This window comes from Elephas maximus, chromosome 3, assembly GCF_024166365.1.
Source record: "Elephas maximus indicus isolate mEleMax1 chromosome 3, mEleMax1 primary haplotype, whole genome shotgun sequence".
In the NCBI taxonomy this organism is placed as follows: domain Eukaryota; kingdom Metazoa; phylum Chordata; class Mammalia; order Proboscidea; family Elephantidae; genus Elephas; species Elephas maximus.
In genome coordinates this window covers 33,572-101,260 of record NC_064821.1, presented here as the reverse complement: position 1 = coordinate 101,260, position 67,689 = coordinate 33,572, and the positions used below count along the sequence as shown (strand labels likewise).

The 67,689-nt window shown below is 47.3% G+C and overlaps 2 protein-coding genes and 1 long non-coding RNA gene across 4 annotated transcripts; 2 read left to right on the top strand and 1 right to left on the bottom strand.

The window, feature by feature from the left end:
• Nucleotides 1–6,974: 6,974 nt before the first annotated feature.
• On the top strand, nucleotides 6,975–12,876 carry PLPP2 (phospholipid phosphatase 2). 2 transcript variants are annotated; one of them, XM_049876044.1, is made up of 6 exons: nucleotides 6,975–7,105; nucleotides 9,065–9,216; nucleotides 9,579–9,856; nucleotides 10,358–10,415; nucleotides 10,683–10,859; nucleotides 11,205–12,876. In XM_049876044.1, exons 2-6 carry the CDS (start codon nucleotides 9,181–9,183, stop codon nucleotides 11,349–11,351), a joined length of 696 nt encoding a protein of 231 aa, XP_049732001.1. In that variant the 5' UTR covers nucleotides 6,975–7,105; nucleotides 9,065–9,180; the 3' UTR covers nucleotides 11,352–12,876. The 2 variants fall into 2 exon arrangements, with proteins under 2 accessions (XP_049732001.1, XP_049732000.1); XM_049876043.1 differs by having other exon boundaries at nucleotides 7,013–7,146; nucleotides 11,205–12,870.
• Nucleotides 12,877–22,899: 10,023 nt separating this feature from the next.
• On the top strand, nucleotides 22,900–25,182 carry LOC126071573 (uncharacterized). The gene is made up of 3 exons (XR_007516355.1): nucleotides 22,900–23,044; nucleotides 23,900–24,149; nucleotides 24,520–25,182. It is a non-coding gene; the product is annotated as an uncharacterized LOC126071573 (long non-coding RNA).
• Nucleotides 25,183–52,504: 27,322 nt separating this feature from the next.
• PRDM9 (PR/SET domain 9) lies at nucleotides 52,505–66,735 on the bottom strand. The gene is made up of 13 exons (XM_049880497.1): nucleotides 66,728–66,735; nucleotides 65,632–66,092; nucleotides 65,234–65,497; nucleotides 63,941–64,065; nucleotides 63,461–63,584; nucleotides 63,077–63,184; nucleotides 61,728–61,777; nucleotides 59,040–59,196; nucleotides 58,282–58,383; nucleotides 57,840–58,111; nucleotides 57,451–57,518; nucleotides 56,222–56,415; nucleotides 52,505–54,530 (listed from the first exon to the last, which is right to left on the bottom strand). The coding sequence occupies exons 1-13, from the start codon at nucleotides 66,733–66,735 to the stop codon at nucleotides 52,723–52,725; spliced, it is 3,741 nt and encodes a 1,246-aa protein (XP_049736454.1). The 3' UTR covers nucleotides 52,505–52,722.
• Nucleotides 66,736–67,689: the final 954 nt, after the last annotated feature.

Below are 67,689 nucleotides of genomic sequence, written 5' to 3'. Positions count from 1 at the left end.
TTAACTTCCTCTCCACATGGAAGTTCTGTGACTACACTGTTTGTTCCCTCTTTTTTGCTTTGACCTTGTCGTCACTTACATGTTGATGTCTCTGGTTCCCTATTTTGAGTCTTTTAACTTTGTTTTTTTGTGTGTGTGTGAATTCCTTGTCTGGACTGATAACTGGTTGACCTGTGTCCTGGTCTTGCATTATCATTTGATATTGTCAACTCTCTAACTGGAGGACTCCCTTTAGTATTTCTTGTAATTTTGGTTTGGCTTTTACAAATTCCTTTAACTTCTGTTTATCCGAAAATGACCTAATTTCACCATCCTATTTGAGAGACAGTTATGCTGGCCATATAATTCTTGGTTGGCAATTTTTGTCCTTCACGGTTTTATGTATGTCATCCCATTGCCTTCTTGCTTACATGGTTTCTGGTGAGTAGTCAGAGCTTATTTGTTCTTCCTTCTAGGTTACTTTTCATTTATCCCTAGCTGCTTTCATGATTCTGTCTTTGTCTTTGGTTTTGGCAAGTTTGATTACATGTCTCAGTGACTTTCTTTTGGGGTCTACCCTGTTCGGGGTTTGTTGAGGTTCTTGGATAGATCCCGTCTTGTCTTTTATGATATCAGGGAAGTTTTCTCCCATGAAATCTTTAACAATTCTCTCTGTCCTAGCCCCCTCTGTTCTGGTACTCTGATCACTTGTAGGCTTTTCCTCTTTCCACATAACTCTTAGGCTTCCTTCATTTTTTTAATTCTTTTTTTCTGATTTTTCCTCAAATAAGTTGGTGTCAAGGGATTTCTCTTCAGTCTCACTAATTTTGTCTTCCGTTGTCTCAGTTTTGCTCCTATGACCTTCTGTTGAGTTGTCTAATTCTGAAATTTCATTGTTAATCTTTTGGATTTCTAGTTGCTGTCCCTGGTTTCCAGCAGTCTGTTTATTTTGTCATTTTGTTCTTGTGTCATTTTCTTGAATTCTTTTGCTTTGTCTGTGTGTTCCTTGGCTTGGTGTGAGTTGTGCCTGATCTCCTTCCTGATCGTTTGGAGAGCTCTGTATGTTAGTCTTTTGAATTCTTTCCCAGTAGTTTCATTGTCTTATCTTCCTCTGGAAGGTTTCCTGGTTCTATTTTGGTCACTTGCTGAAACCATCTTGACCTGCTCTTTTATGTGATTTGATATTTACTGTTTTCTCTGAGGCATCAATAAGTTATTATGTTTATTTATTGTATGTTTGTTTACTGCATCCTGACTTTGTTTTGATATGCCCAGGTAGGCTGGGTGTGTGAGCTACTTTGGTTATTGGTGTGTTTGAAGGTTTCATGTCCTGTCTCCTGGTGGTCAGAGCTGCTACGCGGTGTGTGAGCCCAGGAGTCTGTTCGCTTTTCCTGTGGCGGTGCAGTCCAGATGTCCAGGTCGTTGGTCACCAAGTGCGTGGTACAGACTCTTGCCTACAGTCCTAGGCAGTCAGGGCTATGTGGGGGTGTTTGGAGCAGGCACAGGTATCTGGCTGCAGCGTGTGGTTATGTGTGGAACAAGGCAGGGGGCTGACGGCTGCCCCTCAGTGTCTGGGTGGAGGGTGTGTCCCTGTCCCCGAGAGTGCATAGTGGAGGGGGGGGTATTGCAACTGGTCCTTGAGCACTCAGTGCTGCTGGTTGAAGGGACTGGGAGGCACCACTAATTCTCAGACCCCTGTCATGGGTGGCTAGGTGGAGTGGGTGGTACCACCACCCCTCAGGACCCTGGTGTGGGTGGGCAAATCCCCTGCTCGCTGCTTGAGCTCCCCCTTGGCTGCCGTAGTTGAAAATGGCCTTCAGGTGTAAGCTCTGCTCTTTTATGGTAATGAGGGTATGTGGTGTTAAATTGGCCCACACAGATCTGGGCACGGGTGAAGGGTGCTGCAAGTACATGGACCCCTTATGCCAGTGGCTGGGGCGAAGGGGCAGGGCCTCCCGACCAGCCCTGAGTTCCTAGCTTAGGGGGTGTGGCATATTTGAGTGCCTTGAGACTGGTATGGGAGAGGAGAGCCCTGAGTTCCCGGTTTAGGAGGCGTGGAATTGATGAATACTGCGGGCTTGGTGTCAGAGCAGCAGGGGTGGGGGAGTGGGTGGCGGAAGGGAGAGCTTCTCTGCTGTGAGATTTTAGGATGGGGAGGGGTTATTTTGCTCCCGCACGTAGGTTATAAGCCTGCACTTCACTTTCTCAGGTCTGTCGTCGCTTCTGCTTGGTTCTGGCGGTGCGTGTGGAGTCGCTGCTGCTTGGTTGCCCCCGATGCCATGAGCCTCACCATGTGTGCTGCGGGGGACTCAGCTGGCGGGGCTGGCGATCTCACAGTCAGTGCTTCTCCGCTGCCTTTGGCTTGTCTCCCCTTCCACCTGCTGCTCAGCCTGATCCTTCAGCTTTGTCGTTGATGAGTGGGGCTCCTAAATTGTCATATGTGATCCATCACTTGTTTTTCCATGTTTTTGTTGAGAGAGGAATGACAGGAAGTGTCTGACTGCTCTGCCATCTTGGCCCCACCCCTTTAACCGCTTTTAAGATTGTTTTCTTTCACTGGTTTTGACCAGCTTGATAATGAGATGCCTTGGTGACGTTTTCTTCGTGCTCTTTGACTTCAGGTTCGTCAGCTGCTTGGGTCTGTGATTTTGTGGGTTTTTTTTAAAATCAGATTTGAATATTGTTCACCTTTTAATCCTTTGAATATGTTCTTGTCCCCCCCGTCCAGTTTCAGTGACTACATTTACACCTATATGAGGCCGCTGGTATTTGTTACTCACTCACTAGTGCTCCTTTCACATTTAGGCTTTTCCCCACCCGTTGTTTTATTTTGTATTTCTTGTCCTCAAGGTCACTGACATTTCCTTCTGCTGTTACTCGCATCCAGTGCACTTTTCATCTCAGCCATTTTACTTTTATCTCTACAAGTTCAATTTGAGTCTTTTTCGTATCTTCCGTGCCTCTAACTAAACACATTAGGCCACAGCCAGGGCGTATCTGGAGGCGGGTGTCCCGTGGCCACTTGTGTGGCAGTGCGGTGGGGGAGAGGCAGTGCCAAGATCTACAGTCCTAGCCAGCCACTTCCCCCAGCGCCTTGGCCTCCCTGGGGGGGGCCAGCCCGCGTTGAGGATGTCTGGCTCTGGAGTGAGACACCCGTCCACACCTGGCCCACTGCTCGCCCTCCTCTGAACGCCTGGCCTCCTGGTGTGTGGTTCCAGGGTACAGTTGACAGATAAAATACAGGATGCCCAGTTAGACCTGGATTTCAGATAAACAGCTAATTGATATTTTAGTATAAGTACGTCCACGATAAATGGAGAAAATACTTAAGTTGTCAAAGATTTGATTTTATTTGGATCCACAACACCCATGGAAGCAGGGGTCAAGAAATCAAACGAAGTACATATAAACCAAACCAAAGAAACCCTGCAGCTGTCGAGTCAATTCTGACTCACAGCAACCCTATAGGACAGAATAGAGCTGCCCATAAGGTTTCCAAGGAGTGGCTGGTGGACTTGAACTGCTTACCTTTTGGTTAGCAACCAAGCTCTTTACCACTGGGCCACCAGGGTATATATACACTATGCCACCATGGTTTCCAGGGTACATGTAGGGTTAGGAAAATCTGCAAAAGACATCTTTCAAGGTGAAAAAAACAAAGATGTCACTTTGAGGACTCAGGTGTGCCCGACCCAAGTCATGGTATTTTCAGTCGCATCATATGAATAAGGAAGACCGAAGAAGAATTGACACCTTGGAATTGTGGTGTTGGTGAAGGACATTGACTACACCATGGACTGCCAGAAGAACAAACAAATCTGCCTTGGGAGAAGTGCAGCCAGAATGCTCCTTAGACGCAAGGATGGCGAGACTGCATCTCATGTACTTTGCACATGTTGTCAGGAGGGATCAGTCCCTGGAGAAGGACACCATGCTTGGTAGAGGGTCAAGGAAAAAGAGGAAGACTCTCAAGGAGATGGATCGACACAGTGGCTCCCACGACGGGCTCAAACATTTCAAAGATCATGAGGATGGTGCAGGATTGGACGGTGTTTTGTTCTTTCATATGTAGGGTCATGGTCAGTTGGAACAGACCCCACAGCACGTAACAACGATATTCCATGCTGTATTTTGGACCTACACTAAAATTACGTGTTGCTTGTCTGAGATTCAGATTTCGCTGGGTGTCCTGCATTTTTGTGAAACCTGGCAACCCTACCCTTGCACTTAGATCACGGAAGTGAACGCTTAGCCCTGTTCTTAGGGAGACACTGGGGCCCTGATCCTCCTGGGAGGGCAAAGCCAGAGTTGCGGCTCTTGCCTGCTTTGACCCCTCCGTGGAGGCCGAGGTAAGCGCGCCTGCAGTATGCTGATTCCAGGAGGCAGCAAAGGGGCGCAGGTGGGTTGGGACTCTGCGAGGTCCAGGCAGCCTGGCCTTGGAGGCCTTGTACCAGCATTTGTGTCTCGGAGCCCACCCTGCAGGCTTCCTTGCTGGGACGGTCTCTAGGGACAGGCTACTCCGTCAGGAGCTCCCAGCTCTGTTACCCTCTACAGGCCTCCCTCCCAACACACCAGTCTGGGCTCTGGCCTCCCTGGCTTCACGTTCCCACCCCCACCCCCAGGAGCCACCGAACTCCCTTGCTGCCACGGCACCTGAACAAAATCCAGTGTGAAAGCTCCTTGCGAGGTGGGCGGTGCTCTGACCCCAATCCCAACCCTAATCCTCACTGCTCTGTGGGTTTTTAATCCTGAAGCTGCTGGAACTTTGTAGACTAACCCTAATCCTGACCCCAGCCTCATTTCCCCACCCAGGGCTTCCTCAGACCCTCCTGGGTCCCTCCCACCTCCTCCCGGCTCAAGCCCACCCGTCCTGTCATCACTACCTCATCCCCACCCTAAGGAACCTTGCATCTCAGTGACCACAGTCCGGTGTTGCACTTTCTCCTTAGCTGAGCCTGTCAAGCACCGTCCAGACTCCACAGAGGGCGTCCAGATCCCACAGAGGGCCGTGGTCGCCTGATAGCAGAGGTGGGAGTGTGAGAAAGTGAGGGGATGGTAGTGATATGAGTAACAGTGATAATGACAACAGTGATAATAGTGATAACAGGCTGACTTTCATGGGGTCACACATGTATGGAGTCAGTAAAACCAAGAAAGCCAAAGCCTACCCTATAGGACAGGGTAGAACTCTCCCATAGGGTTTTCTAGGCTGTAAATCTTTATGGAAGTAGACTGCCACATCTTTCTCCTGGGGAGTGGCTGGTGGGTTTGAACTGCTGACCTTTTGGTTAGCAGCTGAGCGCTTAACCACTGTGTCACCAGGCTCCTTTCACACCTATTACTTCAGGTGATTCTCACAACCTCCCTGATTGGAAAGGTGTGCATAAATGAATGAATGAATGAACAAACAAATGACCTTCCTTCCTCCCCAGGTCCCGCACTGCCCTGTGAGTGGCAGCAGCAGGAGCCAATGGGCAGAGCCCGTGCCCACCTTGGGGGTGGGGTGCAGGTAAGTGGCTGGATCCAGGGGAGCCTGAAACTCACCCCTCTGGGACAGACAGGAGGAAAAGTCTTGGAAAGGAAAGAAGATTCTAAAAAGGATCTGAGAAAGCCTGGGATGCCCCTCCCCCCAGCTCCTGGGTATGTGGTTGGGAAACAGGGGCCTTGGGTGTGCAGATCTCTTCCTGAGGCTTCACACAGAAAATCCAGAACCAGAAGTTTGCTTCCAGGGCCTGGAGTGGACTGAGTAACTGTGTCTGCATGGGGGGGGGTGGGGGTGGGGGTGGGGGGGTTTCTGCCAGCCTGAACAGAGGAAGTTGTTGGGGGTCACGGAAGGCCTTGGTCCAGAGACACCCCCTCACCCCCTGCAACACAGGGGTCTGTTCACCCCTCCTCCCCAGGAAGCAAAGTCAAGGGGTGGCTTTAGTTCAAGTCACAGTGCTCTGACCTTGAGCTGGGGCTGTGGCTCTCTGGACCTCCTCTCCGGCATCAGTAAGGAGGGCTGAGAAACACCTTGTTTTAGGATTGTTGGGGGAGGGGTGTCCAGTACGGTTTAGATTCCAAGGCTTGAACCCTGGGTTCTAACCCCAGCGGGGCCACTTCCAGCGCATGACCTTGAAACAGTGACCTCTCATGTGTGGCGCAAAGCCAGGGTCAGCACGCTGCGGGTGACTGTGATGGGCCCCTCCGGCCGTGTTCCCAGCCTGGGTGCTCAGTAAGGCTTCCGTGGGGTGGAGTAAATAGCACCAAGCGGTGCCATGGCATCGGGTGCCGCCCCATTCCCACCTGCCTGCCTGAGCGACTACCCCTGGCGCCTCAATTTGCTCTTCTGTAAAATAGGGTTGGCGAGTCAGTACTTCGGCCCACGCCGAGCGCCTCATCACCAGCAGCCCTCCTAGGTCGCCGTTGGAGGCCATGGGCTACTAAAATGCAGCGATCGCAGGAAGCACCAAGATCTTGTGGATTTTTAGGAAAGAAAAGCCTCTGGCAATTAAGCCATGACAGCCCCACAGCTTTAGGCACGTCTGGGTTTCATGTATTAAAGCATGCAGCGTGATTCCCACTACCCAATGGGGAAACCGAGGCTCAGAGCGGGGCCAGAGGGCAGGTGCTGCGGGAGCCCGGGCTGCACCCCCTGCCCCCGCCCTGCAGGTCTGCCCACTTATGCTCATTCATTCTATTCCTCCTTCATTCATTCATTGCCATCACCCCCGGGAGACGCAGCCCCCCTAAACCTGGGCGCGTAGTTGGAGCTTCGGCTTCCCGGGCTTGTGAGGGTAGGGGGCACTGACGACCCCTCTCAGCTCAGGGTCCCATCCCTCCCCACATCTGGGGTTAGGGGATCAGGGGAGACCCGGGATTCCGGTGCCACCCCCTCACGCCCTCTCCACCCTGGTTCCTTCCCACGCGCTTCGGGCGGGGCGAGGGCAGAGTCCGCCCTCCCTCCCCTCGGGCCGCCCCGCCCCGTCGCCGCTTCCCGCCGGGTCCGTCCCCCCGTCCCCTCCCCTGGGCGGCTGGGCACCGCGCGGCGGCCATGTGACCCGCGGCGAGCCAGGACGCGACGGGACGTCACAGGACGCGGGTCGGGGGTCGCGGGCGCGGCCCGGGGGGGCGGCATGGAGCGGAGGTGGGTCTTCGTGCTGCTCGACGTGCTGTGCGTCCTGGTCGGTAAGAGTCGCGGGACCCGGGTAGGGGGACACGCACCCAGGTCGGCCCGCCCCGGGAGCGAAGGTGTGTAGGGCGGCCGCCGGGAGGTGCAGCGCTTCCTGGGGCGGGGGCACCGGGAGAACTCTTCGTGGCCCCGACCCTGCGCTGCGACCCTTCCTACTGGCGCCCCGGTCCCCGCGTGCTCCCACTGTCCCTGCGTGAGCCCCCGTCCCTGGGTGCGCCCTTCGGGGCCTTAGTGTCCCCGCGCGTCACAGGTACCCGACAGGGTCGTAAAGGGCCCGGAGCGCAGGGTCAGCATCCCCCACCCGCGACAGCAGGAAGTCGCCGCCAAGGGCTGTTCGCGCCTCCCCTCCCGCCCCGCCCCGGGTGATTCACGCGGGCGGCGACAGCGGCGCTGGCCTAGGGGGGTCGGGCCGGAGAGGGGGCGTGACCGCGGGTCACCGCCGCGAGGACCCCACATCCCCAGGAGTCCGCATCCTGGTTGCGCCCCGAGAGGGAGCCCCTGGCCGTGGACACACAGTGGGTCGGCGGGATTCTGCACCCCCGCGGGTGGGACATCCAGCTGCCGCCCCCCTCTGGCCTGGGGGCTTGAAGCGTTTGGAGAGAAAGGCCCGGGAAAACCGAGGGCCTCGGGCAACAGCAGCCCAAACCTGTCCCGCGGGTTTGCGGGCCAGGCTGGGGGAGGGGGCGGCTGGAGTCCCCCTCCCCGCTCCTCCCCCTGAGCCTGGAACAAAGGCCGAGTGTTTGCCCTGCAGCAGTGAGGACAATGGCCCGGGATTCTAGCCCGGTGGGGAGGGGCTCTCAGGCCTAATTCGCCGCCCCCCTCCCCACAGGAGGCTCCCCAGGCAGCAGGAGGGGGAGGGGTCAGCCAGTGTGAGGTTCCTGGTGGGGCAGGCTTGGTAACAGCACGGAGGGGTCCCAGGCGACACCTGACAGCCCTGAGCACCGCATCCCGGGGATGTGGTTTATTTAGACATCTGTGCTGCCCTGTGTACAGCACCGTGTACCAAAAAGAGATTCACCCGGTTCTTAAACAGCCTGTCAGGGAGGGGCTGCCAGCAGCCCTCATATTGGAGAGGCGGGGCCAGAGAGGTCCTGGCTGCAAGTGTCCAAACAGGTGGTAGGGGGCTGCCCGGCTGGAATGTCACCTGAACTGTTGTCTGCTGTGGGCCGTGCCTACAGCTCGCTGGTTCTGTGAGAGCAGACGGGGGGGTGCTGGTGGGGTGGCTACACCCACGCATTGCCGTCCAGTGGATTCCAACTCTTAGCCACCCTGTAGGATGGAGTAGAACTTCCCCACAGTGTTTCCAAGGCTGTAAATCCTTATGGAAGCAGACTGTCACATCTTTCTCCTTTGGAGCAGCTGGTGAATTCAAGCCACTGACCTTTCTGTTAGCAGCCAAGTGCTTAACCACTGTACCACCATGGATTGAGTGGGAGGGGAAGGAGGTGGAATTCCACAGTGACTGGGACTTACACACAGGTTGGGTGGAAGGAGGAGACATTGTGAAGAAGGGAAATGTCCTAGGAGCCTGACCACCAGGGTGCCCCTGGGGTGGGACAGAGTCAGGACTGCAGACCAAAAGGATGGTTTAGTCATGATTTGGGGGCAGAGAGGAGAGGACGTGCAAAGGCCCTGGGCTTGCCGGCCCCATTTACTGGAGGAGCAGAAAGGAGTGAGTGAGGGGTGGAGTTGGGAGATGTGGGGTAGGGGCTAGACAGCTGACTTGGGGAGGGTTTGTTGTTTATATGATAGCCATGAGGGGCGTTGATGGTGGAAAGGCCTCCATCTGCCAGGAGAAAAGCTCCTTCTGTTATGGGTGAGTAGAGACCAGGAGGGAGCCTCAGATGAGTCTGGTGGGGCCTGCGGCTGGGGGAGAACCTAGCCCCAGCTCCTTCCTCCACCCCCTGCCTCCAGCCTCTTTGCCCTTTGCCATCCTGACTCTGGTGAACACCCCATACAAGCGAGGATTTTACTGTGGTGATGACTCCATCCGGTACCCTTACCGTCCAGACACCATCACCCCTGGTCTCATGACTGGGGTCACCGTCACCCTCACCGTCGTCCTTGTAAGGAGGGAGGGGCCTCGGGAGGGCTGTGGGGGTCTGAGGGAGGAGGCAGGGCCCTGCTATAGGGGCCTGGAGGGGGGAAGCACAGCATGGCCCTACCCTGCCCAGGCCTGCCCAGGGAGTCTGAAGGAGGAGGCCGGTCTTTGCCCTGGGGAATCTGAAAGTGGAGGCACGGCCCTGCCCTGGGGTCTGAAGGAAGGAGGCAGGGCCTTGCTCTGGGTGGTACTTGTGGGAATGGGGCCCAGCTGGGAGTCCCTTGCTCCCCAGAAGCCTCAGGGAGGTCAGGAGCCCTAAATTCCTTTCACTGGGGAGGCCCAAGCCCCCAGCAGCTCCTAGCCAGGCCCCTCACTGCCCCTCTGCAGGTCTCGGCTGGGGAGGCTTACCTGGTGTACACCAACCGCCTGTACTCTCGCTCCGACTTCAACAACTACGTGGCAGCTGTATACAAGGTGCTGGGGACCTTCCTTTTCGGGGCCGCAGTGAGCCAGTCCCTGACAGACCTGGCTAAGTACATGATTGGCCGCCTGCGGCCCAACTTCCTGGCCATCTGCGACCCTGACTGGAGTCGTGTCAACTGCTCAGTCTATGTCCAGCTAGAGAAGGTGTGCAGGGGGAGCCCAGCCAACGTCACTGAGGCCAGGTGGGTTCAGGGAGCCTCTCCAATGTTGATTCTGACAGTTTTGCCAGACTTTTCGTTGCTTTTATGGAGGGAAGACTTTGAGTTCATGACTCTGCTACTTTCTCTGACATCCCTCGACATCCTTTTTGTTTTTTTTTAAACACTTTGACTTATTGAAAAAGAAAAGGTGAAACTTGCATCAACCAGATGGAAGTAATGCCGAATAGAAACGCAGGGGAAATGAAGCTGCAATATTCACAATGTTTGAGACACAGTTGTCTGCCTGGGTTCTGAGTTCAGGCCTGCAGTGTGTTTGTTGGTGAGGTGTTAAAAGAAGAGCAAGCCCCGGTCTAGACTTTCTGTTCCGTTGTCAGGGAACTGAAAGGAATAAAGGAAAAATGTTCTCCACTGGGACCTGATGGTGTCTGATGCCAGCTGGGCTCCCACATAAGATCCTCTCTCGCACGAGGTCCAGTGCACTTGGGTGTCCCCTGCTGACCCTCCTGCCCTCTCTGTCCTTAGATTGTCTTTCTACTCGGGGCACGCCTCGTTTGGCATGTACTGCGTGGTGTTCTTGGTGGTGAGTCTGTTTTCTCTGTGACTTGCTTCCTGAGCAAACACGGCTGAGTCACTTCCCTTCCCTGGGCCTCAGTTTCTCCATCTGTCAATGGGATGAGTGGAGGTGGTGGGTGGGACTTACGGTTTGTCAGTAAGAACTGGAGCCCTGGGTCCACCTGTCGCCTGTTCCCCTCTAGCCTCAGTGCTTCTGTCTGTGTTCTGTCTGTGCAGTGGGTGTGGAGCATGCCAGGGGGCTCCCAGGCTGACAGCCACTTCCCCCCACCCTCAGCTCTATGTGCAGGCGAGGCTTTGCTGGAAATGGGCGCGGCTGCTGCGGCCCACAGTGCAGTTCTTTCTGGTGGCCTTTGCCCTCTATGTTGGCTACACCCGAGTGTCTGACCACAAACACCACTGGAGCGATGTCCTCGTTGGATTCCTGCAGGGGGCGCTGGTGGCCGGCTTCACTGTGAGCCTCAACCTTGCTCCTGCCTTGCCCAGAGACCCCACTAGGGACTCTGTTCCTCCCAAAACCCTATTCCTCCTTCCCCAGACCCCCACTTCCCCGCCTCCTTCCTGCTCAGGATTCTATGGGTCCCCACCCCTCTCCCCCTTGGGCTCCCATTCCTACCCCCTGGTGTTTTCTCATTGCCCCACAGTACCCCTCCTTTTTTGGGAGCCCCTCATCCTACTACTTATCCTGCCCATATACCACTCCTTTCCCTCTGGGGGCCCGCTTCCCTGTGCCCCCACCCACCCAGCTCTCATCCTTCCGCCCTGGCCACTTGGCTTTTACCCTCCTGCCCCTTCCCAGGTCTGCTATATCTCTGACTTCTTCAAAGCTCGGCCGGTGCAGCACTGCCTGGAGGAGGAAGAGCTAGAACGGAAGCCTAGCCTGTCGCTGACACTGACCCTGGGCGAGGCCGATTGCAACCACTATGGATACCCGGTGTCCTCCTGAGTCTGGTACCCAGACGGGGCCTCCCTGGACTGGCAGCAGTGGGGGTCCTGGTAGGACCCGCCCCTGGGCTAACCTCACTGGGGGCCCTGGCAGGACGCTCCCCTGGGCTGCCGGCACTGGGGGAACTGGCAGGACCCTCCTCTGGCCCTCCAGGCCTCACCTAGAAGGACCCCACTGGCCCTGGTTGGACGAGGAGGACCCTCCCCTCTTCTGTGCATAGGATTGGGACTCGGGGTTGCCTAGGGTGTTTGGGGGGGCATTTTCCTCAATGCACCCTGGGGAATCCCCTTTTTTAGGGGCTAGGGAAGGGGACCAAGAGATCAGAATGGGAGCTGTTTTTTTAGAAGGGAATGTACACGAGGCTTTTTAGTAAAATAGATGGTTTGACAAACTTCTCAGTGCCTCTTCTGTTTCTTATGTCTCCTTCTGAGGAAAGATTCCTTCCTGAGTCCTGCTGTCTGTCCTTCCTACCTCCAGACACCCCACAGGGTAGGCTCGGGATCCATGCCCACCTTCCCTGAGGCCTCAGGACTGCTTCACAACGTGTGGCATGAGAAGGGCATCGATGCTGGTCTTGGGTTCCGTGGCCAGCACCCAGTGGCATTTTCACATTAGAACATATTTCTCCTCCACTTAGCTGCAGAAAGCTCTCCTGGATATTTCGGGGCTACACGGCCCCACTCCCAGTATTTTCCCTTTTCCATCTCATTGCACATGGGAGATATTTCTTTTGTTGTTTCTCACAAGGAAACTGGTAGATCCTTAGCCCTATAAATATCATTTCCCGGTCATGTTCTTTTTCAAATTTGTTTTCCTTCAAGTTGTGCCTACTGGTACATTGTCTTTCCCTTCAACCAAAGTTACCACTTGTCTACTATCTAGCTAGTGATTTCCCCTCCCCACCCCTCTCCTCCCTCGTAACCATCAAAGTTTATTGTTTTTCTTTGTGTAAACATGTTCGTGGGTTTTCATAATGGTGGTCCCCTACAATGTTTGCCTTTTTATGACAGACTTATTTCACTCAGCATAATGCCCTCTAGATTCATCCATGCCGTAAGATGTTTCACGGATTCATCATTGCTCTTTATCGTTGCGTGGTATTCCACTGTGTGTACGCACCGTAATCTGTTTATCCATTCATCCGCTGATGGACACTTAGGTTGTTTCCATCTTTTTGCTATTGTCAAAAATGCTACATGGGAGTGCAGATGTCTACTCACGTCATAGCTGTTATTTCTCTAGGATGTATTCCTAGCAGTGTGATTGCTGGATCAGAAGGTATTTCTAGGTTTTTAAGGAGATGTTATATTGTTTTCTATAGTAGTTGTACCATTTTACACTCCCACCAGCAGAGTATAAGAGATCCAGTCTCCCTGAAACCTCTCAAACATTGATTTTTTTTCTATTTTTTGATTAATGCTGGTAATGCTGGGGCGAGATGGTATCTCATTGTAGTTTTGATTTGCATTTCTCTAATGGCTAATGATCGCAACCATTTCCTCATGTGTCTTTTGGTTGCCTGAATGTCTTCTTGAAGTGTCTGTCTGTTTCCTTTGCCCGTTTTTTTAATTGGATGATTTGTCTTTTCATTGTTTAGGTGTTGAAGTATTTTATTGATTTTAGAGATTAGACCCTCGTCGGAGATGACGTGGTTAAAATTTTTTTCCCAGTCTATAGGTTCTCTTTTTACTCTATTGGTAAAGTCTTTTGACAAGCAAAAATGTTTAATTTTTAGGAGCTCCTATTACCTAGTTTATCTTCTGATATTTGTGCATTGTTGGTTATGGAATGAAGGCTATCACTGCTGATGTCAGATGAGTCCTGGCTGAAAACAGAGAATACCAGAAAGATGTTTACTTGTGTTTTTATTGACTATGCAAAGGCATTCGACTGTGTGGATCATGACAAATTATGGATAACATTGCAAAGAATGGGAATTCCAGAACACTTAATTGTGCTCATGAGGAACCTGTACGTAGACCAAGAGGCAGTTGTTTGAACAGAACAAGGGGATACTGCATGGTTTAAAGTCAGGAAAGGTGTGCCTCAGGGTCTTATCCTTTCACCATACCTATTCAATCTATATGATGAACAAATAGGAGAAGCTGGACTATATGAAGAAGAACGGGGCATCAGGGTTGGAGGAAGACTCGTTAACAACCTGGAATATGCAGATGACACAACCTTGCTTGCTGAAAGTGAAGAGGACTTGAAGCACTTACTGATGAAGATCAAAGACCACGGCCTTCAGTGTGGATTGCACCTCAACATAAAGAAAACAAAATCCTCACAACTGGACCAATGAGCGACATCATGATAAACGGAGAAAAGATTGAAGTTGTCAAGGATTTCATTTTACTTGGATCCACAATCAACAGCCATGGAAGCAGCAGTCAAGAAATCAAAAAACGCATTGCACTGGGTAAATCTGCTGCAAAGGACCTCTTTAAAGTGTTGAAGAGCAAAGATGTCACTTTGAGGACTAAGGTGCGCCTGACCCAGGCCATGGTGTTTTTTTCAATGGGATCATATGCATGTGAAAGCTGGACAGCAAATAAGGAAGACCGAAGAAGAATTGGCACCTTTGAATTGTGGTGTTGGCGAAGAATGTTGAATATACTGTGGACTGCCAAAAGAATGAATGAATCTGTCTTGGAAGAAGTACAGCCAGAAGGCTTCTTAGAAGCAAGGATGGTGAGACTGCGTCTCACGTACTCTGGGCATGTTATCAGGAGGGACTAGTCCCTGGAGAAGGACATCATGCTTGGTAAAGTAGAGGGTCAGCAAGAAAGAGGAAGAGCCTCAGTGAGATGGATTGACGCAGTGGCTGGAACAATGGGCTCAAGCAAAACAATGATGTGAGGATGGTGTAGGACTGGGCAGTGTTTCATTCTGTTGTACATGGGGTCGCAATGAAACTCAACGGCACCTGACAACGACATAACAACACTTAGGGTTTGTATTGTATTTATGCCATGTATTAGGGCCCCTACCATTGTCCCTATTTTTTCTTCCATGATCTTCATTGTAAGGATGTTTCATTCTGTTGTACATAGGGTTGCTATGAGTCAGAACTGATAGTGTGGACACACTTTCATTTGAGCCAATGCACCTAACAACAACAACTTTCAGAAGGTGATCACCAGGCCTTTCTTCCCAGCCTGTCTCAGTCTGGAAGTGCCACTGAAACTTGTCTTCCGTGGATGACCTTGATGCTGTTTAAAATACCTGTGGTACAGCTTCCAGCATCACGGCAACACGTGGGCCACCACAGAACAACAAACTGACGGATGAGGGGGCAAAATATTACTACTGTAATTGTTAAGTCTAGATCTTGTGTACGTCAGTATTCATTATGCCATTTTCCTTTGGTATAGTTGGAAAATGTTCGTATTAAATCAAAAAAGAAGAAAAAAACTGCCTAAAGAAATTCTTCTGAATTAAAGCTTTCCTTTCAGTGGTACGATATTCATTTCTTATTCCCCATACGAATCTTACTTGAGCTGAAACAACACCAAATCCTAATACAAGCGAGGTTATTTTAATTGCTAATATCATGTCCTGACACAAGAAGGCAGTTGCCCTTCACTGACTGTCAACAGCAGTGGAGACTTGTCCTTGTCTGAGCAATGCCTTCGGGATTTTGTGGTGGCATCAACCTGTACCTGCGGTGGTTTGGGCATTGCTCCTAGAGGCTCAGTAAGCCTCCATCCTGCTTGAACATCCCACGCCCCACCCCCAAAAAAAGATTTTCCAAGAAGCCTGGAATCTCATAAAGAGACACCAAAAAAAAAAAAAAAAAAGACCAAACCTATCACTGTCAAGTCGATTCCAACTCATAGTGACCCTGTAAGGCAGGGTAGAACTTCCCCATAGAGTTTCCAAGGAGCACCTGGTGGGTCTGAACTGTCAGCCCTTAGGTTAGCAGCTGTAGTACTTGACTACCACGCCACCCACGTTTCCTAAGAGACACATGGTCCTGCCATGTAAAAAGCCCCTGGCAGCGCTAAGTCTCAGGGTGCGTTTTCAGCAGTTGGACAGCTCTCAGGCCTCATTTCTGAAACGTAATTTTATGATATATTGATTATGCAGTGGAACCATTAAGTTCAGGTCAGGGCCAGGATCAGTCTCAGGGTCGCAGCTATTTTATTTTTCCAAATTAGCATTTTATCTAATGTTACTGAATTTAACATTTAAAATTTTTTATATTTAATATTTAATGTAAATTTATTTGATATTGAATTTCATTTAATATTTTAATTTAGTTTTGTTTCATTTACTATTTTGCATTTAATTTTTGTAATATTTATTATTTAATTTTACTCTACTGGTTTTTTTTTTCAAATTTTTAAAAAGTACACTTTATTTTTTAGTGCAGTAGTTTTGCCTTTTCGGGCATATCATATAGTTGGAACCATACAACCTGTACCTTTTTCAGACTGGCTTCTTTCACTTAGCAATATCCCTTTATTGTTCATGTTTTTTTTTTTTTTATTAACTTTTATTGAGCTTCAAGTGAACGTTTACAAATCAAGTCAGACTGTCACATATAAGTTTATATACACCTTACTCTGTACTCCCACTTGCTCTCCCCCTAATGAGTCAGCCCTTCCAGTCTCTCCTTTCGTGACAATTTTGCCAGCTTCCAACCCTCTCTACCCTCCCATCCCCCCTCCAGACAGGAGATGCCAACACAGTCTCAAGCGTCCACCTGATATAATTAGCTCACTCTTCATCAGCATCTCTCTCCTACCCACTGTCCAGTCCCTTTCATGTCTGATGAGTTGTCTTCGGGAATGGTTCCTGTCCTGGGCCAACAGAAGGTTTGGGGACCATGACTGCCGGGATTCCTTAGTCTCAGTCAGACCATTAAGTATGGTCTTTTTGTGAGAATATGGGGTCTGCATCCCACTGATCTGCTCCCTCAGGGGTTCTCTGTTGTGCTCCCTGTCAGGGCAGTCATCGGTTGTGGCCAGGCACCATCTAGTTCTTCTGGTCTCAGGATGATGTAAGTCTCTGGTTCATGTGGCCCTTTCTGTCTCTTGGGCTCATAGTTGTCGTGTGACCTTGGTGTTCTTCATTCTCCTTTGATCCAGGTGGGTTGAGACCAATTGATGCATCTTAGATGGCCGCTTGTTAGCATTTAAGACCCCAGACGCCACATTTCAAAGTGGGATGCAGAATGTTTTCATAATAGAATTATTTTGCCAATTGACTTAGAAGCCCCCTCAAACCATGGTCCCCAAACCCCCGCCCTTGCTCCGCTAACCTTTGAAGCATTCAGTTTATCCTGGAAACTTCTTTGCTTTTGGTTCAGTCCAGTTGAGCTGACCTTCCATGTATTGAGTATTGTCCTTCCCTTCACCTAAAGCAGTTCTTATCTACTAATTAATCAGTAAAAAACCCTCTCCCACCCTCCCTCCCTCCCCCCCTCGTAACCACAAAAGTATGTGTTCTTCTCAGTTTATACTATTTCTCAAGATCTTGTAATAGTGGTCTTATACAATATTTGTCCTTTTGCCTCTGACTAATTTCGCTCAGCATAATGCCTTCCAGGTTCCTCCATGTTATGAAATGTTTCACAGATTCGTCACTGTTCTTTATCGATGCGTAGTATTCCATTGTGAATATACCACAATTTATTTACCCATTCATCCGTTGATGGACAACTTGGTTGCTTCCAGCTTTTTGCTATTGTAAACAGTGCTGCAATAAACATGGGTGTGCATATATCTGTTTGTGTGAAAGCTCTTGTTTCTCTAAGGTATATTCCGAGGAGTGGGATTTCTGGGTTGTATGGTAGTTCTATTTCTAACTGTTTAAGATAACGCCAGATAGATTTCCAAAGTGGTTGTACCATTTTACATTCCCACCAGCAGTGTTGTTCATGTGTTTTTGTGACTTGATGGTTCATTTATTTTTATTGACGAGTAATACTCTATTGTATGGACATGCCACAGTTTGTTTATCCATTCTCCTATTGTAGGACATCTCGGTTGGTTCCACGTTTCGGCTGTTATAAACAGAGCTGCTATAAATGTTTGTATTCAGTTTTTGTGTGGACCCGTTTTCATTTGAGTAAATGCTTGGGAGTTCAGTTGCTGGATTGTATGGAGAACCTATGTTTCGCCTTGTGAGAAAGAGCTATTCTCTCTTCCAACGTGGCTGCACATTTCTGCAGTCCATCAGCAATGAGAGCTCCTGTTGCTCCACACCCTTGTTAGCATTTGGTGTTGTCAGGGTTTGGGATTTTATCCATTCCAATAGGTGTACAGAAGTATCTCACTGTTGTTTTAATTTGCCTGATTACATATGATGTTGGGTAGCCTCATATGCTTACCTGCCATCTGTATCTTTGGTGAGGTGTGCATATCTTTTGCCGAGTTTCTTGAGATTTATTTAATTTTTAGTTGTTGAGAATACACACAGCAGAATATACACCAATTCAACAATTTCTCCACGTAGAATTCAGCGACATTGATCACATTCTTCAAGTTGTGCAGCCATTCTTACCCCCCTTTTTCAAGTTGTTCACCCCCCCGTCTATATCAACTCGCTGCCCCTGAAGTTTCATATCTAATCTTTTGAGCTGCTGTATTCAGTTGTGTGTGAGCAGGTGTGTGAGACTGTGTATGAGTTGAAAGTGTGTACATGTCTGAGAAAGACTGAGCCCAGGTCGCTGATGCTGCCCTCTGAGACCCCAGGGCCCACCCTCTGTGACCTGGTTAGGGCTGCATGGATGTTTGTTGCCCTGATCCCCACTGCTGCTGCTGCAAATCCCCAGCCTGGTCCCCTCAGCCATGGGCACGGTCTTGTCTCTGGTCATGTGATGATGGCCTGTGACCAGAAAGGATGTCCCTGGCCTGGACAAAGACTCCAGCTGAACTGCAGAGACTGCCTGGGGAGTGGGGTGGGCTCTGTGAGGACACCAGCCGTGCCTGGGATTGCCCAGAGCTCCCTAGTCTGCACTGTAGCCTGGCCTGGGCCTGAGTCCGGCAGCTTCAGAGGACACAACCTCCCCTCCTCTTGATACCTCAAGCATGAGAGCCACAGGTCTGTGGTCCCACCAAGCCTGCAGAGCTGCAGGTCAGAGTGCTAGAGGTAACCCTCAGGTGTGCCCGCGGCACTGCCCTGCCCAACCCTGCCTTTCCTTTGTTCCCAGCACGCATGCCTTCGTGACAGTTGTGGGTTGAGGGAAGGCTTGGACCCACATAAGACTCGGGGGGGTGGGGGTGGGAAGAAGGTCCCTGTCCCACTTCTCCATTAGTCACCTCTGCTTGCCCCCCTCCATGGTGCTGCTCCTGTGTTCACCAAGTGGGTTGGGGGTACTCCTGCTCACCCAGCCTGTAGGTCAGCCTGGCCAGCAGGGCAGGCATGCCCTGCACCCCCACTGCTGGCCAGACCAGCGTGAACTGCCAACACTGCGACCAGGGTGAGCAAGCTGATGGGGAAGAGGAGACCAGAATGCCAGGACCAGGAAGTGGCCTGCAGCACCCTGCGGAAGAGCCAAGAAGAGGCCAACCAATGGGTGGGCCAAGTTGCAGGTGTTGTTAGGTGTGGCGAGTTGGCTCCGGCTCATTGTGACCCTGTGCACAACAGAACGAAACACTGCCCTGTCCTGCGTCATCTTCACAATCGTTGTTATGCTCGAGCCCATATTTGCAGCCACTGTGTCTGTCAATCCATCTCATTGAGGGCTTTTGTCTTTTTTGCTGACTCTCTACAAGGCATGATGTCTTTCTCCAGGGACTGGTCCCTCCTGATAACATGACCAAAGTATGAGGCAAAGTCTCACCATGCTTGCTTCTAATGAGCATTCCGGCTGTACTTCTTCCAAGACAAACTTGCTCTTCAGGCAGTCTGTGTTATATTCAACGTTCTTCACCAGCACCATAATTCAAAGGCATCAATTATTCTTTGGTCTTCATTATTCATTGTCCGACTTTCACATGCATATGAGGTGATTGAAAATGCCGTGGCTTGGATCAGGTGCACCTTAGTCCTTAATGTGACATTTTTGCTTTTTAACACTTTAACAAGGTCTTTCGCAGCAGATTTGCCCAATGGAATATGTCCTTTGATTTCTTGACTGCTGCTTCCATGGGTGCTGATTGTGGATCCAAGCATAATGAAATCCTTGACAACTTCAATCTTTTCTCCATTTATCATGATGTTGCTCATTGGTCCGGTTGTGAGGAGTTTTGTTTTCTTTACGTTGAGGTGTAATCCATACTAAAGGCTGTGGTCTTTGATCTTCATTAGTAAGTGCTTCAAGTTCTCTTGATTTTCAGCAAGTAAGGTTGTGTCATCTGCATATCGCAGGTTGTTAATGAGTCTTCCTCCAATCCCGATGCCATGTTCTTCATATAGTCCAAGTTTTTCTAATTATTTGCTCAGCATACAGATTGAATAAGAATAGTGAAAAGATACAACCCTGAGGCACACCTTTCCTGACTTTAAACCACACAGTATCCCCTTGTTCTGTTCCAGTGACTGCCTCTTGGTCTGAGTACAGTTTCCTCATGAGCACAATTAAGTGTTCTGGAATTGCCATCCTTTGCGATGTTGTCCATAATTTGTTATGATTCACACAGTTGAGTGCCTTCACATAGTCAATACAGAACAGGTAAACGTCCTTCTGGTATTCTCTGCTTTCAGCCAGGATCCATCTGACATCAGCAGTGATACCCCTGGTTCCACGTCCTCTCCTGAAACCGGCCTGAACTTCTGGCAGGTCCCTGTAGACGTACTGCTGCAGCTGTTTTTGAGTGCTCTTCAGCAAGATTTTACTTGGGTGTGATATTAATGATATTGTTCAATAATTTCTGTTGGATCATCTTTCTTTGGAATGGGTAAAAATATGGATCTCTTCCAATCAATTGGCCACTTAGCTGTCTTCCAAATGTCTTGGCGTAGATGAGTGAGTAATTCCAGCACTGCATCCATTTGTTGAAACGTCTCACTTGGTATCCCATCAATTCCTGGAGCCTTGTTTTTTTTTTTTGCCAGGAGCTCTGGTGTCTCAGTGGTTAAGAGCTTGGCAGCTAACCAAAAGGTCAGCAGTTCAAATCCACCAGCGAGTCCTTGAAAACCCTATGGGGAAGTTCTACTCTGTCCTGTAGGGTCACTATGAGTCGGAATCGACTTGATGGAAGGGGCTTGGCATCACGTTCATTGTCAAAAAGAACATTTCAAGATTTATCCTGAAGTACATCGCAGTCAGTGATAGGATAATATCCATACACCTACAAGGAAGACCAGTTAATATGACTATTATTCAAATTTATGCACCAACCACTAAGGACAAAGACGAAGAAATAGAAGATTTTTACCAGTGTCTGAAGTCTGAAATTGATCAAACATGCAATCAAGAGGCATTGATAATTACTGGTGATTGGAATGCTAAAGTTGTAAACAAATAAGGATCAGAAGTTGGAAAATATGGCCTTGGTCATAGAAATGACACCGGAGATTACGTAACAGATTTTTGCAAGACCAATGACCTATTCATTGCAAATACCTTTTTTCACCAATTTAGACAGCGATTTATGCATAGACCTGACCGGATGGAAGACACAGGAATCAAATCAATTACACCTGCGGAAGACGATGGAGAAGCTCAGTATCATCAGTCAGAACAAGGCCAGGGGCCGACTGCAGAACAGACCATCAATTGCTCATATGGAAGTTCAAGTTGAAGCTGAAGAAAATTAGGACAAGTCCATGATAGCCAAAGTATGACCTTGAGCATATCCCACCTGAATTTAGAGACCATCTCAAGAATAGATTTGATGCATTGGACACTTATGACCAAAAACAGATGAGTTGTGGGATGACATCAAGAACATCACACATGAAGAAAACAAGAGGTCATTAAAAAAAACAGGAAAGGAAAGACCAAAATGGATGTCATAAGAGACTCTGAAACTTGCTCTTGAATGCAGAGCAGCTAAAGTGAATGGAAGAAATGATGAATTAAAGAGCTGAACAGAAGATTTCGAGGGCGCCTTGAGGAGTCAAAGTATTATAATGACACATGCAAAGACCTGGAGTTAGAAAACCAACAGGGAAGAACACGCCCGGCATTTCTCAAGGTGAAAGAACTGAACAAAAAACTCAAGCCTAGAGGTGCAATATAGAAGGATTCTATGGACAGAATATTGAGTGATGCAGGAAGCATCAAAAGAAGATGGAAGAAATACACAGAGTCAGTGTACCAAAAAGAATTAGTTGACATTCAACCATTTCAGGAGGCAGCATATGATCAGGAACTGATGATACCAAAAAATATGAACCCAGAGGTTTCACAGGAGAGGCACAGAGACTCCTGCCTATTTCAGGTCCCCCCGGATCCCACCTCATTCTAGGCACCTGTTCTGGACACTTGCAATCAGAGACATTAGAAGGTGATTCACACACACACACACACACACACACACACACACACACACACACACACACACACACACACACACACACACACAGACACACACACACACACAGCCTCCATGTCATCACCTGTGAAATCGGCCCAAAAGAAAAGCTCAGCTCAGCACACTTTATGGTGTGTTCTCTGGCCTCAGTCCTGGGCGCAGAGTGGGGAGAGCTCTGACTCCAGGGGATGGGGCTCCTCTCAGAGAGCAGCAGGAAAGGGGCTGGGCTGCTTTTCAGGACCAGAGGGAGGAGTTCATTTTCATATCCTTCTCCCCAGTAGGGCCCATCAGCTTCTACTCTACACAGTGTGCTCTCTCCTGGCCCCAAAGTCTCTGCATCCAGAGGACCTGACTGACAAGTCAGTGAGAAGGCATCCATGGTGAGGGTATTATAACTGTCTTAGTCATCTAGCGCTGTTATAACAAATACCACAAGTGGATGGGTTCAACAAAGAGAAATTTATTTTCTCACAGTCTAGTAGTATAGAAGTTCAAACTCAGGGCATCCCCTCCAGAGGAGGGCTTTCTGTATGGGCTCTGGAGGAAGTGTCACCTGTTACCGATTGCCAAGCTGACACAAAGTGTCCTTGTCCTTTCCTGAGTAAGAATACATGCGAAAGACAAACTTTATCTTCAGCAAGCTTTATGTTGCTTGAGTCAACCGAAAGGATTCAAGGGGGGACTAAGCCTCTCCAAGGCCAGGGCTTTTATGGGTTCAGTGGAGACAATCGAGTAATGAATATTTAGTGGGCTTCTTTCAAGGGGCAGGTACTTCTCAGAAAGGTAGTGCATATTAATTAGGTTGTGCGTGCACCTGGAATCCAAGATGGAGCCTGCTGATATCCAAGACGGAGTCCTCTCTGTAGTCCTTGGCATTACTTATTATGGGATATGGCGCAAGTGCACTGATCTTTGGCAGTACATCACCATCTTCGGAGGGCTAAGGAAGGTTGAACAGCTGTCACGCTTGGTTCTGTGCATGCGGGAGCCTGTAAAGGGGGAAAGGACTAGAAAAACACTAAGAAGGAGATAGTAATTTATGGGTTGTTTCAACCTTATCTCATGTTGACAGGGTGTGGTTCCTGTTTACCCTTCTTATAGATGGAAGTCTTTTAACAGCTCTTTTGTTCCACCAGCACAGTTAACCCTATCTGCCTCAGAAGGCTCTTGTCATCAACCTTCCCCCGGACTAGAAGCCTCTCCGAGCAGGAACCCTGCGTCCGAATGATGCGCTCTGCTCCTGGCACTACTTTATTGGTGGTATGAGGTCTCCAACTCTCTGCTTGCTTCCTTTTCCTTTTATCTCTTGTAAGACAAAAGGTGGTGCAGGTCACAGCCCAGGGAAACTCCCTTTACATTGGATCAGGGATGTGACCTTAGTAAGGGTGTTACAATCCCACCCTAATCCTCTGGAACATGAAATTACAATCACAAAATGGAGGACAACGACACAACACGGGGAATCACGGCCTAACTAAGTTGACACATATTTTTGGGGAACACAATTCAACCCATGACATTCCACCCTTTGGTTCCCAGAAATTCACGTCCTTGCCACGTGTAAAACTCATTTACCCCATCATAACACAGCCAAAGTCTTAAAGCAACTCCAAGTCCAAAATACAAAAATTCTTCTTCATCTGTGAAATCTAGAATACAAGTTATCTGCTTCCAAAGTACAATGGCAGAACGGGCACAAGCTAGACATTTCCATTACAAATGGGAGAAACTGGAGGGAAAGAAGGCATAACAGGCACCTAGAAAGTCAGCAGAACACATCACATTAGCCCTCAAGGCTTTGCAAATAACCCTTTGTCCTCTGAGACCATTTACACAATGGCCCTGCCCTCCAGACTCTAGGTATTGGCCACACATTCTGGATTCTGAGTAGAGGTCTTTTGGCTCTGGGGTTCAGCTCTGCCTTCCAGGCCCGTGGGATGGCAACTAAAATCAATGTGTATATTTGTTTGGGGTGGGTGGTTCATACTTACCAGCTTCCTATTGAGGCCAGGGTCTTGGGGGAAGCCCCCTAGTCAGAAAAAATGGAGAAAGACACAACAAGACATATTGACAGATGTACAAAAGATGACTTTCCACCTCCTTGGTTTTCCATAGCATACCACTTGACGTTTGATGATACCCAGTGTGCACTGTGGCCAGCTGCCACTGGCTTGTAGGAGATGATTCCGGCATCTCTTGTGTTCAGTGACTTCACGTTGAGATCGGCCACGATGGAAATATTTACACCACAGCAATGAGACATGGCTGCATGACAGGGTGCTCTGTCCCCTACTCCCCCCTTCCCACCGGGAGCTGGCTTACCAGGAGAGCACTGAAATATTTCATGGATAAGCAACACAGGCAGGTGCCTACATTTCTTACTTCTGTGTCCATAACCCCTGTCAAAGAAAGGCTGTGGGTACATTGTCCCTGTAAAGGTCTCAGCCCAGCATGGCTGTCAGCTCCCTAGGCTTCTGTGTGTCCCCACAGTAGTACGCAGCAGTGTCCTCAGCCCTCAGGCTGCTGACCTGCAGATATGCTGACTGGGGCGTCTGTGGAGAAGACAGATGGTCCTGTGAAGCTCTGGACAAATGCCGGCTTCCCCGTGTCAGTGTTGATCTAGCCCATCCACTGCAGGCCTTTTCCTGGGGTCTGCCACCCCCAAGCCATAGTGTAGCTGGTGGAGGTGAATCCAGAGCTCTGCAGGAGACCTTCAGCTGCGCTCTTCACCTCAGCCCCAGCCTGCACCAGCTGGACCTGGGAGTATGCACCTGTGAAGAAGTAAAGGGGGAGGCGGGGGCCCAGGAGCTGCCTCAGAATCCTTCCGAGTCCTGAATCCTGGGGACAACTGCCAGCAGGAAAAGGAGAGCCCATCCCCACGCCACGGTGAGTGGGCTTTGGACTTAGTGGCTTTGTGAATAGTGTCAGGGGGAGCACGTCAGCTTTCAACTCTATGGGTTGGACATTACTTACATATGAGTTAGGCTTTTTAAAGCCCATTCCTGGTCTTGATCAGGTACGAATAGCATGATGCCCTAGAGAGCCCTAGACCTTGGTGGCTGAGTCTGCACTTTGTGAATGTGTGGTGCCCGGAGTCCTGATTACTAACAGTGGATGTCCTTCATCCAACGAGGCTGACTGTTGGTGGTGTCTGGGTATGGATGTTTCTACTCACATAGTCCCCACTGCTCCCTCCTCTGACCTCACAACTGAAACGGGGAAAAAGCAACTTCCCCAGACCTCATGCTGACCATTCCCTGGGATTGTCCTTCCGTGTCTCTGAACAGGGCCAGTGATTTCACCCTGACCCATCACATGAGTCTTACTCGTTCTGCTCTGCTTAATCCTGGGATTAATCCTTCATTATCCATTGTCTCAGAAATAGATGTCACTCCTCACCTTGGCAAGCTGTCGTTTGTACTTTTTCCAACTGCTTCATGGTGTTTCTTGCCTAATGGATTAGAATTGAGATAAAGGTAACATTTAATATTTGTAATTCTTTTTTCAATTGCTTCTCCTTGCTTAAAAACCAACCAAACAGCAGCTACAACAAAACTAAGCAAAATTAAAAGAAAACAGGTGATCAATCTAAAAGCAAATTAAAAATTATCCAAAGCTCTAGAAAAAGCATATAAAACAAGCAATAAAACCATAGAAAGATAAAGATATGTTACTCTTATCACCGTAAGTCAGACAAATAAATGCCAGGAATTTGCAGCTTTGATTTATTCTTAACCCTGTCCAGGTTCACAGAAGTGGCAAACTGTAAGTCTTACAAATATCAGCTCTGTTTCAGGGGGAAGAAAAATCCTCTCCATTATGCTATAAATTTTAATAGACTAAACCAAAATTACCAATTTATGATTTCAATCACCTTCGACAACTGGTATTTTCAAATCAGCCCTAGGAAGGTGCAAGTTGACTATAGCTCTCCTATTTCCCCAAAGTCCCAACAGTTTCCCCTCCCTGCACTTGAGCTGAGCCTCCAGAAAACTGCCAGCCAGCTGCACTCCGAAGTCCCCCTTGATGCAGTCCAGCAGGCGTAGAGAGTGGGGATTAACGGCCTTCCGGCAGTTCGCTACCCTCAGGAGCATCTCAGACCTTCTGCTCTAAGCCCTGCTGGTGGAGAAAAGTCATTTCCACCTTCTATGTCACTCACCTGTTGTTGAATGTGGCTCTGTGCATATTTTACTACAAAATAATACAATATTTTTATAATATCTGATGGGCTCTGTACATTAATGGAAAGTCAGGCCATAAGAAGAGTGGATCAATCACAGTTCCTTATCTCAAAACATATTTCTAAGCTTGTTGTTGTTGTTGTGTGCTGTCAAGTCGGTTCTAACTCATAGTGACCCCATAAGACAGAGTAGAACTGCCCATATGGCCTCCTGAGCTGTAATCTTTATAGGAGCAGATTGCCAGGTCTTTTCTTCCATGGAATCGCTGGAGTGTTCCAACTGCCGACCTTTCGGTTAGTAGCTGCGTGTTTAACCATCGCACCACCAGAGCTCTTTGTTACGAAGCTCCAGTAGTCAAAACAATCTGGTACCGGTATAACAACAGACATATGGACCAATGGAATAGAACTGAGAATCTAGAAGCAAACTTGTACATTTACAGCCAACTGATGGGGATGTGCTAAACCCATCCAATGGGTAAAGAATAGGCTCCTTAATACATGGTGCTGGGACACTTGGGTCTCCCCAAACGAAAGAATGAACCTGGACCCAAACCTTGCATCATCTATGAAAAAGAACTCAAGACGGATCAAACCTAAGTGTAAGAACCAAAGCCATAAAACTCTCGGAATAAAACAGGTAGCACACTGGCCCCTAGTTTTTAACAATGAATTCTTAGATACAATACCAAAACCACGAGCAGCAACAGAGAGAATAGATACAATTCACCAAAGCTAAGAACTTTTGCTTGCAAAGGACTTTATCGACAAAGTGAAGAGAAAACCTACAGATCAAGAGAAGATATTTAGGGATCATATATCTGAGAACTCCATGAAGTTAACAGAAAAAAAATCCAATGAAAAAATTGGCAAAACATGCGAATAGATATTTCACCAAAGCAGAAATACAAATGGTCAAGAAGCACAAAGATTCTCAGTGTCATTAGTCATTAGAGAAATGCAAATCCAAACCACAATGAGATATCACTTCACACCCACTAAGATGTCTATGTTAAAAAAAAAAAAAGAAAACAGTAAAAATAAGTGTAAGCAAGAACGTGGAGAAACTGGAACCCTCGTCCATGCTGGTGGGATTGTAAAATACTACTGCTGTGGAAAACAGTTTGGCATTTCCTCAAAAAATTAAATGTAGAATTAGCTATGATCCAGAAGTTCCACTCCTAGGTATATACCCAAAAGAATTAAAAGTAGGAACACAGAGAGATACTTGTACACCAGCGTTGGTTGCAGCGCTATTCATGACAGCCAAAAGGTGGAGACAGCCCAACTGTCCGTCAACAGATGATGGATCAAGCGTGTGCATGCTCTGTCTGTCTGTCTTTCTGCACTGCGCAGGCAGGTAGGCTGTGCCTTGAACTTCCAGGCAGCCATTAGACTGAAACGAGACCATAAATCCACTGACATCAGCCGCTCCACAGATGCTACCGCCCACGTGCCTGTCAGTTGGTCATACTGTGGAGAGTCTCCAGAGGAAAAGAGGAAGACCCTCAACAAGATGGACTGACACAGTGGTGGCAACAATGGGCTCAAGCATAGCAAGGACTGTGAGGATGGCGCAGGACAAGGCAATGCGTCATTCTGTTGTACACAGGGTCTCTATGAGCCAGAACCTACTCCACGGCACCTAACAAACAACAAAAACAACGTGGATTCAACCGTGATTGACCGGACACACAAGATGCTTACACAGTGTTGGCAGAGTGAAAGCTATTTATAGAAGCAAACAGAAGACAGTAACAGATTCTCAAAGGAGAAAGGCTTACCCTTCCCCAAATTACCCATGTCCATTATTTTTTTTTTTATTCTTAAGTCACTCGGCAGCCATGTCCTGGCTCAGGTCAGATGCTGTGTTCCTGTCACCGCTGCTTCTGGCTACCACCACCCTGCCTGAGGCTTCTGCTCTGCCGCTGGGCCTTGCTGGACCTTGCTTCACCAGTGGGAAGACCTCTGCGCAGGACCTCCCAAGCCTCTATCACTGGTTCCTGCCTCGCTACCTGGGCCTGCAGAGCTCTTTTGCCACCACACTACCGAACCTTTCAGTTAGCAGCCAAGCACTTTAACCACTGCACCACCAGGATTCCTTATATAAGCCTGTTCTTGTTGTTAGGTGCTGTCAAGTTGGTGCCAACTCATAGCGATCCTATGTATAACAGAACCAAACACTGCCCGGTCCTGCGCCATCCTCATAATCGTTATGCTTGAGCCCGCTGTTGCAGCCACTGTGTCAGTCCACCTCGTTGAGGGTCTTCCTCTTTTCTGCTGACCCTCTACGTTACCAAGCATGATCTCCTTCTCCCGGGACTGATCCCTCCTGACAACATGTCCAAAGTATGTGAGACGTAGTCTTGCCACCCTGGCTTCTAAGGGGCATTCTGGTTGTACTTCTGCCAAGACAGACTTGTTCATTCTTTTGGCAGTCCACGGTATATTCAATATTCTTCGCCAACACCACAATTCAAAGGTTTCAATTCTTTGGTCTTCCTTATTCATGGCTCAGTTTTCATGTGCATATGAGACGATTGAAAATATCATGGTTTGGCTCAGGCTCATCTTAGTCCTCAAAATAACATCTTTGCTTTTTAACACTTTAAAGAGGTCTTTCGCAGCAATTTTTAAAAAAATGATTTTTATTGTGCTTTAAGTGAAAGTTTACAAATCAAGTCAGTCTCTCACACAAAAACTTATATACACCTTGCTACATGCTTCCAATTGCTCTCCCCCTGATGAGACAGCCCGCTCTCTCCCTCCGCTCTCTCTTTTCGTGTCCATTTCGCCAGCTTCTGACCCCCTTTTGCAGTAAATTTGCCCCATGCAATACGTCGTTTGATTTCTTGACTGCTGTTTCCATGGGTGCTGATTGTGGATTCAAGTATGTAAATGTATAAGCCTACTTCTTGTCGATTTCAAGGCATGGTCCTCCCACCAGGACCACTAATTGACCAATCCCCTCAGTAGACCACAGATTACTTCAATTTGCATGGTAAACTGATGAATTTCTTGCAAGATTATGCCTGGCGGTCATTCTGGAAGAGCTAGAAGACCATGACTAGAAAGGCCATATAAAAGCAATTCACTATACTGCAGTGTGGTTAATGGCGTATTACCCACAAAGGTAAAGGAAGTCCTGATTCACACTACATCATGGATGAACCTTGAAAACATGCTGAGTGAAGTCAGTCAGTCACAAAAAGACAAATATTGTATGACTCCACTTACATAAAATATCTAGATTAGTCCAGTGTATAGAAACCATTGTTCATTAGTGGTAACCAGAGGCCTATGGGAGGGAGGGGGAAAAGGGCCCTATTCCTTAGGGGACACTAGCTTCTTAACCACTACACCACCAGGGCTTCCCCTCTGTTAAGGATGATGGGAAATTTGGAAACTGATAATGGTGATGGTTGAACAACATGATAAACAAAACTGATGTCACCAAATTGTACATGCGAAGAATGTTGAAATAGCAAAGGTTTCTATATATTTACCCTGTGATGAGAAGCAGCCATTCCACGCTGCTGCCTAGAAGTCTGAGGCCATGCTACACCAGCACACACCCAAGGTCTGGACATTTAGATAAGACCCTGGCCTTGCAGTTCCCACTGTTAGTTTTCTGCCTTGCATTCCCAGTTACTTTTTTTTTTAATATATAATTTTTATTGTGCTTTAAGTGAAAGTTCACAAATCAAGTCAGTCTGTGACATGTAAACTTATATACACCTTACTCCATACTCCCACTTACTCTCCCCCTAATGAGTCAGCCCCCTCCCTCCTTCCAGTCTCTCCTTTCGTGACAATTTTGCCAGTTTCTAACTCTCTCTACCCTCCCATCTCCCCTCCAGACAGGAGATGCCAATACAGTCTCAAGTGTCCACCTGATACAAGTAGCTCACTCTTCATCAGCATCTCTCTCCAACCCATTGTCCAGTCCCTTCCATGTCTGATGAGTTGTCTTCGGGAATGGTTCCTGTCCTGGGCCAAGAGAAGGTTTGGGGACCATGACCACCGGGATTCTTCTAGTCTCAGACCATTAATTAGGTCTGGTCTTTTTATGAGAATATGGGGTCTGCATCCCACTGATCTCCTGCTCCCTCAGGGGTTCTCTGTTGCGCCCTCTGTCAGGGCAGTCATCAGTTGTGGCCGGGCACCATCTAGTTCTTCTGGTCTCAGGATGATGTAAGTCTCTAGTTCATGTGGCCCTTTCTGTCTCTTGGGCTCATGGTTATCGTGTGACCTTGGTGTTCTTCATTCTCCTTTGATCCAGGTGGGTGGAGACCAATTGATGCATCTTAGATGGTCGCTTGTTAGCGTTTAAGGCCCCAGACGCCACACTTCAAAGTGGGATGCAGAATGTCTTCATAATAGAATTTATTTTGCCAATTGACTTAGAAGTCCCCTTAAGCCATAGTCCCCAAACCCCCGCCCTTGCTCCCCTGACCTTCGAAGCATTCAGTTTATCCCGGAAACTTCTTTGCTTTTGGTCCAGTCCAATTGAGCTGACCTTCCCTGTATCGAGTATTGTCCTTCCCTTCACCTAAAGTAGTTCTTATCTACTAACTAATCAGTAAGTAACCCTCTCCCCCCTCCCTCCCTCTCCTCCTCGTAACCACAAAAGAATGTGTTCTTCTCAGTTTATACTATTTCTCAAGAGCTTATAATAGTGGTCTTATAATATTTGTCCTTTTGTATCTGACTAATTTCACTCAGCATAATGCCTTCCAGGTTCCTCCATGTTATGAAATGTTTCACAGATTCCATTGTGTGAATATACCATGATTTATTCAACCATTCATCCATTGTTGGACACCTTGGTTGCTTCCAGCTTTTTGCTATTGTAAACAGTGCTGCAATAAACATGGGTGTGCATATAACTGTTTGTGTGAAGGCTCTTATTTCTCTAGGGTATATTCCGAGGAGTGGGATTTCTGGGTTGTATGGTAGTTCTAGTTCTAACTTTTTAAGAAAACGCCAGATAGGTTTCCAAAGTAGTTGTACCATTTTACATTCCCACGAGCAGCCGTGTAAGAGTTCCAATCTCTTCACAGCCTCTCCAACATTTATTATTTTGTGTTTTTTGGATTAATGCCAGCCTTGTTGGAGTGAGATGGAATCTCATCGTGGTTTTAATTTGCATTTCTCTAATGGCTAATGATCGAGAGCATTTTCTCATGTATCTATCAGTTGCCTGAATATCTTCTCTAGTGAAGTGCGTGTTCATATCCTTTGCCCACTTTTTGATTGGGTTGTTTGTCTTTTTGTGGTTGAGTTTCAACAGAATCATATAGATTTTAGAGATCAGGTGCTGGTCGGAGATGTCATAGCTGAAAAATTTTTCCTGATCTTTTTACTCTTTTGGTGAAGTCTTTAGATGAGCATAGGTGTTTGATTTTTAGGAACTCCCAGTTATCTGGTTTCTCTTCATCATTTTTGGTAATGTTTTGTATTCTGTTCATGCCTTGTATTAGTGCTCCTAAGGTTGTCCCTATTTTTTCTTCCATGATCTTTATCGTTTTAGTCTTTATGTTTAGGTCTTTGATCCACTTGGAGTTAGTTTTTGTGCATGGTGTGAGGTATGGGTCCTGTTTCATTTTTTTGCAAATGGATATCCAGTTATGCCAGCACCATTTGTTAAAAAGACTGTCTTTTCCCCAATTAACTGACACTGGGCCTTTGTCAAATATCAGCTGCTCATATGTGGATGGATTTATATCTGGGTTCTCAATTCTGTTCCATTGGTCTATGTGCCTGTTGTTGTACCAGTACCAGGCTGTTTTGACTACTGTGGCTGTATAATATGTTCTAAAATCAGGTAGAGTGAGGCCTCCCACTTTCTTCTTCTTTTTCAGTAATGCTTTACTTATCCGAGGCTTCTTTCCCTTCCATATGAAGTTGGTGATTTGTTTCTCCATCACATTAAAGAATGTCATTGGAATTTGGATCGGAAGTGCATTGTATGTATAGATGGCTTTTGGTAGAAGAGACATTTTTACTATGTTAAGTCTTCCTATCCATGAGCAAGGTATGTTTTTCCACTTAAGTAGGTCCTTTTTAGTTTCTTGCACTAGTACTTTGTAGTTTTCTTTGTATAGGTCTTTTACATCTTGGTAAGATTTATTCCTAAGTATTTTGTCTTCTTGGGGGCTATTGTGAATGGTATTGATTTGGTGATTTCCTCTTCGGTGTTCTTTTTGTTGATGTAGAGGAATCCAAGTGATTTTTGTATGTTTATCTTGTAACCTGAGACGCTGCCGAACTCTTCTATTAGTTTCAGTAGTTTTCTGGAGGATGCCGTAGGGTTTTCTGTGTATAAGATGATGTCATCTGCAAATAGAGGTAATTTTACTTCTTCCTTGCCAATCCGGATGCCCTTTATTTCTTTGTCTAGCCTGATTGCTCTGGCTAGGACCTCTAGCACGATGTTGAATAAGAGCGGTGATAAAGGGCATCTGTGTCTGGTTCCCGTTCTCAAGGGAAATGCTTTCAGGCTCTCTCCGTTTAGAATGATGTTGGCTGTTGGCTTTGTATAGATGCCCTTTATTATGTTGAGGAATTTTCCTTCAATTCCTATTTTGCTGAGAGTTTTTATCATGAATGGGTGTTGGACTTTGTCAAATGCCCTTTCTGCATCAATTGGTAAGATCATGTGGTTTTTGTCTTTTGTTTTATTTATATGGTGGATTGCATTAATGGTTTTTCTAATATTAAACCACCCATAGCTGGTATAAATCCCACTTGGTCGTGGTGGATTATTTTTTTGATATGTTGTTGAATTCTATTGGCTAGAATTTTGTTGAGGATTTTTGCATCAATGTTCATGAGGGATATAGGCCTGTAATTTTCTTTTTTTGTGGTGTCTTTACCTGGTTTTGGTATCAGGGATATGTTGGCTTCATAGAATGGGTTAGGTAGTATTCCACCCTTTTCTATGCTTTGAAATACCTTTAGTAGTAGTGGTGTTAACTCTTTTCTGAAAGTTTGGTAGAACTCCGCAGTGGAGCCGTCCATACCAGGGTTTTTTTTTTGTTGGGAGTTTTTTGATTACCTTTTCAATCTCTTTTTTTGTTATGGGTCTATTTAGTTGTTCTAGTTCTGATTGTGTTAGTTTAGGTAGGTAGTGTTTTTCTAGGAATTCATCCATTTCTTCTAGGTTTGCAAATTTGTTAGAGTACAATTTTTCATAATAATCTGATATGATTCTTTTAATTTCAGTTGGGTCTGTTGTGATATGGCCCATCTCGTTTCTTATTCAGGTTATTTGTTTCCTTTTCTGTATTTCTTTAGTCAGTCTGGCCAATGGTTTATCAATTTTGTTAATTTTTTCAAAGAACCAGCTTTTGGCTTTGTTAATTCTTTCAATTGTTTTTCTGTTCTCTAATTCCTTTAGTTCAGCTCTAATTTTTATTATTTGTTTTCTTCTCGTGCCTGATGGATTCTTTTCTTGCTCGCTTTCTATTTGTTCAAGTTGTAGGGACAGTTCTTTGATTTTGGCTCTTTCTTCTTTATGTATGTGTGCATTTATCGATATAAATTGACCTCCGAGCACTGCTTTTGCTGTGTCCCAGAGGTTTTGATAGGAAGTGTTCTCATTCTTGTTGCATTCTATGAACTTCTTTATTCCCTCCTTAATGTCTTCTATAACCCAGTCTTTTTTGAGCAGGGTATTGTTCAGTTTCCAAGTATGTGATTTCTTTTCCCTGATTTTTCTGTTGTTGATTTCCACTTTTATGGCCTTGTGGTCTGAGAAGATGCTTTGTAATATTTTGATGTTTTGGATTCTGCAAAGGTTTGTTTTATGACTTAACATGTGATCTATTCTAGAGAATGTTCCATGTGCACTAGAAAAAAAACTATACTTTGCAGCTGTTGGGTGGAGTGTTCTGTATAAGTCTATGAGGTCACGTTGGTTGATTGTAGCAATTAGGTCTTCCGTGTCTCTATTGAGCTTCTTACTGGAAGTCCTATCCTTCTCTGAAAATGGTGTGTTGATGTCTCCTACTATAATTGTGGAGGTGTCTATGTCACTTCTCAGTTCTGTTAAAGTTTGTTTTATGTATCTTGCAGCCCTGTCATTGGGTGCATAAATATTTAATATGGTTATATCTTCCTGGTCAATTGTCCCTTTAATCATTATGTAGTGTCCTTCTTTATCCTTTGTGGTGGATTTAACTTTGAAGTCTATTTTGTCGGAAGTTAATATTGCTACTCCTGCTCTTTTTTGCTTGATATATTTTTTTTCCATCCTTTGAGTTTTAGTTTGTTTGTGTCTCTAAGTCTAAGGTGTGTCTCTTGTAGGCAGCATATAGATGGATCGTGTTTCTTTATCCAATCTGAGACTCTCTGTCTCTTTATTGGTGCCTTTAGTCCATTTACATTCGGCGTAATTATAGATAAGTATGTGTTTAGTGCTGTCGTTTTGATGCCTTTTTGTGTGTGTTGTTGACAATTTCATTTTTCCACTTACTTTTTTTGTGCTGAGACATTTTTCTTTGTAAATTGTGTGTTTCTCATTTTCATAGTAGTTGAATTTATGTTTGCTGAGTTGTTATGTTTTTCTTGGTTTTTATTTTGAGTTATGGAATTGTTAGACCTCTTTGTGGTTACCTTAATATTTACCCCTATTTTTCTAAGTAAAAACCTAACTTGTATCATCCTATATCACCTTGTTTTCCTCTCCATATGGCAGTTCTATGCTTCCTGTATTTAGTCCCTCTTTTGGATTATTGTGATCTTTTACATAATGACTTCAGTGATTCCTTGCTTTGAGCATTTTTTTCTTCTTAAAATTAATCTTAATTTGTTTTTGTGATTTTCCTTTTTGAGTTGATATCAGGATGTTCTGTTCTGTGACCTTGTGTTGTGTTGGTATCTGATATTATTGATTTTCTGACCAAACAATTTCCTTTAGTATGTCTTGTAGCTTTGGTTTGGTTTTTGCAAATTCTCTAAGCTTGTGTTTATCTGTAAATGTTTTAATTTCACCTTCATATTTGAGAGAGAGTTTTGCTGGATAACTGATCCTTTGCTGGCAGTTTTTCTCCTTCAGAGCTCTATGTATGTCATCCCATTGCCTTCTTGACTGCATGGTTTCTGCTGAGTAGTCTGAACTTATTCTTATTGATTCTCTTTTGTAGGACACCTTTCTTTTATCCCTGACTGCTTTTAAAATTTTCTCTTTATCTTTGGTTTTGGCAAGTTTGATGATAATATGTCTTGGTGAGTTTCTTTTTGGATCAATCTTATATGGCATTTGATGAGCATCTTGGATAGATATCCTTTCTCCTTTCATGATGTCAGGGAAGTTTTCTGCCAATAGATCTTCACCTATTCTCTCTGTATTTTCTGTTATCCCTCCCTATTCTGGAACTCCAATCACACGCAAGTTATTCTTCTTGATAGAGTCCCACATGATTCTTAGGGTTTCTTCATTTTTTAAAATTCTTTTATCTGATTTGTCTTTAACTATATTGGTGTCAATTCCCTTGTCCTCCAAATCCCCCACTCTGCATTCCGATTGCTCGATTCTGCTCCTCTGACTTCCTATTGAGTTGTCTAATTCTGCAATTTTACTGTTAATCTTTTGGATTTCTGAATGCTGTCTCTCTATGGATTCTTGCAGCTTATTAATTTTTCCACTATGTTCTTGAATAATCTTTTTGATTTCTTCAACTGCTTTGTCAGTATGTTCCTTGGCTTTTTCTGTAGATTGCCTTATTTCATTTCTGAGGTCATCCCTGATGTCTTGAAGCATTCTGTAAATTAGTTTTTTATATTCTGCATCTGGCAACTCCAGGATTGTATCTTCATTTGGGAAAGATTTTGATTCTTTAATTTGGGGAGTTGTAGAAGCAATCATGGTCTGCTTCTTTATGTGGTTTGATATCGACTGCTGTCTCTGAGCCATCTATAAGATATTGTAATGATTTATTTTATATTTGCTCACTGAGTCTTATCTTGTTTTGTTTTCTTTCAGTGTACGTAGATGGGCTGCTAAATTGCGCCGTCTTGATTGTTGTAGCCTTTGAATCACTTATGTCCTATTACCAGCTGGTTTGGGATGTTACCAGATATATAAGCCTAAGAGTCCATTCACTATTCTTGAGTAGAATCTCATTTTGGGTCACCAAGTGTGTGGTGTAGACTGTCACCTATTCACTTAGAGGAGTAGTGGTGATAGTTGTGCGCACCAGATTCTAGTAGCAGCAGGGAGTCACACTCCAGGGGGGGCAGGATGCTGACAGGCTTCCCCCAAGTGCCAGCGAGGTAGCTGTGTCTCTATTCCTAAAGCACTTTGGTGGGTGGGCTCTGCAGCTGTACCTTAGGCACCCAATGCATGTACCTCTACAGACTGGTAGGTGTCACTATCCTCAGACCCCTATGGCAGGAGGCTAGGTGGTTTGGGTGGAGCTTCAGCCCTCAGTCCCCTGCTGTGGGTCGGTGAGGGCTCTGTTTAATAGGTAGAGATATCGGACCTGGGAAACTTGTCTTTCCAGTAATCTGCTAAAACAATTACAGTCAGATCACTATCAGAATTGCCTTTGCATTATAATAGACACTTTATTCTCTGTAGGGATGAAAGCCCAAGACTGTGGATCTCATATGCTTGGCTGGAGCTGGTTCTGTATTTTTATTCCAATTTCGGGAAGTCAGGGAAGGATTTTTAGTCCCTGGGTTTTTTGTAGTTGCTTTTTCTCTCAGGCCAGGAGAATGGGTTAGGAAAAGACAAAAAAACAAAACAAAACAAAAAAACCCGCAGAGCACTTCACCCTCTGGCCCAGGAAATTCCAATGTTAATGAAGCCGCCTGGGAAGGGGAGGGGAGGGATCAGATAAATAGGAGAGAGTAGCACCCCGGAATATAGACAAAGTTACTTATCTCGATTGGTGATGACTGTTTTGTCTGAAATTCCCGAGGGGTCTGTAGCCTGTGTGTGCTGGCTGTGTCGAGATTGCCCCCGAGGGTCAGGCCCGTGTCCTGTGCTTGTGCTGTCTCAGAAGCCGTGGTCAGTTCCTCCGCTCCCAGTCCAAAGCCCAGCACCAAGGTTCCCCAGCTGGGACGCCGCACTTCAGGCTCCAAAACCAGTCGATGCTTCCCAGTGACTTCTCCTCCTGTCAGCTGCATTGCTGCGCTGCCTGCACGCACTGGCTGGGCTTCCCCTGAGGTCGCTTCAGGGGGCTAGGGTTGCGTCCCGTGTTTGTGCCGTTTCAGGATGCCGTGCTCAGCTTTCCTTTGCTCAGTCCAAAGCCTGGCGCCAAGGTTTTCTGACTGGAATGCTGGCTCCAGGCTCCGAAAACAGTCGCTGCTTCCCCATGGTTGCTGTGCTTGTCCTGGCTGAGTCTCTGTCACTCAGGTCAACTCTTAAATCTGTGTTTGATGGTCAGGGTTTGTAGATTGTCATGTATGTGATCAATTCACTTGTTTTTCCGAGTCTTTGTTGCAAGAGGGATCCGAGGTAGCTTCTACCTAGTCAGCCATCTTAGCCCTGCCTCCCCCAGTTACTTTTCAAAATAGCCATTAGAATTAAGCCCATCCCAGCTAGTCACCACTGCCCTAAATACCCTAAATACACTTTAAAGAGGACTGTTGCATTAAATTTGCCACGTGCAATGCATCATTTGATTTCTTGACTGCTGTTTTCATGGGCGTTGATTGTGGCTCCAAGTAAAATGAAACCCTTGACAACTTCAGTCTTTTCTCTGTTTATCATGATGTCGCTCATTGGTCCGGTCGTGAGGATTTTTGTTTTCTTTATGTTGAGGTGTAATCCATACTGAAGGCCGTGGTCTTTGATCTTCATTAGTAAGTGCTTCAAGTCCTCTTCACTTTCAGCAAGCAAGGTTGTGTCATCTGCATAACACAGGTTGTTAAAGAGACTTCCTCCAATCCTGATGCCCTGTTCTTCTTCATATAGCCCAGCTTTTCGGATTATTTGCTCAGCATACAGACTGAACAAGTATGGTGAAAGGATACAACCCTGACACACAACTTTCCTGACTTCAAACCATGCAGTATCCCCTTGCTCTGTTCGAACAACTGCCTCTTGGTCTACGTACAGGTTCTTCATGAGCACAATTCAGTGTTCTGGAATTCCTGTTCTTTGCAATGTTATCCATAATTTGTCATGATCCACACAGTCAAATGCCTTTGCATAGTCAATACAACACAGGAAAACATCTTTCTGGTATTCTCTGCCTTCAGCCAAGATCCATCTGACATCAGCAATGATATCCTTCATTCTGCGTCCTTTTCTGAATCTGGCTTGAATTTCTGGAAGTTCCCTGTCAATGTATTGCTGCAGCTGTTTTTGAATGATCTTCAGTAAAATTTTACTTGCGTGTGATATTAATAATATTGTTAGATAATTTCTGCATTCTGTTGGATCACCTTTCTTTGGAATGGGCACAAATATGGATCTCTTCCAGTTGGTTGGCCAGGTAGCTATCTTCTAAATTTCTTGGCATAGACAATTGAGTGTCTCCAGTGCTGCATCTGTTTGCTGAAACATCTCATTTGACATTCTGTCAATTCCTGGAGCCTTGTTTTTTGCTAATGGCTTCAACGCAGCTTGGACTTCTGTCAATACCATTGGTTTTTGATTGTGTGCTACCTCCTGAAATGGTGAACATCGACCAACTCTTTTTGGTGCATTGAGTCTGTGTATGCCTTACATCTTCTTTTGATGTTTCCTGCGTCATTCATATTTTGCCCACAAACCAACCAACCAACCAACCAAACGTTGCTGTTGAGTCGATTCCGACTAATAGCGACCCTATAGGACAGAGTAGTACTGCTCCATAGAGTTTCCAAGGAGCAGCTGGTGGATTTGAACTGCTGACCTTTTGGTTTGCAGCCATAGCACTTGACCACTACACCACCAGGGTTTCCATTTTGCCCATAGAATCCTTCAAAATTGCAACTGGAGTCGAATTTTTCATTCAGTTCCTTCGGTTTGAGAAATGCCAAGCGTGTTCTTCCCTTTTAGTTTTCTAACTCCAGGCCTTTCCACATTTCATTATAATACTTTGTCTTCTCAAGCCGCCCTTTGAAATTTTGTGTTCAGTTCTTTAATTCAACATTTCTTTATTTGTTTTAGCTGCTCTGCATTCAAGAGCAAGTTTCAGAGTCTCTTCTGACACCCATTTGATCTTTTCTTTCTTTCCTGTCTTTTTAATGACCTTTGGCTTTCTTCATGTATGATATACTTTTGTCGTCCCACAACTTGTCTGGTCTTCAGTCATTACTGTTCAATGTACCAAATCTATTTTTGAGATGGTCTCTAAATTCAGGTGGGATATACTCAAGGTCGTACTTTGGCTTTCATGGATTTTTAAAAAATTTTCTTCAGCTTCAACTTGGACTTGCATATGAGCTATTGATGGTCTGTTTCACAGTTGGCCCCTGGCCTTGTTCTGACTGATGAGATTGAGCTTCTCCCATTGTCTTTTTCCACAGATGTAGTCGATTTGATTTCTGCGTATTCCATCTGGTGAGGTTCACACGTATAGTCGCTGCTTATGTTGTTGAAAAAAGGTATTTGCAATGAAGAAGTCGTTGGTCTTGCAAAATTCTGTCATGTGATCTCTGGCATCGTTTCTGCCACCAAGGCCATGTATTCCAACTACTGATCCTTCTTCTTTGTTTCCAACTTTGGCAATCCAATGGCCAGTAACTATTAATGCATCTTGATTGCGTGTTTGATCAACTTCAGACTGCAGAGGTTGGTAAAAAGCTTCAATTTTCTCTTCTTTGGTTTTAGTGGTTAGTGTGTAAATTTAAAAATAGTTGTATTAACTGATTTCCCTTATAGGTGTGTGGATATTATCCTATCACTCACAGTGTTGTACATCAGGATAGATCTTGAAACGTTCTTTTTGATGTGAATTCAATGCCATTCCTCTTCCATTTTTCATTCTCGGGATAATAGGCCATACGATTAGCCATAGTGGGCCAATACCAGTCCATTTTAGCATAGTAATGCTTAGGATATCAATCTTTATTGTTTACATTTCATTTTTGATGATGTGATGGTTAAGATTGTGCATCAAGTTGACTGGACCATGATTCTCAGTGTTTTGGCAGTTGTATAACATTGTGATCACTTCCCTTTTGAAATTTGTTACTTGATCACCCCCTGATGGTATTTGTTGTGGTTGTGGCATGGGCGGGGCCTGTGGCAGCTCACTGCCCCCCTCAGCCTTTATCCCTCCACTCTCCGGTGCCTAGTTCTTCCTGCAGTGCTTTTGCTTGTTCTAGATCCTGCAGCTGGCTCCTGTTAGTCTGATTTCCAGTTCTTGGGAGTTGAACTAGCAGCTTGAGTTTTGCCGATCTTCACAGCCTGCTACATCCCTGCTCTCTGGCCTGCTGATCTTGGGTTTGCCAGCCCCTGTGGCTACGAATCGGGAGAATTCTCTTTCCTGCCCCACAGACTTGGGACATTACAGCCTCTAAAACTTGAGTATATTCCACCTGAATTTAGAGAACATTTCGAGAATAGGTTCGATGAGTTGAACACTAGTGACCGAAGACTGAACAAGATGTGGAATGACATCAAGGACATCTTACATGAAAAAAGCAAGAGGTCATTAAAAAGACAGGAGAGAAAGGAAAGACCTAAATGGATGTCAGTGGAGACTCTGAAACTTGCTCTTGAATGTTGAGTAGCTAAAGCCTAAGTAAAAAATAATGAAATAAAAGAGCTGAACAGAAGATATCAAAGGGTGGCTCAAGAAGACAAAGTAAAGTAATTATGATGACATGTGCAAAGACCTGGAGATAGAATACCAAAAGGGAAGAGCATGCTCAGTCTTTCTCAAGCTGAAAGAACTGAAGAAAAAATTCAAGGCTCGAGTTGCAATATTGAAGAATTCTGCAGGGAAAATATTAAACAATGCAGGAAGCATGAAAAGAAGATGGAAGGAATACCCAGTCACTATGCCAGAAAGAATTGGTCGATGTTTAACCATTTCAGGAGGTAGCATATGATCAAGAAGTAATGGTACTGAAGGAAGAAGTCCAAGCTGCACTGAAGGCATTGGCAAAAAACAGGGCTCCAGGAATTGATGGAACACCAATTGAGATGTTTCAATTAGTGGATGCAGGGCTGGAAATGCTCACTCGTCTATGCCAAGAAATTTGGAAGACAGCTACCTGGTCAACCAACTAAAAGAGATCCATATTTATGCCCACGCACATGAAAGGTGATCCAACTGAATGGAGAAATTATGAAACAATATCATTTTTAATATCACACGCAAGTAAAAGCAGCTGCAGCAGTATATCGACAAGCAACTGACAGAAATCCAAGCTGGATTTAGAAAAGGACGTGGAACCAGGGATATCATTACTGACGTCAGAGGGATCTTGGCTGAAAGCAGAGAATACCAGAAAGATGTTTACTTGTGTTTTATTGATTATGCAAAGGCATGCAATTGTGTGGGTCATAACAAATTATGGATAACATTGGGAAGAATGGGAATTCCAGAACACTTAACTCCTGAGGAACCTGTACATAGATCAAGAGGCAGCGGTTTGAACAGAAGAAAGAGATACGGCACGGTTTAAAGTCAGGAAAGGTGTGCTTCAAGGTTGTATTCTTTCACCATATCTGTTCTATCTGTATGTTGAGCAAATAATCCAAGAAGCTGGACTATATGAAGAAGATCGAGGCATCAGGATTGGAGGAAGACTCATTAACAACCTGCGTTATGCGGACAGCACAACTTTGCTTGCTGAAAGTGAAGAGGACTTGAAGCACTTGCTGATGAAGATCAAAGACCACAGGCTTCATTATGGATTACACCTCAACATAAAGAAAATAAAATCCTTACAACTGGTCCAATAAGCAACATCATGATAAACGGAGAAAAGATTGAAGTTGCGAAGGATTTCCTTTGACTTGGATCCACAATCAACATCCATAGAAGCAGCAGTCAAGAAACCAAAAGACGCATTGCATTGGGCAAATCTGCTGCAAAAGACCTCTTTAAAGTGTTAAAAATCAAAGATGTGACCTTGAGGACTAAGGTGCCCCTGAGCCAATCGTGGTGTTTTCAGTCCTGTCACATGCATGCTAAAGCTGGATGATGAATAAGGAAGGTCTAAGAATTGATGCCTTTGAATTGTGTTGTTGGCAAAGAATATTGAATATACTTGGACTGCCAGAAGAATGAACAAACCTGTGTTCAAATAAGTACAACCAGAATGCTCCTTAGAAGCAAGAATGACAAGACTATGTCTCACATACTTTGGTCATGTTATAAGGAGGGATCCGTCCCTGGAGAAGGACATTATGCCTGGTACAGTGAAAAGAGAAAGACCCCCAAGGAGGTTGATTGTCATGGTGGCTGCAACAATGGGCTCAAGCATAACAACGATTGTGAGGCTGACATAGGACCCAGCAGCGTTTGGTTCTGTTGTGCGCAGGGTCACTGTGAGTTGGAACCGAGGCTGTGGCACCTAGCAACAACAACATCATTCTTCAAAAACCAGTTGCAGTGGAGTTGATTTTAGCTCGTTTTGACGCTGGGTGGTACAAATGGTTTGTACTTGCAGAAAGGTTGGCGGTTCTAACCCACCTGGCAGTGCCTGAAAGGCAGGCCTGGTGATTTGTTTCTTCAAACGTTATGGCCAAGAAAACCCTGTGGAACTCAGCTGTATTCTGTAACACATATGGTCACTATGACAGGGAATCCACTTCACAGCAATGGGTTTTATTCCTTCAAAGTGAAAGCGAGTACCCAGATGGATGGGGTGCCCTCTCGCTCTAGGCCCGGGCTCAGCCTAGCACACCAGGGTCACTCGTGTCCCTCTTCGTTCTGTGGCATCTGTGATGGTCCCGTGATGGGGGGGTTAAATTAAGAGGAGGGGTCCTCTCGGGTGGGGAATAGGGTGGTCCTGACGGGACGGGGTGGTCCTCTGGGGGATATCCTGGGTGCTCCAGGTCACTCCTAGGGCACCCAGGACTGGCGGCGGTCTTCCGGGCCCCAGAGCCTGTCAGCGCTGCCAAGTGGAGTGAGCGCGTCTGAGAAGGGGTCGGGGGGGGGAGGGGCGCCTCTTGGGGCTCGCGGGTCCTGGGAGGGTCACCTGGCCCAGGTGAACGGCGTGTGCGTGTCTGTGTCTGCACACGAATGGCGGACGCGTTCGTCAGGCCCCATTCAGTGAGAGGTATAACCCTCCAGCCTGGAGCCCGTGGTGGGTGCACTGTCCAGGCGCAAATGAAGGAACCCAAGAAAATGGACACAGGAACTAGCCTGAGGCAGCCAGTCCAATATGAGCTGGAACTGACTCTGTGGCAGCTAACAACGCCAACGTAATGTTGATGAGGCAGGGTTAGAGGCAGTTGTTAATTGGCAGGACTCAATCTGCAGAATAAGGTTGTATCTTGAGTCAATCAATCTCTTTTGAGATATAAAAGAGAGAAGTGAGCAGAGAGGAGAGGGACCTCTTAGCACCAAGCAAGAAGAGCCAGGAGCAGTAGATGTCCTTTAGACCCACGGTCCCTGCGATGACAAGCTCCTCGACCAGGGGAAGATTGATGACAAGGACTTTCCCTCAGAGCCGACAGAGAGGGAAAGCCGTCCTCTGGAGCTGGTGCTCTGAATTCGGACTTCTAGCTTCCTGGACTGTGAGAGAATAAATTCTGTTTATTGAAGCCATACACTTGTGGCATTTCTGTTATAGCAGCACTAGATAACTAAGACACCATCCACTTGCGTTATTTCTGTTACAGCAGCACTAGGTGGCTAAAATACCATCCACTTGTGGTATTTCTGTTATAGCAGCACTAGGTGACTAAGACACCATCCACTGTGGTACTTCTGTTATAGCAGCACTAGGTGACTGAGACACCATCCACTGTGGTATTTCTGTTATAGCAGCACTAGGTGATTGAGACACCATCCACTGTGGTATTTCTGTTATAGCAGCACTAGGTGACTGAGACACCATCCACTGTGGTATTTCTGTTACAGCAGCACTAGGTGACTGAGACACCATCCACTGTGGTATTTCTGTTACAGCAGCACTAGGTGACTGAGACACCATCCACTGTGGTATTTCTGTTACAGCAGCACTAGGTGACTGAGACACCATCCACTGTGGTATTTCTGTTATAGCAGCACTAGGTGACTGAGACACCATCCACTGTGGTATTTCTGTTACAGCAGCACTAGGTGACTGAGACACCATCCACTGTGGTATTTCTGTTACAGCAGCACTAGGTGACTGAGACACCATCCACCTGTGGTATTTCTGTTACAGCAGAACTAGGTGACTAACACACCATCCACTGTGGTATTTCTGTTACAGCAGCACTAGGTGACTGAGACACCATCCACTGTGGTATTTCTGTTATAGCAGCACTAGGTGACTGAGACACCATCCGCTGTGGTATTTCTGTTATAGCAGCACTAGGTGACTGAGACACCATCCCCTGTGGTATTTCTGTTACAGCAGCACTAGGTGACTGAGACACCATCCACTGTGGTATTTCTGTTACAGCAGCACTAGGTGACTGAGATACCATCCACTGTGGTATTTCTGTTACAGCAGCACTAGGTGACTGAGACACCATCCACTGTGGTATTTCTGTTACAGCAGCACTAGGTGACTGAGACACCATCCACTGTGGTATTTCTGTTATAGTAGCACTAGGTGACTGAGACACCATCCACTGTGGTATTTCTGTTATAGCAGCACTAGGTGACTGAGACACCATCCACTGTGGTATTTCTGTTATAGCAGAACTAGGTGACTAACACACCATCCACCTGTGGTATTTCTGTTATAGCAGAACTAGGTGACTAAGACACCATCCACTGTGGTATTTCTGTTATAGCAGAACTAGGTGACTAAGACACCATCCACTGTGGTATTTCTGTTATAGCAGAACTAGGTGACTAAGACACCATCCACTGTGGTATTTCTGTTATAGCAGAACTAGGTGACTAACACACCATCCACCTGTGGTATTTCTGTTACAGCAGCACTAGGTGACTGAGACACCATCCACTGTGGTATTTCTGTTACAGCAGCACTAGGTGACTGAGACACCATCCACTGTGGTATTTCTGTTACAGCAGCACTAGGTGACTGAGACACCATCCACTGTGGTATTTCTGTTATAGTAGCACTAGGTGACTGAGACACCATCCACTGTGGTATTTCTGTTATAGTAGCACTAGGTGACTAAGACACCATCCACTGTGGTATTTCTGTTACAGCAGCACTAGGTGACTAAGACACCATCCACATGTGGTATATCTGTTTTAGCAGCACTAGGTGACTAAGACACTGACAAATTCTATGCAGCGTTACTGTGCACCTGAGGTCTGCTCCAGTCCATGCTGTACCAGTTGCCTGGAGTGGACTGTACCTCAGTTTTAGGGTACATGGACAATACTGACTGGTGGATTTGAACTGCCAACTTTTTGGTTAGCAGCCAAGCTCTTAACCACTGCGCCACCAGGGCTTCAAAATACAATATATGTATAAAATAAAATAAATTAAAATGTAAAAAATAATAAACTACAATAAATAAATAAATACAAAAAGAATTAAATAAACTATAAAATATAAAGTAATATAACCAAATACAGTATTTTTTCTTTCTTTTTTTAAAAAACTTTTATTGTGCTTTAAGTGAAAGTTTAGAAATTAAGTCCGTCTCTCATACAAAAATTTATATACACCTTGCTATATACTCCTAATTGCTCTCTCCCTAATGAGACAGCGCACTCCTTCCCTCCACTCTATTTTTGTGTCCCTTCGGCCAGCTTCTGACCCCCTCTGCCCTCTCATCTCCCCTTCAGGCAGGAGCTGCCCACATAGTCTCGTGCGTCTACTTGATCCAAGAAGCTCATTCTTCCCCAGTATCATTTTCTATCCTATAGTCCAGTACAATCCCTGTCTGAAGAGTTGGCTTTGGGAATGGTTCCTGTCTTGGGCTAACAGAAGGTCTGGGGACCAGGATCCTTCTAGTCTCAGTCAGACCATTAAGCCTGGTCTCTTTATGAGAATTTGGGGTCTGCACCCCACTGCTCTCCTGCTCCCTCAGGGGCTCTCTGTTGTGCTCCTTGTCAGGGCAGTCGTCGGTTATAGTTGGGCACCATCTAGTTCTTCTGTTCTCAGGCTGGTGCAGTCTCTTCTTTACGTGGTCCTTTCTGTCTCTTGGGCTCATAATTACCTTGTGTCTTTGGTGTTCTTCATTCTTCTTTTCTCTAGGTGGGTTGAGACCCACTGATGCAGCTTAGATGGCTCCTTGTTAGCATTTAAGACCCAGAAGCCACTCTCCAAAATGGGGTGCAGAATATTTTCTTAATAGATTTTATTATGCCAATTGACTTAGAAGTCCCCTGAAACCATGGTGCCCAACCCCTGTCCCTGCTACACTGGCCTTTGAAGTGTTCAGTTTATTCAGGAAACTTCTTTGCTTTTGGTTTAGCCCAGTTGTGCTAACCTATCTTGTATTGCGTGTTGTCTTTCCCTTCACCTAAAATTCTTACATATATCTTATCAAAATTTTGCTGAAGATCATTCAAAAATGGCTGCAGCAGTATATTGACAGGGAACTGCCAGAAATTCAGGCAGGTTTCAGATGAGGATGTGGAACCAGGGATATCATTGCTGATGTCAGATGGATCCTGGCTGAAAGCAGAGAATACCAGAAGGATGTTTACCTCTGTTTTATTGACTATGCAAAGGCATTCGACTGTGTGGGTCATAACAAATTATGGATAACATTGTGAAGAATGGGAATTCCAGAACACTTAATTGTGCCCATGAGGAACCTTGACATAGAGCAACAGGCAGTGGTTTGGACAGAACAAGGGAATACTGATTGGTTTAAAGTCAGGAAAGGTGTGCGTCAGGGTTGTATCCTTTCACTATACCTGTTCAATCTGTATGCTGAGCAAATAAACCAAGAAGCTGTACTATATGAAGAAGAACGGGGCATCAGAATTGGAGGAAGACTCATTAACAACCTGCCTTATGCAGATGAAACAACCTTGCTTGCTGAAAGTGAAGAGGACTTGAAGCACTTACTAATGAAGATCAAAGACCACAGCCTTCAGTATGGATTGCACTTCAACATAAAGAAAAGAAAAATCTTCACAACTGGACCAATGAGCAACATCATGATAAAGGGAGAAAAGATTGAAGTTGTCAAGGATTTCATTTTACCTGGATCCACAATCAACAGCCATGGAAGCAGCAGTCAAGAAATCAAAAGACTCATTGCATTGGATAAATCTGTTGCAAAGGACCTCTTTAAAGTGTTGAAGGGCAAAGATGTTACCCTGAAGACTAAGGTGTGCCTGACCTCAGCCATGGTATTTTCAGTCTCATCATATGCATGTGAAAGCTGGGCAATGAATAAGGAAGACCAAAGAAGAATCAACGCCTTTGAATTGTGGTGTTGGAGAAGAATATTGAATAGATCATGGACTGCGAAAAGAACAAACAAATCTGTCTTGGAAGAAGTACAACCAGAGTGCTCCTTAGAAGCAAGGATGGCAAGACTGCGTCTTACATACTTTGGACATGTTGTCAGGCGGGATCAGTCCCTGGAGAAGGACATCATGCTTGGCAGAGTACAGGGTCGGCAGAAAAGAGGAAGACCCTCAAAGAGATGGATTGACACAGTGGCTGCAACAATGAGTTCAAGCATGACAACAATTTTGAGGATGGCTCAGGACTGGGCAGTGTTTCGTTCTGTTGTGCATAGGGTTGCTATGAGTCGGAACCAACTCGACGGCACCTAACAACAACAACAACTATATATAAAACTGTAAAACTGTACACACACACACACACAAACACTCTTCCTGGTGGCGTAGTGGTTAAGTGCTACGGCTGCAAACCAAAAGGTCAGCAGTTCAAATTCACCAGGTGCTCCTTGGAAACTCTATGGTGAAGTTCTAACTTTGCCTTACAGGGTCACTATGAGTCGAAATTGACTTGAGGGCAATAGGTTTGTTTTTTTGTTTTTATATACACTTCACCAGTTTTGGTCTCTAGAGAACCCAGACTAAGACGATGTTATACTGAATTAAAATTACTAAAATTAAAAAATGATGCTAATTGGAAAAAATAAAGTTCATTAGAATCTTCAAGTCTTTTCTAAGTAAAACACAGACTTTACACATAAGCTCCTCTGACCAGTATGTTTTGGTGTCCAGTGTTTTTTTAGTTCTAGCTTGTTTTTTAATCACCCAAACCACGTTTGATTAGATTTACCCACTTATTTAGCAGTTTCTTTGCTTACCCTTCTTTCCTGTAACTTAGACCTTCTTTTAGGACCATTTTCCTTCTAAAGCATATAGTTTAGTGAGAATTTGCTGGGCCAGAAACTGTCTTACTTTGTCTTGGTTCCTTAATATCAGTTTAGCTATGTAAATTCCAGGAAGACAGTTGTATTTTCTTTGCACTTTTTTTTTTTTTTTAATGTATTATCCTACTGTTTTCTGGTTCCCTAGTCATCTGGACTTCTCTACCATGAACTTTCAGAAGAACAAACAGGTCTGTCTTGGAAGAAGTACAGCCAGGGTGCTCCTTAGAAGTGAGGACGGTGAGACTTTGTCTCGCATACTTCGGACATGTTATCATGAGGAACCAGTCCCTGGAGAAGGACATCATGCTTGGTAAAGTAGAGGGTCAGTGAAAAAGAGGAAGACCCTCGATGAGATGGATTGACACAGTGGCTGCAACAACGGGCTCAAACATAACAACGATTGTGAGGATGGCACACGACCGGGCAGTGTTTCGTCTGTTGTGTGTAGGGTCGCTATGAGTCGGGACCGGCTCAAGGGCACCTTACAACAACGGTTGCCCTGGAGAAGTCTGCAGTCAGCCTTGTTGTTGCTTTGTGGTGTTTTCCCTCTGTCTGCTTTTAAGCTCACCTTTTTGTTTTGCAGTTTCAGTAAAGAGTGTCTTGGTTTACATTTCTTTTTTATTTATCCTGCTGGGTATTCATGGAACTTCCTGAATCTCTGGAGTTAGATGTTATCAATTTTGTGTTTTTCTCACTGTGGCTTCAGTGCCCTCTTCCTTTTTGGTTCTTGGAGGAATTTGTTATTTTCGTGTGAGCTCAGCTTTGAATTTCAAAGGGTATTTGTTATATCCAACAAGTGGGTGATTTGTTTTAGGCGAATTTTTGGAAAGTATAGTCTACCTTGTTGATGAAAGTGGCAGTCATCGGTAGCCTTTTAAATACACTAGAGGATGGCTGCCCCATGTTTTGGGTATAGGATGGCTGCTTGTTTTATATATATATATATATATATATATATATATATATATATATAGCGTGCCTTAAAAATAAATAAATAAATAAATAAAGCTAGTCTTTTTTTGTTCGTCAATATCATAGAGTAATTGTTAACTGCTGTTGAGTCAGTCCCAACTCGTGGTGACCCACAAGTACGGAGTAGAACTGCTCCACAGGGTTTTCAAGGCTGTGAGCTTTCAGCTGCAGATTGCCAGGCCTTTATTCTGAGGCACCTCTGAGTGAGTTCAAACCACCAGCCTTTCAGCTGGTTCTTCAGCCCTTAACCTTTCGTGCCACCCAGGGGGTCCCCTCGTAGAGCCGGAGTGGAAGGATTAGAAGGACTTTAGCCTGTTACCCTCTTGCAATTCATTTTAAGGATGAAAAACTGAAGAAGAAAAGCTTTGCCACGCCATCCCTCCCAGAGCTTCAAGACCCCCCACATCCCCATATTGTTCTTCTGCCAATAATACCAGGAGAGAGCACGCCACCCGCTTTACACTCGAACCAGAGCCCAGAAAGCCAGGTGCCCCTCAAATCCTCCATAATTCCAAAATTTACTTAGCTTTTAAGATTTTTATTTTTCCTCTTTCAAAATAAAAGCATGGCTCTGTCATGAACAGTGTTGACTGGACGGACTGGTGAGAAAAAATGGCCCCCCCCTTTTTTTTTTCTGCCTTTCACCCTTAGTTATTAGAACAAAGAAGAGAGTCAGCTAAGCGAAAGAGCATCATAAAGAATATAAAGTTCATAAAATGAGGCTTGCTTTCTTCCAGTCAAAAAAGTAGCCTTCCGTTCCCCAAACCCATTGCTATCGAGTTGATTCTGACTCATAGCAACCCTATAGGACAGAGTAGAACTGCCCCATAAAGTTTCCAAGGGTGTAAATCTTTACAGAAGCAGGCTGCCACATCTTCCACAGAGTGGCTGGTGGGTTTGAACTACCGACCTCTTGGTTAGTAGCTGAGCGCCTAACCACTGTACCACCAGTGCTCTGCCCAGTTCCCAAAGGAGGCCGTATTAATTTCCTGGGGGTGTTGTAACAAATTGTCACATACTGGGTGGCTTAAAACAACAAAATTTATTCTCTTTGAAAACTAAAGACACAAGGGAAAGATTAGTCCAAAGGACTTATGGACCACATCTACTACGGCCTCCACCAGACTGAGTCCAGTACAGTGAGATGGTGCCTGGTTACCACCACTGACTGCTCTGACAGGGATCACAGTAGAGGGTCCCAGACAGAGCTGGAGAAAAATGTGGGAAAAAATTCTAACTCACACATACACACAAAAAAGACTAGACTTATGGTCTGACGGAGACTGGAGAAACCCTGAGAGTATGGCCCCCAGACACCCTTTTAACTCAGTACTGAAGTCATTCCTGAAGTTCACCCTTCAGCCGAAGATTAGGCCCGTAAAACAAACAATAACACAAGTAGTTCAACCATGTAGATGAGACTAAACGGGCACACCACCCAGGGCGAGGATAAGAAGGCAGGAGGGCAGCTAGATGAATGGAAATGGGGAGCCAAGGTCTAGACGGGGAGAGTGTTGACACAGCGCGGGTTTGGCCACCAATATCACAAAACAGCGTGTGTATTAATTGTCTGAGTAACTAACTTGTTCTGTAAACCTTCGCCTAAAGCGCACACGCGCGCACACACACACACGCGCAAAGCAGCCTTACAGTTCCCCAAAGCCAAAAACCAAACGTGTTGCTATGGAGCTGATGTCAACTCATAGTGACCCTATAATACAGAGCGGAACTGTTTCCAAGGCTGTAAATCTTTACGGAAACAGATTGCCTCATCTTTCACCTGTGGAGCCGCTGGGGGGTTTGAACCGCCAATCTCTTGGTTAGTAGCCGAGCCCTTAACCACTGTGCCACCCGTGCTCCATCCAGTTCCCAAAGGCAGGTGTATTAATTTCCTACAGCTATTATTACAAATTACCACACACTCGGTGGCTTGAAACAACAATTTATTCTCTAGAGGTTTTGGTGGGCGGAAACCTGTTACCAAGGTGTGGGCTGGGCCAGGCTCCCTCTGAAGGGCCTGGGGGGCCCTTCCTTGTCTCTCCCAGCTTCTGGTGGCCCCAGGCTTATGGATGCGTTACTCCGTTACTCTGTTCTCGGCCTCCGTGTTCACATAGATTTCTCATTTCTTCTCTGTGTCTCCCCTCTGTGTGTCTCCGTTTATGAGAACGCTGGTCATTGGCCTCAGGGCCCATCTGGTTAATCGAGATGACCTCATCTTGAGGCCCTTTAATTACATCTGCAAAGACCCTTTTCCCAAATAAGGTCTCATTCACAGGCATGGGGGGCTAGGACGTGGAGATATTTTGGGGGGGCCACAAATCAGCCCATGACAGCAGGGTAGATGGGGGGGGTGAGAAACAAAGTCAGCGTTGTGAGGACCCTGAAGAGCCCACCCTCACCTGCACCCTCAGGACGCAGGGCACCTGGAGGACAGCCTGGGGCCCTGCGAGAACGAGGGGGCAGCTTCCTGGGCTGGGGCAGGCAGGAGAACAAGGCTGCTGCATCAACTGCAGGGACCAAGCAGCAGGGGGGAAGCGCCCTCCCCAGGGAAGGAAAAGTTTCTCTCCTGCGGCCCCCAGCGCCCTCTACTGACAAAGTTTAGCATCACCTCAGCTGCCAAAGGAAAAACACTTGCTCCCTTCTTAACTTTTTCCCCATGGAGCCAACAACTAAGGGTGAACTTGGACCTGAGAGTCAGAGAGCTCAAAATGTCACCCTGAGCCCCCACCATGGTGCCCCCAGGGGGTCAGGACAGAACCGGCCATAGCCCAGGAGGACTGGGTATCCGTTCCGCAAGTGTCTGGGTGGTCGAGACCTGGATGGGGCCCGTGTGGTCCTGCCAGAGAGGCTTAGCCCTGGGGAGGGGCAGTGAGGGGCTGCGGACATGGGGCTGATGGCCTGGCCTGGGCAGGGCCAAGGGTTACAAGGCTCTGAGGAGAGGGTGGTTGGGGGACAGCCAAGGGGACGGGCATGGGGTTGGTGTTCTGGGAGAAGTGTGGTTCTGGGGTCCTGGGGGGCGCTGAGCCCTGAGGAGAACTGGAGAGCTATGCTTCCAGGTGGTCCAGGAGGGAGTGGCCATTAGGAGAAGAGGTCACACCTCCCAGGAGCGCAGGGGGCTCCCTTCGCCAACTGACAGACCATCCCAGCCTCTCTCCCCGGGCCCAGGTTAGATTCTTCCATCATTTAACTAGGCTCTAGGCCTCAGCTTGTCAGGGGCCAAACTGCTGTGGAATCCCAGGCCGAGAGTGTGAGCTCTCTATGCCTTCTGGTGAGGCTACAACTATATGTGGAGGCAACATTTATTACAAGAGGCCTAAACACCAAGGGAGACCATTGGTTGGGAAGGAAAACCACAGTCAACACCACCCTGACCACTTCAGGGACCCTCTGGGCTTTTCTACCTCATTCGTTTACACGACAGCAGAGAATCTGTTTACTCAGTTATTTCTGGTCTCTTGACACTCTTGGGAAGTGTAAGGGTTCAGCAGACTTGCTGCATTTCCTTCTCCCATGTCCAATGAGGGCTGACTTTACACTAAAGCCTCGCCTACACTCCCCACAGACATAGGGCTTCTCCCCTGAGTGTGTCCTCTGGTGTGTGATGAGGACTGACTTCCGGCTAAAGCCTCGCCCACACTCCCTGCAGACATAGGGCTTCTCCCCTGAGTGTGTCCTCTGGTGTGTGATGAGGACTGACTTCTGGCTAAAGCCTCGCCCACACTCCCCGCAGACATAGGGCTTCTCCCCTGAGTGTGTCCTCTGGTGTGTGATGAGGTTTGACTTCCGGCTAAAGCCTCGCCCACACTCCCTGCAGACATAGGGCTTCTCCCCTGAGTGTGTCCTCTGGTGTGTGATGAGGTTTGACTTCTGGCTAAAGCCTCGCCCACACTCCCCGCAGACATAGGGCTTCTCCCCTGAGTGTGTCCTCTGGTGTGTGATGAGGACTGACTTCCGGCTAAAGCCTCGCCCACACTCCCCGCAGCTGTAGGGCTTCTCCCCTGAGTGTGTCCTCTGGTGTTTGATGAGGACTGACTTCTGGCTAAAGCCTCGCCCACACTCCCCGCAGACATAGGGCTTCTCCCCTGAGTGTGTCCTCTGGTGTTTGATGAGATCTGACTTCTGGCTAAAGCCTCGCCCACACTCCCCGCAGACATAGGGCTTCTCCCCCGAGTGTGTCCTCTGGTGTTTGATGAGATCTGACTTCTGGCTAAAGCCTCGCCCACACTCCCCGCAGACATAGGGCTTCTCCCCCGAGTGTGTCCTCTGGTGTGTGATGAGGACTGACTTTACACTAAAGCCTCGCCCACACTCGCCGCAGACATAGGGCTTCTCCCCTGAGTGTGTCCTCTGGTGTTTGATGAGATCTGACTTCTGGCTAAAGCCTCGCCCACACTCCCCGCAGACATAGGGCTTCTCCCCCGAGTGTGTCCTCTGGTGTGTGATGAGGACTGACTTTACACTAAAGCCTCGCCCACACTCCCCGCAGACATAGGGCTTCTCCCCCGAGTGTGTCTTCTGGTGCCTGATGAGATCTGACTTCTGGCTAAAGCCTCGCCCACACTCCCCGCAGACATAGGGCTTCTCCCCCGAGTGTGTCCTCTGGTGTGTGATGAGGACTGACTTTACACTAAAGCCTCGCCCACACTCGCCGCAGACATAGGGCTTCTCCCCCGAGTGTGTCCTCTGGTGTGTGATGAGGACTGACTTTACACTAAAGCCTCGCCCACACTCCCCGCAGACATAGGGCTTCTCCCCCGAGTGTGTCTTCTGGTGCCTGATGAGGACTGACTTCTGGCTAAAGCCTTGTCCACACTCTCTACACCTGACTTTTGCAATTCTTGAGGTTCCTACCCCCAGGAATAATTTCTCTGCGTCCTCAGGATTCGCTTTCTGGCCTGGGCTGGGCTTTGTCTCCATCATTCTGTTACCCTCCCTAGAGCTCCCTATTTGTCCTTTGGGTAGGCTGGAGCAGGCCTTTGAAATACACCCCCGCCTTGTCCTTTCAAACACCAGTCTGGACCCATCTCCAGCCTCTGGGTCTTCTGCTTTGTCACTCCACATGTGTTGCTCAGAACGCTGCTGCCTCCGACCCCCTGGCCGGGGGTCCTCTGGTTGGAGGTATTTTCTTTCAGGTGTTCCTGGGAAGGGCGGAGAGGGGTGGCTGTGCTTCATGTGTTGGCTGAGGAATTTCTGACTGGAGAAGGCCAGACGGCAGGAGGGACATGGGTGGATCTCTGGCTTTGGTTCTCCTGAAAGAGAAAGTTTTCAGTCAGAGTCCATGTAGACAAGGCTGCCTGCCGGCCTGCTTTGTCTCATTCCCAGCGTGTTCAGAACACAGGATCTGCCTCCACAGCACCCTCCTTCATAGGCCTGCTTTTCACTCCATTTTCATTCATTATATCTTCCTCAGCTATCTGGAAACCCACATCAAGGCCCTTCTCTACATTTCAGCCAGATGAGGGGCCTTAAAGTAGGAATTGGAGGAAAGCCTTGCTCTTTTCCTTGCTGGGAAAGGGGTGGGATCCACTGAGTCAGGAGCCCTCGGCCCAGAGGTCCCCACATGGGAAGGCAGTGTGGACCAGTGGTTGGAGAGCATGTGTGAGTTAAGACGTGTTTGACCAAGGACCACTCTGCCTCCTTCTTTCTCAGAGACTCAGGTGTGAAGGAGACAGGGCTGGCCCAGGCCACCGACTAAAGGACGCTGGGTCCTGCTGACTTGTGTCTCTCCTAGTTTTCCAGAAATTACGAAATGAAAACACGTGAAAATGTGTACTTTCTCAGGCTCTTTCTGTTCATACTTGATTTCACTCAGTCTTACCCCAGCTGAAAGGGGTTAGGAAGTCCTGTTCCAAATTATACCTTGTTCAGACTTCTCACACCCTCTTGACTCGCACCTTTGCCCACCACCCTCTCATCTGGACACTGAAGTAGCCCCTGAGTGTGTCCCCACCACATCTTCATTCCACAGATAAACCAAGGCATCGTCCTGCACAGATGATGCTGGAAATCCCCGTCGGCCTCCGTCTCACTCAGGACAAACCCTGATTTTGTGGTGTGAATCACAGGCCCTGCTTTTCCCGGCTGCTGTGTATCTCTCTGACTTCAACTCTCTCTGCTCCCCTCACCCACTTTTCTCCTTAGAGGTCTCCTGGCTGTTCCTCGAACACCCTGACTCTTTCCTGCCTCGGGTGGTTGGGTGCATTCTCCCTCCACCTGAGCCCTCTGCCCACAGGTGTTTGCAGGTCTCAGTCCACCTTTTCGTGAGGACTCTGAGGGAGGCCTCCTGACGCCTCTGCAGCGCTCAGCCTCCCCTCCCACTCTGCCCTCCCACCGGATTGAGTTTCTGCACAGCTTGCTGTCTGGTGTGGAAGACACACGTGTGTGCTCACTGTCTGGTGTGACACACACGTGTGCATGCTTGCTGTCTGGTGTGGAAGACACACGTGCATGCTCACTGTCTGGTGTGACACACGTGTGCCTATGTTCTATATGTTGATGTTCTGTTTTCCTCGTGTCAGCTGCTCCAGAGGGGTTAATCCGATCAATCTGTGTTTCCAGTTTGTGGGACCCAACTAGCACAGAGCAGGAACTCACAGGATGACTGATTGAATGACAGTGTACGAATGTTTTTTAGGCATATGGAGGAGATTAAAAAGAAAGAGCTAAAAGGGCCACAAGAACCCCCTTGGTGGGAGCTGGCCAGTGTCTGAGAGCTTATTTTTGCCTCTAGCACTGTGTACTGTTATACACTTTGTGCCTGAAGCATTAAAAAATAAAATAGGAACAAAAACTTTAAAATTGTTCCAGAGTAAAAGGCATATAAAATGAATCCTTCATTTTGGGAGCACCTGCTGTGAATTTCACCGACTTTAGATGGATTCTACTCTACTTATGGGTTGGACTAGGAAAATCTGCAAGCAGAAGGGTTCCCAGTGCCCACCTGTCCCTGAAGTGAGCTCCTTCTTCCACCTGCTGCCCCACTTGATGCCCAGCTCCTGGCCGTACTCGTCCCCATACCAGACTAGCAGTTCACAGTCAGGCTGGATGGTGCGGCAGGTCCGGTAGAAGATCTGCCTGTGGTACTGAAAGGCCACCAGGTTCTGCTCCTCCTCGTCCCGGGCGCAGTTCACATACCTGAGGTTGACAGGACATGACAGAACGACTGACGGTGAGTGGCCGGGAGTGTCAGGTCCTGCTCCTGCACCCTCCTGATGTTTGAGGTTCTGAGGCTCCCCACGGAAACCTTCTGTGCCCACCTCAGCCTTGTTTGTGATGTCACGTGAAATCCTCTCCCCAAGCCCAGTGTGTGGTGATGCTCCTCCCTGGCCTAATCAACCATGTTCCAAAGCCCAGTCCCAGACTTACCTCCACCTTGATTGGGTATTAACACAGTGAAGTGCAGCATCTCTGAACTCTAAACTAGTTTGTGTTTTATGCCACAGAACATGGCACTTGGTGATGCACTCTGCTTCTAAATAAATACAGGTCATTCAGTGCTTAGCCCAAGTCTCTCTTCTTCTGAGAGGCCTTTCTCCAATCTCCCCACACTTTATGTAAGTACTATTCACCTGCCCTCCAGGTTCCCACAGACACATTGAGGTCTTTTGTCTCACTGTGTACCCCAGTAGAATGAGAACCCTTAAGGAGAGGGGCTGGATCATGGGCTGGTGTCCATGAATAGCCTGTGGCTTACCGCACGCAGGCTTCCGTCAGGTCTGATCTCCCAGATTAAAGGTCCCTTGTTTTAGGTTAACTTGGCACTAGTTCTCGAAAGATATGAAAATTATAGTGATATATTTCTATAACAAACTGTTTAATGTCTGTCTCCAGTAAGTCCATGGTGTCCACAAGGACATGGGCTGCAGGGCCTGGCCCTGAACGGCAGCGTCTAAGCAGGCCACAGTAAGCACGTAACAGATGTCCGTCAGATAAACGAAGCGTGAGTGACTGCCTGTGTGTCCCTGCAATCTTGTCTAGCACAGATGTTTAGGCACAGAGGACATATGTTTTCATCTCCTTATTTCTAAGTGCCTCAAGACATGCAAGAGAGTTGTATGGAGAAAAAAGGACAGAGTGTAAAATCCAGCAACAGAGGCATGATGAAAAGGAAGCAGCTCTGGGCTCGTAAGTCTTGTTTACTCTCTGAAGCCAAACACCTTCTGGCCTTACCTCATCCAGTTGGCCCAAGACTCGTCCTTTCCATCCACATACTCATAGCAGTTCTTCCCCTTGGTGATCTGAGTTTCAGAAAAATGGGCATTTTTGGGTTAATAAACCAAGGAATTATTGTACTCTCCTGAGTCTGCTGCAACACAACACGCCCCTTTGTCAGCACCTCCAGGTCTGTGTGGAGTGTCAGTCAGAGTAGCGGTAGGCACTTTCATTATCTCTGTCCCACTGTCCCCCGCTTTCCCTCTGATCTTCAACAGGAGCTCCAGGGCCACACAGAGATCAGGCAGTACACAGAGCTAGCCCATTACCACCGTGGGCCCTAGCAGGCCCTACCAAGGCACAGAGGGAGACGGGCGAGGATAGGGCAGGGAGTGGGTGCTTCTCACCAGCCAGGAGTAGCCGCTGTTGGCTGCCTCCTTGTCTTCTGTCACCTGGCCCTCATAGGGTCCAAAATGAAGGCCCAGTGGCAGCTCGGACGCCTCGTTCCATACTCCGAGCCCAGCCTTGGGGATGCTGGATGGTCCAATTCTCAGCCCAGGGGGCAGAGTGAGGGCTGAGTGATTGGGGTGCCCCCTGTCTACAGGGCTGTCCTTTACAAACATTGGGGCCCCATGAACTGCACAGGTGTCGATGAAGAAGTTCTGGCACTTCTCACAATCTGCAGGAGGGAACAGTAGGGATTAGGATGCAGGGTAGGACAATCCTGGACATAGAGAGCAGGAGCAGAAAGAGCCCAGATCTCAGTCCTGGACTCCAAGTCACTAGGGAAGGGAAACTGTTTTGGGACCAGGACCTAAGCCTTCTGCTGAGGGAAGGAGGCTCACTTACAAAGGTAGTCGTCATCCTGGGGCTCACTGACCTCCTGGTACTCGAGGCCCTTTCTTTCTCGCAGGTTGTACATCTTCACCTCAACCTCATTTCTCCTGGGCTCTGAGGTGGAGGAGATAGGAGAGTGGGCTGGTGCGGTGTAGAGTGTGAGTCCCTGCTTTGTCAGAAAACGTGAGATCTCTCCCATCAAATCATCACTGTTCTTCTACAGGCTGATTTTCCCATAACTGTCAGTTCAAAGACCACAGCTCCACACACACTGACTACAGATGCTTAATGCAACTTTAGGCTCTGTTCCTCCCGTTGTCAGGTTGACTTCCCAACCTTTCTACTTAAAAAAGGGGCTTTCACGCATTTGCTCATTCTGAAAACACTTGTTGAAGGCGTGTTATGTGTTGGGAATTGAGTGAGGGCAAAAACACTGATGAAGGTTTGGTGCCTAGTGTCACAGATGGATTTATGGGACACCCAGCATGTGTCAGCTCCTTCATATTTAATTTAATGCTTTCAAACAATATATGAGCTCTGTATCTTCATCCTTATTTTACAGATTAGGAATCTGGACCTCAGAAAACTTTGAAGATTTGCCTATGCCCAGTGCTTCCGTGTAGATTAGAACCAAGGTCTGTGACTTTGAAATTAATCACATTCAATAATGCATTCAACTTCTTGTCTCCAGCTTAAACCTAGGTGCATAGACCATGCTCGTGAACCTTTCTAGAGGAGCTGGAGGGACTAGACCCCAGTTATTTTCTTACCCAGTTTCCGCCTCGAGGGCTGATCAGAGGTACTTGCTTCTCCAGGAGACGACACCGGCTTCTGGGCCTGCTCTGAGCCAGTTGTGTTCAGCAAAATTGCTGTTCCTGACACTTCCTTCAAACTAGATTCATTACCTAGCAGCGCCTTGGGCGTTCCCTTTAATGTGAGAGTCATATATTAAAGGACAACAAGCATTTCTTCAGTGCTTTAGGATGCGACATTTCCACACACATGACCTTAGCTAGAGCTGCAACAACCCTGAGGTACCTGGGCAGCCAGAGGGCTTGAGGGAAGAGGAAGGACCTGACAGGAACCCATGTCTTCAGGCTCTTTCCCTTCAACTTTCCCCAAATGTCTTTGTGTAGGAGCCAGTGAGGGAAGGAGAAGGCTTGAGGAGACTAGCTGAGAATCAACAAAGCCTGTGAGAGACAGTGTGGGGCTTATAGAAAGAGGGAGTCTTATAGAAACCAGTGGAATTTGATGGGAGATAAAATGTAGAAAAGCAGAAGGGGGACAAAGCATGCCAGAAACAAGGTGGTAGGGCAGCACGACTGGGAAGAGAACAGACACGCCTGCAGAAAAGTATCTTGACAACAGAGACAGTGATGCTAAAAAGTTAAAAATTGCCATATCCTGGAAAGAATACTTACTTTGGAATTAGAAAATACTGGAAAATTGGAATTAAATTAGCTGGTTCCTGTACCAATTCCGCTGAATAAGTATATGCCATTAGCTAATTCTTTTGATCTTTCCTTTAGTTTCCTTGTGCATAAATGGGCATAGATCCTAATCCTTAAGGTTACAGTGAACTTTAAATGTAATAATGCTCATTGAAATGTTTTGTGAGTTATTGAATACAGCATAAATGTGAGACTATTTCTTTGACAGTTGTGCTACAAAATTCACCTCCTCGACCATCTCCACAGTTGAAATCTAACTCACAGGTATCATCTTCAGCATTCCTTAACCTTCTTAAAAACAAAAACCAAACCCATTGCTGTCACGTCAGTTCCGACTCATAGCGACCCTAGAGGACAGAGAAGAACTGCCCCATATGGTTTCCAAGGAGCAGCTGGTGGATTCGCGCTGCTGACCTTTTGGTTAGCAGCTGAGCTCTTAACCACTGTGCCACCAGGGCTCTTTAACCTTCTTATCCATAGTTTAATTTGCAAATGTGCAATCAGTCATTCAGAAAACATTCAGGTGGGCCTGGGACTTCCGAGACAGATAAGGAGCAGGCTCCCAATGAGCTCTCATGCAGAGGGGCCAGCTAAGGAGACCATTCAAACCACGTGAGATGCACCTAATCAGAGACCAGAGGACAGCTGTTACTTCTTCCTACAGGAATGAGCATTTGAAATCAGTCCCAGAAGGAGGAGCTTCTACTGAATAGTGTGTATCTGACAGAAATCCTTAAGTCCTTGTCTCACTCTTTCCTCAATCATCACTCTGAAGCTCCTCAGGGCTGGGAGCTGCCTCCTCTTAAGTGGGAGCCCCTGAGGGTGGGGACATGTCTCCTTCTTCACCTGGGACAATCCACTGTACAAGCTGCCCTTACATTTGCACGTGATGGAATGACAAGGAAACCAGGTAAACGTAAGCTTCCCTGAGTAAGGCTCTTAGAGCAGCAACCGCTTTAGCACAGCAGAGAAGGAATGAGGTTTGAATCATCAGCTGGGCCTCGGAGGAGACAGCCTGAGCTTCACAAATATGTGCAGATTTTAATGAACAAGAAAGTTTTTTGGATTAGACTGTACTCCCACTGATACTGTGATGTCAGGTGTGTAAATGAACACGCCTGCACCTCAGTTTCCTCGTCTACAGTCACTAAAGTAGCTACCTCACAGGCTTGCTTGGACCAAGGGTGCTTTGGAAATGATTTCTGCAGTGTCATCAATTAAAGCCGATGCTTCTAGTCTGGAGTCTCTGGGTGGCACAGACAGTTAAGCACTCAGCTACGAACTGAAAGGTTGGAGGTTCAAATCCACCCAGAGGCGCCTTGGAAGAAAGGGCTGGCAATCTGCTTCCGAAAGGTCACCGGCATTGCAAACCTCTACTCTGACACACGTGGGGTCGCCATGAATCGGAATAGACTCAATAGCAACTGTTTTTCTGTTTGGAGTCCCTGGGTGGCACAAGCAGTTAAGCGCTCAGCTACCAACGAAGAGGTTGGAGGTCAGAATCCATCTAGAAGTGCTTGGAAGAAAGGCCTTGTGATCTACTTCTGAAAGGTCACAGCCAATGAAAACCTCATGGAGCACAGTTCGCCCCTTGACACATAGGGTTGCCGTGAGCTGGGAAAGACTCAACGGCAACTTTTTATTTTTTTATGCTTCTGCTGGGGAGTCAACGAATCACTTTCTTAAAATGCTAAAAAAAAAATCTAGATAAAATTTCATCTCTGCTTCATTCTGTGTTCTTAAGTTATCTATTAAGTGATAAGATTTAAGCGACTTTATTCATGTAAAGTCCTTAAAATAAAGTCAGGAATACTGTGGAAATAAAACAAGTGGTAGCTATTTCTGTTGCTGTTGTTACTATCAAGACGGTGATGTGTAGGACTGTGAGCAGGAGGGTCAGGAGAGGGAGGCAGCTGTCCTGGGCTCCGTACATACATCCTCCTGCTCCTTCCCGAGGGTGGCTCCACGAGGAAGGTGCTCTTCTCTGCAGGACTCCCAGATACTCACCTTCTGGTGTCTACTCTGCTCCGCCCGGGAGGCCACCGAAGGAGGTTTGACTGAAAGGCGATGAAAAATCAGAATTTATTTTTGATTGGTGGATATTTCCAAACTCTGGGGATGCTCACGTAGGGACAGAGAATTAGGAACCAGAGCATGGAGAGTCCAAGGCTTATCTGAAATGGCTTCTGCAGTATCATTACTTAATGGCTAACTGGTTTCTTAAAATGTTTTAAACCTCATCTCTGGTTCATCTTATGTACATAAAGTCTCTTACATTTATTTTAAGAAATTAATTGACTGCGTTGGGTATCTTAACTGGGTTCAGATAGAGACGTGTGATAAACCGTCAGGGAGAGGGTTAGCCATGAAAACTCTCTGTGTCAAAACCGGACAAGCAAGCACCGGGCTTCACCTCTCCCACGACTGCCTGAGCCTACAGCGTGGGAAGCCCGGGGACGGGAATCACGCATCGTGAATCCAACTTGCTCCTTCCGTTTAGGAGGACTGACTGTCGTTTTATAAACTCTCCTGTCTGAGCAGAAGTGAGCTGCTCGCTTCTGTCGTGTAAAGATGGCACATCACTTTCTTTGCCTGATGCCATCTCTGGTCAGAGCGTGTGGGAAAGCTCAGGGAGATTAAACAGCTCTCAAGCCTCTCCGAAGATCAGCACAAAAAAACAGGCTCCATTTGGGGTAAGACGATCCTGTGTTGTGATTAAATGTACATAAATTATGTATCTTTACAAATGTGTTAATCGTTTTCTCTTGTAAGACACTTAATCCAGTAACTATGAACCACTATAAAATTATCATTAGAAAGTGGTTTTACAGTTTAACTAAAGCTTTCTTAATTGTCCTTTGATTAATTATCAATGTTTAGCAAAAACAATCTCCTTAAAAAAAAAAAGATCATAAATTTTAAGCATAAAGAAGAGTATGGAGAATTACACTGGAAAAACCTATATACCCACTACCATTCAGTGAGACCTCAACATTCTGCTACTACTGCTTCTGATCTTTTTATTTCTATTTTAAAATTATAACACAAAAACTAATCACAGCTAAGTCACCTGTGAGTCCTTCCTCTTTCTCTGGTGGTGACAACTATTCTGAATTTGGTATTTCTTATTCACATTCAGATTTCTATCCATTTACCATTTATTAATTTAGTTACGAATAACACACACTATCATCTTACACATTTTAAAACTTCCAGTGACTGGCCTCTTGCTGTATGTACCCTTTAGATCTTGCTCGTTTGCTGAACATTTATGCCTTTGTGTGAACAAGCCCTTTCCTTTGTTAACTCCTGAGGAGTGGCTGAGACTTGGCCCCTGGAAATCCCGCTGGCCTCACCTTGCTGCCTAGGTGTCCATTCCTCATCAGAATCCTCAGTGTTATCCACCTGGGCTTTGATGGCCTGCCTGCGGTGACACATGAAAGCTGGGCGAGGGGCTCTAAGACCTGGAAAGAGAAGCAAAACCTTTGTCCTCCGAGGGAAAAGCTGGGAGGAAGAAGGAAGGGCGGTGGCTCAGTGGATGGGCTGGGAGAGCCTAGTATGGACACAAGAAAAGCAACTCCCCCCCCCGCCCCCAGTCTCCCTAGGCACACAGGGTCACTATGAGTCAAACTGACTCCATGGCACCTAACAAGAGCACCAACTCCCTGCACGCAGGAGGGAGTCACAAGAGTGCAGGGACTGAGAACCCACAGCTCTGTGCACCCAGCACCTTCAGTTACCTATAGTGACCAGCGCCTCGTAGTTCCTTTTCACATTCCTGTAGCGGAATTTCTCCCACTCTCCCATCTCCGCCCACTCTTCCTTGGAGAAGTAAATGGAAATGTCTCTGAAAGTGTCCTTGGCCTAGAGAAAGGACACATTCCTGCAATGGCTCACTAGTGGGGACCCACGCCCAGCTGGCCTGTCCCTCCACCTGGGCACCGGCAGCTGGGGACAATGACTCTCCCTCCCTGTGTCCTGATAGTGAACTGAGTGGATGCTGGGCATCTTCCAGGGCTCCCGAACAGAGCAGGTGCTGATGTAGGCGTCCTGATTCTCCCACAGCCCCCTCCCCTTTCTTCCGGTGGACCCCCTGCCACCACCGTAGGCCCTCCCCCTGCCCTCCCCAGAGACCATCCCCACCCCCGCCCTACCCATAGACACCCCTCCCTGGCACTCCCTGTGGCCTCCTCTCCTCGCCTGGGTACTCCCGCCCTCACCGTGGGCGTCCTCCCAGCGCTCCCCACATCTCCCCTAGGGTTCTTCTTGGCTGCCCTGGCGGGGCTCATGGTACCAGCACCGCCCCCGGCCCAGCCCGGAGTGTCCCAGCCCAAGGCCACAGCGCCTGTGGAAAGAGAAGGTTCTGGAAGAGGCAACCGCTGGACCACCGCCCCCGTGCCCGTGTGTCCTGCGCTAGAGCTGCAGGAGGTCGGGGTGCTGACGGGTCAGGGGTCCCCGAGGCCGGGCAGACCCCGATGCGTTAGTGCAACTCGATTCGAGGGGTCCTTGGGGTTAGACTGGGGCTTCGGGATCCTGCTCCAGTGAGAGGAAATGGCGTTTCTCAGAGAAGGATCTGGGGTCTCCACCTGGGCATTCTGGAAAAATCTAACAAAGTAGGCTGGTTGTCTAAAAGCAGCGATCTCTCAGGGTGAGGAGACTTGGGGTTCTCTCAGGGTGAGGGGACTCGGGGGTCTCTCAGGGTGAGGGGACTCGGGGGTCTCTCACGGTGAGGGGACGTGGGGTCTCAGGGTGAAGGGACTTGGGGTCTCTCAGGGTGAAGGGACTTGGGGGTCTCTCAGGGTGAGGGGATGTGGGGTCTCTCAGGGTGAGGCGATTTGGGGTCTCTCAGGATGAGGGCACTTGGGGTCTCTCAGGGTGAGGGGACTTGGGGTCAGGGTGAGAGGACTTGGGGGTCTCTCAGGGTGAGATTTGGAGTCTCCCAGGGTGAGGGGATTTGGGGTCTCATGGTGAGGGGACTTGGGGTCTTCTATATCAAGGGGATTTTGTGTCATTCAGGCTGAAGGTTTTTGGGGTGTCTGAGGATGAGGGCATTTGTGATCTCTGAAGCTGAGGCGATTTGGGCTCCCTCAAGGTCAAGGGATTTGGAATCTCATGGGAGATGAGGATTTGGGGTTTTTCTGATATTTGGGGTGCTTAGTCTGAGAGGATTTGGGATCCACCAGGTTAAGGGGATTGGAGGGTGCCTCAGGCTCCCTCAGGAGATTTAGGGTCTGTCCATGGCGACCGGTTTGGTTTGGTTTTTGGTTTTAGGCTGAGGGGCTTTGAAGTTATTAAAAAGATTTAGGGTATCTAACAATGAGGTTATTTTGGGTCTCTGAGGCTGATGAGATTAAGAGTCCCCAGGCTGACGGGGGTATAGGGCCTCTGAAGCTGGGTAAATTTAGGGTCTCTGTGGTTAAGAGATTTAGTGTTTCTCAAGCTGAGGGGAATTGGGGTTCTTCAGGTTCAGGAGATTTGAGGGTCTAAGGATGAGGGGACTTGGGGCTCCTCACGGTAAGGGGGTTTGGGGTCTCTCGTGCTGAGGGAGTTTGGAGGTCCCTCAAGCTGGCGGGATTTGGAGCCTCTCGGGGTGAGATCTGGGGTCTCGCAGGCTGGCATTTGAAGGTCTCGGCCGGACAGCTTATGAAGCCTTATAAGGGTCTGAAGCATGGCAGAAGCACCCCGTGTCCTGTTAGCGTCCCCTCGGCTCTCCCGCGCTGCCCACCCGCTGGCGCCGTCTCTGAGCACCTGCGGCTCCTCAGGAAGGGCGCGGTGAACTACGAGGAACCCGCCTTTAATGCGCCGTCAGGCTCAGGCCGCCAATCAACGCGCGGATAGAGCGGCCCGACCAATCGGCGACCAGGGTGGGGCTGGGGGGCAGGGCTTGGGCGGAGCCTTTTCTGTCAGTCACCGGACAGAACCCAGTTGGGATGTGGGCTGTGGGTGGGGGACCAGATCTTCCCGCCCCTGCGGAAGGTCACGCCCACCCCGCGGGGATTGGCTGCTCTGGGTCTCCGGGTCCAGGCGTCCGTGGGAGCTGAGAGAGGTGACTGATGCTCCACGGGCTCCAGTCGGTGGGGCAGCCCGGCCGACGACGGCTCAGTACGGCTGTCGGAGTCATGCATGCGGGTGGGGTGGTTTCCAAACGTTCCCTCGCGCCCCCAAGTGTGGAGCAGGCGCTGCCCCGGGCGAGGCGCTGAGGGCGGAGGCGGGGCCTGCCGGGCCTCGGGGAGGGGCGGGGCGTCAGGGCCCGGCGGGCGGGCCTTCGGCGTGCGGGGGCGGGGCGTCAGGGCCCGGGGGGCGGGCCTTCGGCGTGCGGGGGATGGGGCGTCAGGGCCTGGTGGGCGGGCCTTCGGCGTGCGGGGGCGGGGCCTAAGGAGATTGGCACCATAAAGACGCGTAGTTTATGTACGTTTAGTCACAACACAGGATCGTCTTACCCCAAATGGAGCCTGTTTTTTTGTGCTGATCTTCGGAGAGGCTTGAGAGCTGTTTAATCTCCCTGAGCTTTCCCACACGCTCTGACCAGAGATGGCATCAGGCAAAGAAAGTGATGTGCCATCTTTACACGACAGAAGCGAGCAGCTCACTTCTGCTCAGACAGGAGAGTTTATAAAACGACAGTCAGTCCTCCTAAACGGAAGGAGCAAGTTGGATTCAAGATGCGTGATTCCCGTCCCCGGGCTTCCCACGCTGTAGGCTCAGGCAGTCGTGGGAGAGGTGAAGCCCGGTGCTTGCTTGTCCGGTTTTGACACAGAGAGTTTTCATGGCTAACCCTCTCCCTGACGGTTTATCACACGTCTCTATCTGAACCCAGTTAAGATACCCAACGCAGTCAATTAATTTCTTAAAATAAATGTAAGAGACTTTATGTACATAAGATGAACCAGAGATGAGGTTTAAAACATTTTAAGAAACCAGTTAGCCATTAAGTAATGATACTGCAGAAGCCATTTCAGATAAGCCTTGGACTCTCCATGCTCTGGTTCCTAATTCTCTGTCCCTACGTGAGCATCCCCAGAGTTTGGAAACATCCACCAATCAAAAATAAATTCTGATTTTTCATCGCCTTTCAGTCAAACCTCCTTCGGTGGCCTCCCGGGCGGAGCAGAGTAGACACCAGAAGGTGAGTATCTGGGAGTCCTGCAGAGAAGAGCACCTTCCTCGTGGAGCCACCCTCGGGAAGGAGCAGGAGGATGTATGTACGGAGCCCAGGACAGCTGCCTCCCTCTCCTGACCCTCCTGCTCACAGTCCTACACATCAGCGCCTTGATACAGTGGAACCCGTGAGAGCCAGAGCGCCACTGGACTGCCTTTTTTTCTGGGTCTTGCATGTCTTCCGCTTTTGACAGGGTGCAGTCTTAACACTTTTCTATTTCTATCAGTGGAAAATATTAGTTTTCCTTCTCTGGCAGGTTTCCGTGTCACAGTTTCCAGCTTTTGCAGGTTTTACTCTATATCTTTTAACCTTTTAAGAATCTGATTGCTTGAACCCCAGGGTTGTTGCTGTGTGCTGTGGGGTCAATTCCAACTCATAGCCACTGTATATGACAGAGTAGAACTACCATGTAGTGTTTCCATAATCTTTATGGGAGCAGATCAGCAGGTCTTTTCTCCCATGGATCTGTGTGGATATGAACCTCTGAAGTTTCAGTTAGCAGCCGAGTGCTTAACCACTGTGCCATCAGGGTGCCTACACCTCCAATAGAAGCATGAAAAAAAAAAAGTTACCATTGAGTCTATTCCAACTCATGGTGATGTGTGTCAGAGTAGACCTGTGCTCCATAAAGTTTGCAATGCCTGTGACCTTTCAGAAGGAGATTGCCAGGCCTTTCTTCCCCAGCTCCTGGGTGAATTTGAACCTCCAACCTTTCAGTTCGTAGCTGAGTGCTTAACTGTGCCACCCAGAGACTCCAGACTAGAAGCATCGGCTTTAATTAATGATACTGCAGAAATCATTTCCAAATCA

What these genes read in the sequence shown, in the direction of transcription:
- PLPP2 (XM_049876043.1), top strand. Translation starts at nt 7,095, where the DNA reads ATGGAGCGGAGGTGGGTCTTCGTGCTGCTCGACGTGCTGTGCGTCCTG. An exon ending in GCCAACGTCACTGAGGCCAG is followed by an intron (nt 9,857 to 10,357) that starts GTGGGTTCAGGG and finishes CTCTGTCCTTAG; the next exon opens with ATTGTCTTTCTACTCGGGGC. An exon ending in ACTGCGTGGTGTTCTTGGTG is followed by an intron (nt 10,416 to 10,682) that starts GTGAGTCTGTTT and finishes CCCCACCCTCAG; the next exon opens with CTCTATGTGCAGGCGAGGCT.
- PRDM9 (XM_049880497.1), bottom strand. An exon ending in TCCCAACTGGGTTCTGTCCG is followed by an intron (nt 65,498 to 65,631) that starts GTGACTGACAGA and finishes GGTTCCTCGTAG; the next exon opens with TTCACCGCGCCCTTCCTGAG. An exon ending in AGACCCCAAACCCCCTTACC is followed by an intron (nt 64,066 to 65,233) that starts GTGAGGAGCCCC and finishes CTCTTTCCACAG; the next exon opens with GCGCTGTGGCCTTGGGCTGG.